This window comes from Hibiscus syriacus, unplaced genomic scaffold (genome assembly GCF_006381635.1).
Source record: "Hibiscus syriacus cultivar Baekdansim isolate YM2019G1 unplaced genomic scaffold, ASM638163v2 tig00111718_pilon, whole genome shotgun sequence".
In the NCBI taxonomy this organism is placed as follows: Eukaryota; Viridiplantae; Streptophyta; class Magnoliopsida; order Malvales; family Malvaceae; genus Hibiscus; species Hibiscus syriacus.
Window position 1 is genome coordinate 142,634 of NW_024063161.1, and position 72,089 is coordinate 214,722.

The following is a 72,089-nucleotide window of genomic DNA, read 5'->3' on the forward strand; positions in this document are numbered from 1 at the left end:
CTGTACTAGGTATCCTTAAGTACAGTCCCGTATGGCACATAAGGTCGTACCCACCATATACACTAGGTATCCTTTAGTGTACCCCGCATGCAGCCTGCTGCTGGACTCTATGGCATGCTAACTATACCCTGTCCATCAATGACTTACTTGGGCGTACAATCTATTTTATTTGATCAATCCATGGCAAAGTATATTATCATAATTTAACATTGGACAGTTCATAGCCGAAATAACATTCATGATAAAAAATCATATATGTTCATGATAACATCATATGCAAAAATCAGTGATCAATGCATTTTATTTTCAACCTTTGACATTTTCAAAATATGTCAAATATATGATAAATGACATACATATCATGTTAACATAAACAAGGTCGACTTATCGCAAGTCTTCCTGATGATGTATAAAACATCCATGTATAATTTCATGCATGTATTGCACTCACCTTGACACTTTATATCTTTCAAAATATATGTGTCTCACTATTATCCACAATAAGCCCTTTTATACTTGACTTGGTTCGATCACAAATCAACCACGATATGTATAATTCACAAATTTATAACAATATATATGTTAGTTTTGTACTAACATAAACATATCCCAAAATAACTCCATAATATATTTGGAACTCATTTTCTACCAAATACTCAATACTTAACAATTCCTTTTAACATTGGAACCAACTTTTCCAATTTACACAAAATGGTCCTTCACCATTTTATCACTTAGATTCTTAATACCAATAATTCCATCATTAAAATTATTACCATTCAAACGCTTTGACAAAAGCATAATTACATTTAAGTACACCAACTATACAATTGTTGTACTTAAATCACTAATCTTTTCAAACTTCCAAAATAGTCATATTTCACATTCTAACACTCATTTCAATTCCAAAACAACATTTTCCAGTATAGTATATCAATTATACAACACTTACACAACAACCCATCAATTTTCCATATTCAGACAATTCACACTACCTTTAAAGAATCAGTATTCTGTATTGATATACACACTATAATTTTATTTTGTTTATTCCGCTGAAAACTATACTCGAATACGAATCTATCCATATAAATAAATCCTTCTAATTTATTTTGTACAATTTATGGTAAATTTTCAAAGTTGACCAACAGAATCTGTTTTGCAGAATCTGCTGTCCGATTTTTCTGACCTTTCCTTGGTTAAAAATTCATATCTATTTGTATACACCTTGAAATTGATCCCCGTTTTGTTTTAAAAAGAACTAGATCAATATATGAACATAATATATAAAAACAACCTCCAAATTATTTTTATATAATTTCTGGTGAATTTTTAAACCCACTGCTAAATTCAAAAACTAAACTGTTTTCTTTAACTTCATCCTTAGGTTCTTCATCAATTCTTACAACCAATTCTTTAAAATCACTTAACTCTTCATAACCCATAAAACACAAGAAATAAGCATCCCCTTCATCAACTCAATATGAACTTGAACACTAACAATATTATCATGCAATATTGGTACCAAATGATATCGTTTTTCGCATATAACAATTTTCTATTTTCAACATACTCAAATTCCTAAAAAAATTGCTTGAAAATTGAATTGAAGTTTTCTCTTACCTTTGAAGAAGCCCACGTTTGGTTGGAGAAGAAGATGAACAAATTTGGATGAAATGTGGGAAACATCTCATCTTAATTTACATTTCATTCCACTTTAAATGAATATAATATTCATTTAGTTGGGATAAGACCAAATTACCCTTAATGAATCTTCTTATTCACCATAAAACTAAGCCATCTGATCCTTATCATATTACAAAGTCAAATATGAATTAATTTGACTTTCATTTCTGAAATTCCCTTTGAATTTTCAAAAATTGCATTTTAGTCACTAAATTCCACTGTTTCGATTAAATCTGAAAAATTGCACAATTCCAAACCAAATTTATTTGATCTAAAATATTAAAATAATATTTCCAACCATTTTATAACATCTTCAAATTTTTTTAAAATTCCAATTTGATCGGAATTACCGATTCCTTATCGGCTTTATCATTTTCTAACTTTTCTTTACTAAAATTCCAAATCCAAAAAAATATGATTTCTATAAAACCCCACTCTCAAGAGTAGACCATCTATTTATGGAATAAAATTCTTTTTAGGAAATTATCACTTAATTCCCTAAACGTTTTCCCAATTTTCTACTTTGACCATCAAACTTTCCAAATTTTCATTTTGATAATTGTCTAAATTTTTGGGGTATTACAGCACAAGGTCCCATGTATTATTTTTATGAAGGGCTTCAATTTCTTCTTGCATCATCATCATCCCCAGTGAAGCATTTGAGCAGTTTATTGCCTCCTGGTATGTTGATGGCTCACCGTCCTCTGTTAAAAGGCAGTATGCAATATTACCTCCTATAACATAATCTGAGTGCCAATTGAGACGTCTTCTCACACGATATGATTGACGAGTTTTTGGAGCTTCAGAACTCTCTGGTTCTTGTTCATCATGTGCTGGTTCTGCTTCAGAAGAATCTCCTTGTTCAAACTCCTTTTCCACATGTATCTGTGTAGTCTCTGACTTTTCAGCGCTACCATCTTCTTATTTTCTTTGTAGCTTATCAAAGATAGCATCCCTGCTAATGATCACTTTGCAAGCAGTGTGATCCCATAAGCGATACCACTTTACATCATCAGTATACCCCAAGAATTTGCATTTTCTGGATTTTGGATCTAGCTTTGAAATTTCTTGGGAGTTGTACATCACGTACACAATACTTCTAAATACATGGAGGTTTGAATAATCAGCTGGTTTACCAATCCACATCTCCATTGATGTCTTCAACTTTATTGCAGTTGATGGAGCTCGATTCACCAAATAACATGCGGTATTAACTGCTTCTGCCTAGAATGATTTTTCTAGGCTTGCATCCCTCAATATTGCTCTTGTTCTTTCTAACAAGGTTCTGTTCATCCGCTCTGCCACTCCATTTTGTTGAGGAGTGTTCGCCACTGTGAACTATCTTTTGATGCCTTCTTTCCTGCAAAAGTCATCAAATTTTTTGCTTGTGTATTATCCTCTATTATCTGGTCTGAAACTCTTGAACTTATTTCCAGAATCAAATTCCACCCGCGCTTTGAAGTTTTTGAAAGTTGAAAACACATCTGACTTATTCTTAATAGGGTACACCCAATATCTCCTAGAGTAGTCATCAATAAATGAAATAGTATTTTGCTCCACATAGAGATGTAACTGGTGCTTGTCATACATCAGAGTGAACCAATTCTAGAACACTTTTGGCTCTAGAATTTGATATGTTGAATTTCAACCGGTGCTGCTTACTTGTTATGCAATGCTCACACAAAGTAAGTGATACATTTGTTAAGCCTGGAAGTAGCTTTTGCTCCACAAGGACTTTCATTCCTTGTTCTGACATGTGTCCAAGTTTATGATGTCATAGCATTGCAGAATCTGAACTACATGAGGCAACAGAGGCTTATGGTTCTACAAAAGTCTCTCCCTTCAGCATGTACAAGTTTGCAGCTATATTTTCGCCTTTCAGCACTATAAGCACTCCACGGAACACCTTCATGATTCATTTCCATGTTTCAATCTTGCTTGCATCATTATCCAACAATCCGTAGGATAATAAAATTTTCTTCAGGCCTTTCACGTGTCATACATCTCGAACAACTTTAATTGTTCCATCATACATCTTCAATTTGATGGTCCCCACGCCAACGATCTATAAGGCATGATCATTGCAATTATACACATATCCTCCTGAGATAGGTTCATAATGATAGAACCATTCTCTTCTTGAGGTTATGTGATATGTTGCTCCCGAATCAATGAGCCATATATCTACAAATATTTTTCTGCCTTCCACGGTGGTTGGCGCTTCACAACATAGAACATCTCAATCATCTGAAATGTTTGCGGTGTTGCCTTGTGGATTGGAGTTTTTATTTAGACTCCAACAATCCTTCTTCAAGTGACCATTCTTTCCATAGTTGTAGCACTTTAAATTCCTTTTTCTTCTCGACTTCGATCTACCATATTTGTGACTGCTACTTTGGCCACGTTCTGTTGATCTCCCCCTCATCGTTGTCAACGGTTCTGCTTGTTGCAGATTTACTTGTCTGTCTTCCTTGTTCTTGCGTTGATTTTCTTCTTGTAGAACATCTTCTGCATCATCATCGAAGACTAGACTGGTGACATTACTGTTTGTCAAGTTGATGATGAGTTGATCATACGAATCAAGTAGACTTTGAAGTAGAAGTTCAGCCCGTTCTTGTTCTCCTATTGTACATCTTAAGGATGCAAGCTGAGAAAATAAATTGTTCAGTGTGTTTAAGTGCTTCGTCACTGAAGTAGATTCTGGCATACGGAGAATGTACAATTTCCTCTTAAGGAAAATTTTATTGTGCAACGATGTGGCCTCGTACAATTTGGTGAGATGATCTCATATCTCCTTAGATGTCTTCTTCTCCTCGATGCTTGACAATACTTCATCTGCTAATGCTAGATGAAAGTTTGCCATATCATTCTCGTCCATTTCGATCAATTTGTTGTCATCTGTGAAATCTACTGGCATTTCACTGATAGCTTCTAGACAACCGTCTTTCCTCATGATAGCCTTCATCTTCAATTTCCACAATGAGAAATTTCTCCCATTGAATTTTTCAATATCAAATTTCTTTGTCATAGCTTCTATTACAGATAGCTCCCACTATTTCACTATCGTGAATAGTTCTCTAGAACCTTCAAAGAATGGGTAATACCTTCTTACTTTCTTATGTTGGAGGATTCACCTTTTGGTGGCAACCAAAAAGACAATAAGCATATATTATACACTCAAATCTGGCTCGGATACCAATTGTTGCGGAAGACGGCTATCGGATAGAGCAAAATCGTAACTGATAATTTGAGAAAATAAAAATAAAGATAAAGAAAACACAAAATTTACGTGGAAAACCCCTAAATAATATAGGGTAAAAACCACGGGCAACGGTAGAAGAATTTCACTATGAGAAAATAGGAATTACAACTTCTCTCGATCCACCAAGGAGAAAACAATGATAATTCTCTCTTGATAAAAAGGAGAAAATAACTCTCAAGAAAACTCTCTAAATTCTCTAGTATTGGGAGAAAGCTAGAATGATTTGGGATAGTTTTGAAGCTAAATGAGCTAGGGTATTTATAGTTGAAGCTTAATGATTAATCTTATAAATACCCTAAAGTATAATGACTAAATTATGATTTTACCATTTCCAAAAAAATTCAACAAATGTGGGTGTGTAGACACCCGTTTTGTTCGGGATATAATAATAATTATTATATTATTAATACTATTTATTTTATTTTACAGCTCCCACGTGATGGTGTCATCTACGAGCAAACCAAGTCTCAGCCATCAAGTCACCACCGAAAGTTGTCATCATCAACAGTGGCTGAATAGTGCAAAACAAAAGAAAAATCAGTGAAATCAAACCAAAGTCAAGAAGATCCAACATAACCTTACCTAAACATAAATTTTTTGGGTTTCATTTACTCCATCAACACCTAATCCCGTGAAATATGGAAATTTGTCTCCTGAAGAGAGAAAAAAAGACTTCAATATGCATCATAAAGGGGAAATTTTAGAAGAGGAGAAGAGATTTTGAACAACTATAAAGAGGGGCTCTCGATCAACAACAGGGGAGAGGAAAAAGAAAAAAATAGGGGGTTTTAGTTTTACGGGAAAAACATTGTAAAGCAAAAAAAGGGGGATTTTATCTTTTCTCTGGAGGAGGAGGGTATTTTGTAACAATTCTCTACATTTTCTTTTATCATTCAAAATCCATACACAATAACAAGAACATTTCAAGGTTATTTTTTTTAGTTTCGTTTTTAGTTTATTTTTCTTTATTCTTTTTCGAACAGAAATAAAAACGTAAAAACTAGGGGAGTTTTAGATTTTTACCTTTGTTTGGTGGTCGGTCGCCATTCGTCGGGGTGACCACTGTTTCGTGGTGGCCGGCGTTGAAGGCCCTAAGTCTTGGGGAGGCGTCGTTCTTGAGAAGAAAAGGGGAGATATGCCTTCTCAGTCATGAAGAAGAAAATGAAAGAAAGGGGGAGGAATTTTTTCTATTCACGAGTTACTGGAAGCGACATAAAAGGGTACTTTCATATTAATTCTTTAGGAAAATCATGTGTCAGGTCCTTGGTTTCTGGGATCTTTTACTTTCTTCATTTATTTTAAGGGCTAATCGTCAAATAATCCCTATAATTTAGGTATATATTTATATTAAGTTCCTGATTTATCTGTTTTTTTTATTGTTTCGAAATTAGCTTCTATATTTTTCATTTTATTTTATTTTGATCTTTATGCTTTACTTTATTATATTTTAGTCATTTTAATTCTATATTTTAATTTTCTGAATTATTTTATTTTGGGCTTTAAATTTTGATATCTTTTATTTTAATCCTTTACTTTATATTTTAATTTTATTTATTTAATTTCAGCCCTTTAATTTCATTACTTTAATTTTCTATTTTTATTTTTGCTTTGTTTATTTTGTTTTAAGTGTCTATTTTTTATTTTTAGTCACATTATTATATATTATGTTATTATTTAACTTTGGTTATAATGTTTATAATTATTATATATTAGTCACGGATTTTTAGTGTTATAATATTTTTCGATAATATTCAATTTGGTCATGAAATTTGATAAATATCCTATTTAGTCATGATATTATTGTAATATTATTTATTTTAGGTTTATTCATTTATTAAGTCCTTACTAAATATTATTTATTTTTAATTTAGCCATATAATGTAATCTTATTTTATTTAGAGCACTTAATTTTCAATTTTTATAGTTTAGTCATATTATTACATATTATATATTTTTTGTTAATATTTAACTTTGAATAGGACATTTGTAAATGTTTTATTTTAGTTATTGATTTTAAGTATTATATATTTTTCGTTGATATTTAAAATCCACTCATGTTGTGTATATTTAATTTTTTAAAACCTTGAATTGAGCACCTAGGTTAGTGTTTTTTTTAGTTTTGGTGGCACCCATTTGCATATGCATGATAGCAAAAATCCAAGCAATGGTTATCTTTTGAAACTTCACCCACGTGATGTTCCTTACCATGAAAGGGGGTCTACCATATATATGTATATATATACTTAATATATTTGAACTTACACATTTTTCGGTGTTATACATATATATATATAATTAATATAAATTTACTTGATTTTGTTATAAGCATATAAAGTAATTTCAATTGTATTAATGTTATTATGTGGATTGATTTATTTATTTTAAAAAAATCTTATATATTCATAGTATATATTTTACTATTCAAATTTTTAGCAAACACTATTTTATTAGTTTTAATGTTATTTATTTAAATATATTTCAAGAACACTTTTAAATAATTAACTCGAAGCAAATTAATTAAATTTCAATAAACAGATCATAGTTTAACTTGATATTCAATTCATGATTTTCATCATTACGACGATATGTAAGCGACACAGTACCAATTTTGGGCGTTGTGGGGTGCTAATCATTCCCCACATGTAACCGACTCCCGGACCCTTAAAAATTGAATTTCTGGTAAACGCATATCAAATTTTGTCTTAAAAAATGATTTTTCTTAAAATTGATTTTAAAAGACGTTTTTAGGTATTCGACCTACCTAACCCAAAGGTTGATGGCGACTCTATCCAAATTATTCCAAATCACCCATTTTCCAAAATTAAAATCGTAACTGTTTTTTAAAACATATAAACGATTGTTCCGCCGAAAAACGGTTATGTTGAAAACATCTTGATATTTCGATATAACAAATTAAGTTAAATGAATTTTAAGATTTTCCAAAAAGATTTTCTAAGTATATTCGATATAATTATTCGAATATCAAAATATTACTTCAAATCTTTCAAATGTCATTTTTAATCCTTACTCGAGTGTAAAATTAAGTTTTAATCTTAAAATAATTTCAAAACAATTTTACAAAATATTTCGAACCATTTCAAAGCCAAAAATTCCAGATTGCCCAGAGAGAACCGATTCCCCCCCAAGGGGGGTACCGATTCCCCCAGAATGGTTTGGCTCCGAGAAATTCCAGTATGCTCGGAGGGAACCGATTCCCCCTTATCAAAGGTCGAAATATTTGAATTTTACACTTAGGGAACCGATTCCCCATGAGGGGGTACCGATTCCCCCCACGCTCCAAGCAGAAATATTAATTGTTTTCACACTTAAATGGCTCCAATAACTTCATTAATGATCCCCAACGTTCAGAAGTGATTCAAGGTGTATTTAAACAAGCTTAGAAGCCATTGATCAATAACAAGAAACATCAAGCAACTAGAATCAAGAGAGAATCAAAGAGAAAGCATCAAACCTCAAGTTTGAGCATTTCAAGCCTATTTTTCATTCAATATTCATTTTGCTTTCAAGAACACTTATTGTGCTCAATTGTATTTATTCTTGAGTGTTCTTTCTTTGTTCTAGAATTGTGCAAACATATTTACCTTGTGAGGTTTTTCTTGTAAGTTTGCAAATTTGTAATCTTCTCTTTGAGAAAAGAGTGTTCTCAAGAATTGGGATATATTCTTGAGGGAATTGTAAGGTTATCTCTTTGGCCTCAAAAGAAAGAACAAATTAGTAAATTTGTTGGAAAATCCTTAGTGTGGATAGCTAAGGTAGTGGGCGTAGACTTTGGTTGATAAAGTCGAACCACTATAAATCGCTGTGCAATTACTTTCAATTATCTGCAAAAGCTTCCACCAAAATTTTTATTGCCAATTCACCCCCCTCTTTGCCGATTCCATCAATCGATTAACTCAACAGGTTACGACAGCTTGGTGACTCTGCTGGGACTTTTTTTAGAGAGTCAGGCTGTAAGTCGCTTACTCATTGTTGTTGTGGTGAAAATTATGAGTTCAAGTTTTTAGTTAACTTATGATTTTTTTATTGAAGTTTTTAATTGCTTCATTATTTTTATTATTGCTATACTAACATTTGAATTTTTTGCTTTCAGATCTGTCCAAGTTTTTATCGAGTGGTTTCGTTTTCCTTTTGAGTCAAAAGGCTAAATATTCCTCATCACACACATAATGTTCATTTGCATACCATAAACTCACTTATGAGCTTTGTCCCTTTTAAGTTGAGATGAAAGCTTAACCTACGTGAGATAATTTGTTTCTCCGTACGGGTTTTAGCAAGTAATCTTTGGGGTTCATATACCTTATGTCTACGTGAGATAAATTGTTTCTCTGCATGGACATAAGGGAATGTATCCTCTCGAATTGAACTCATTCCGCTCGAAGCATGTAATGAGTGAGGATCGAGGGTTTGGCAGCCCAAGGGGACACCAACATCAAGGAAAATTTGAGTACTTTTTTCCTTATAAAGCTGAAACCATGCATGTAGTGAACCGTAGAACGGTCACCCTAGGTATAGCTATACCGAACCGTTAGTAGGTACCCAAATTAAATATACACAAAGGAGGAGCACTTCTGGACCTTTTTATTTTATGTTGAAAAACAGCATGCGAACTAGATACCATGCAGTTAGGATCATTTTATTGAAAATAATTATTTTTGGTAGAAAGCATGCTTGGGTAGGATCGTTATCTATTTAAAGCATGCCCTGATAGATATCATGATTGGGTAGGTGTTATATTTATCTGTAGATAGCATTTTTTTAATTACCTTGCTGAAACTAATTCATTTTTCACTTTTGTTTGTGACACTAACTTATTTTGTTTCTCTTGTTTGCGTCATTTTTTTAATCCTTATTACATTGCATTTCAAAATATCATCACTTTTACATCTGCATTTACATCTTCACATTTGCATAATCATCATAAATAAAAGAAAGGTGTTGATTAACCGAGTAATCATCAGATTAGAAGAGCGATCATTGAAATGGAAAAGAGTTTTCATAACAAAGAAGAACTCAATCCAGCAGTACGAGCTTGGTCGGAGGAAACGCAAAAAGTAAAAGGAGATAGTTTGCCTGAAGGTTATGTATCGTAGTTATCCACGGATGTCAATATTAATTTCAAGCATAATGATTTACGAAAATTGATAGAGATCTGAGAAAGATGGAGAAGACCAACCAAATAGAGGTTCTACAATAAATATGGTTACATATTTCAGCTCCTTTATGTAAAAATAGATGAACCGTTACTCAAGGCTTTGGTCCGATTCTGGAACCCTGCGTACAACTGTTTCACTTTCAACAGACAAGATTTGACACCAATAATCGAGGAGTATACAATTCTATTTAATTTCGAAAACCTCTAAAAATTCAATCCTTCAAGAGTAAATTGGTAAAGATTATTGGTACAGGTGAAAATTGGATAGTAGAGAACATCTAATAAATGGGAGAAAGTGAGTGTTTTCTGTGGCATTGCCTCAAGAAGGTGATACTCAAGCGTATGGATGAAGATAAGAGATTAGTCACCTTTTCTCTGGCTATACATGGTCTAGTTCTCAAAGACTTTGCCACACGTGGAGGTTGCTGTTGCAGATTTCTTGGATAGATTGAAGAGATATATAAATCTTGCATTGGCTGTCTTGACAGAGACATTCCAATCCTTAAATGATTGATATAGATTGGAGGGAAGGTAATTCAAAGGTTGCGTTCAACTACTCATCATCTCTATTTGGAGTCATTTCTAGAAAGAAAAGAAAGTTATTGGGATCATGACTGAGATAATGAAGCTAAATAAAAAGGCCAAACCGTATTCATAGATTGATCTTTCTTGTAAAGATGAAAGTACTTTTGGAAGAATTAAACTCTTTCTAAAAATTATTACTTTTGGAAATCGATACCTTTTGCATTTGCATTTGCATTTACATCTTTGCATTTTTACTTTTGTTTTTATCATTTTTGCGTTTACATCTTTGCATAATTATATTTAAAGTTTCAATTTTACATCATGCATTTGCATTTTGTTTCAAACTATTTTACATGTATTAAATCATGAAAATATGAGAATAATTTATGGAGGATTCCATGACAGAATTTCAAAATCAAATTGGAGCTAACTTGGTCTTCCTAGAGAATGATAAGAACCATGAATAAGATTTTAGCAAGGGTTGGTAAAATCGAGAAACTCCAAGAACAACTCATAAGGACCCAACACGAAATGATTGATGAAGCAAGGAAGTTCCAAGTTGAATCCAGGGAACAGATGTCCACGTTGATGAGCATGATGGTTACTGTAATATATGGGGAGAAATCATCAAAGGACCCTATTATGCAAGAAAAGATGAAGACTTTAAATGATAATCTGAATGATTGTAGTGCAGCCAATGCGATGAAAGAAAATGATCAAGAACCTGTTAAGGGATATGGTAATTCAAGTCAACTCTAAAAATCAAGTATGATTCCAGAAAATGCTACAGAGATCATACTGGGAAAAACAAAAGTTAAGGGTGAAACTTCTAATACAAAAGTAGAGCTGAAATCAAAGAAGAGAGGCATAGAGGAGGATCAAATGCCAGTAAAGATAGCCAAAAAATAGAAAGAAGAAGAAGAGGATACATCTGATTCCGATTTCGATCTCATATTCGGACTTGTTACCCTTTATTTTTGAAAACGGGCTCCTAATGTCTATTCCTCCAAGGCCTAATACTTATTTATGTCCAGATTGGCAAGGTGTCAAAAATTCATACGGCTATCATTCTGGGGAGTTTATCCACTCCACAGAAAATTATGTGACACTGAGATTAAAAGTTCAAAACCTCATAACGGAAGGATTGTTATGCTTTGAAAATGGAACACCTAAGCTCCCCGGAAGCTCAAAACTTGTCAATGAAGGGATATCTGCAAATCAATGTCTCTACCAAGACGTTGGTCAAATGTTGAACCTTCAAAATGAACATCTCAATGATCAGTCACAAGGTCTTCAATATGGTCATAATAATGGCAATGAGAAAGTTTTTTTTGAATATCACGTCGGAGCCCGAGGACACTTTATCAAGAATTGCAACAACTTCAAGCGACAAGTCCCATATCTTTTAACTCATGGAGTTATAAAGGATGATGTTAATAATCAGTCTGTTTTGGTTAGACAATTGGGATTCAACTCCCGGAATGGTGTTGATGAGGTACGAATTGAAGTGCAAACGGAAGAGGGCGTAAAAAGAGGAATGAGCAAAATCAAGGAAAGCAAGATATGTGAGGCAGAGATAAATGATCCAACTTTTGAGACCTCTCTGACACTGAAAAATGAGATAAGTGTGGGAAATGAAAAGCAAAAAGCTAAAGGAGAGGTAATTCGAGACTGGCCGCAAAAGATGTCTTGGGAAAATACGACCCTCAAGGTTTTTCAAGTGCCCATTTCCAACTTGCTATCCCCTTTAATCAAGAATCAATACCTCACTCCAAGGCCTTTAAGAGTGAAGACTAGTCCATCTGCTTATGGCTATGATCCGAATAGTGCTTGCGATTTTCATCTAGGGGCATTGGGCCATCATACTGACAAGTGTATATCATTGATGGAAGAGATAGAAAGGCTCGTTGATAATGGAGTCCTGACAAGAGAAATGATCAAGAAATAGGGGGCAAATGAGGACAATGACCTTGGGCCGATTATACACCCAACATTATAGTAGCAATGGGGCATGATAGATAAATAAGTGGAAGTTGTTATCTACCACTGTAGTACTTTCTATTTTCAACATCTTGTTTGAACTTGTTTTTTGTTCCTTTCTCTGTCTTTTGTGTAATATTTTTTTTTTTGCTTTTAAGGTTATGAGCATTGAATCAATTTTGCAATCTTACAGTTCTTTGAATATCAACAGGATTAAAAAACCCTTTATGATTAGAGTTACACATCTTTAACAAATTATCAAGATTGAAAACTGGTAAAACAAGGACATTGACCTGACATCAGATGAAATATACCCAAATATTGTACCCTTCTACAAATATGAGATAGCCTTCTCCAGTGCAAGGAATTAGATAAAAGGCTTGGTATTTACATATATGAGAGTACAACATGGGGCATCTTTTGTGTGACTTTACAAAATTGTCTTGATTACTTTCTATTGATGATGTTCGATGATGAAATCTTCACAATTAGGTAAAGTCAGTTGCTTAGGAATTGAACTCTAACGATGAGATTTTCTGATTTCCACCAAACCACCAAGACTATAACAGGTTTTTCTTAAGAGTTATATATCCATGTTATATTATTATATATACAATAAAGATTGAGTTGTCCCTCTAAAGCAATTGGTTAATAGCCTCATCTTTATGGATAAGTTTCAACTAGCCTGATAAAGGTGATTATATAATATTATATGCAATAAAGCTGAGTTATTCCGCTAAGGCAATTAGTTATAGAGGAAACTCGAAAGCCCTGGCTTTATGAATAGATTATATTCAAACCATGACCTTGATCGGGTACTTGGAAATTCGGTGTATGCTCCACTGCGATTGTCAAGTCGAAGACTTTGTGATGAGATGAACTCTTCAGCTAGCCCGATAAAGGCAAATTACAATAAAGCTAATCTCATCTATCTATACCATGACAAATTTTATAAATAAAGAGTTTCAGTAAAGATGGACTAAGGGAGTTAAGGAACACCTGTTATAGTCAATTACACACGAGCACACATAAATTTCATTTTTAGATCGATATTTTCGCATTGTTTTGGTTAAAGGGAAGATTTTAGAGAAGTGAAATAGAGGTATTCTAGATGGTCTAGTAATTGGCTATGCTAGTTACGTCATTTTGTCCGTATCCGGTTGAAATACCAAGTCAAGAAAGTGAGGTACGTGGAAATGTTCACAAAGAGTGAGAGATGAGTGACATCTTCAATATATGTAACCATAGAAAATAGGAAAGCCAACCTGAAACTCACCTATAAATCTTGATACTTGTCAAAGAACTATAACTTTAAAACATTAAAGAGTTGTTGATTCTTTTGATATTCTTTAAACTCATGCTTATGATTTGATTCTATTGTGAACCTATAAGAAATAATACTTTACAAAATTCTTTTATTCTTTGATAAAGAAAGGAGGAAAACATTTTCAAACATGATAGTCTCAAATGAGAAAAGTTCTTGAAGCAAGTTGAGGACTGTTATGCCTCTATTTGAGAAAAAGAATGAGCGATGCCAAAATGAGGAAGCACTTCACATTCTTAAAAGAAAGTGGTTCGAAAGATCAGGAGGGCTGGAGGAGAGAACTTGTAACACTCTCTTGTGACATTATCTGTAACCTGATAAGAAGAGGATGATTGTCTCGTTTGAAAAAAGGTCACATATCTCAGTGCAAAACAAAAAGGCAAGAATGTAACCAGTCAAGCAGAAGATGACCACCTTATTCAGAAGAGGCACATGTCTCAGACATTCTATCAGAAAGATTGATCACTTGAAGACATTCCCTCAGGTTACTTGACAATACTGATGTTTAGTAACACCGTAACGAGAGTATTCAAGATAAACAAATTTGGGCACGAATAGAGCCACAATGATCCACAAATAGGAGCATTATCAAAGTTGTACCTCGTGTGAATCATGAGATTCAAATTCAATGGACATCGAGAATGAACCTTTTGACTTGAAGGATAGGGCATTTTGAAGGACCATTTTAGACAGAAATGATTCATATGGGGCATATTGAAGGCTCACACTAGCATGAAAAGGTTGGGATATTTTGAAGGTCCATTTCAACCAGAAATAGAATGTTGGGGCATTTTGAAGGCCCATTTCAGACAAAAAATGATTCATGTGGGGGAATTTTGAAAGTTCATTTTGAAGGCTCATATCAGCAAGAAACAATTTTAAATACATTTTGAACGTTCATATCAGCAAATGTTGGGGCATGCTGAAGGCCCATATCATCATGTGTCAAGATCATTGATTTGAGCAAATATTTCTAATGAGATAAAAATATATGAAGAATGAAAATGATAAATCAGTGACAGTGGAGCTAACTATACATAATTGCTTTGTTCATCAGGAAGTTGTATTATTCTGGTGATTTGATGCTGGCAGTTAAAGTATCCCACTTGCAGTCTCACTGAGCTTTGTTCTTAAGTGATGTCCTACAAAAGCTCCAAACACTATGCAAAGAGCATTACTGATTAAGAAATCTGAGCAGAAGCTACAGGAAATGATGAATGTGTGTTAAATGCTTTACGAACCAGTGATTATGGTGCTGAACGAATGTTGCGATCATATGGTGTTTCTATTTATGAAGTTTGTCTTGTTCAACCACAAGTTTAGAATTGAGATATGATAAAGATTTCTTTCCACAAAAGAGGTGATAAAATCTTAACAGCAAGAGACTAGTGGTATCAACTAAGGTTGAAAGATGGGTTGTTGTTAAAAACGAGCCTCATTTGATGTGTGACTAGATCTGGTGACATGAAATTTGGATAGGTCCTCCTGATGTTGAGTTTCAAGAGTCAAATCAGAATTGACGCAACTCTCCCTTTGATCTTTACGGAGTTTGGCATAGTCATATGCACAGTCTCTGAAAATAGGGCAACACAGTCATATTTCTGATCGTAGCAAGAAGTTGAGAAAGAAAATGTTTTCTCCGAAATGAAGACAGAAAATGAAGACGACAAGAAGAGAGAAGAAGATTAGATGGATCTTCAAAAATGCAAGCTGTAAATTATGAGTTGCTACATAAATATTTGAGTAGACTTTGGGAAGAAGTGATCAAGTAGAAGAAGACCGAGATGGCCACTTTGAAGTTAAATGAAGATTGCATCAACATTTTTTGCATTCATAAGAACATCATTTGCATATAAAAAAGTCATGCATTACACCTACATGAATTTGCATCTTTTCATCAAATATTCATTCATAATAGTTGTATTCAACTACATTTTTGTAGATCTTTCTGGAAAAAACTAGAGTAAAAGACAACAAGACATCCTCAGCAAGAGGGAGCAATCATCTTCAGATTTAACATTTTCAAACAAATTTTATCTCGCTTAATACAATCTCATTTAATACAGAATATTTTATCTCGCTCAAGATTGTTTTTCCTTGAAACAGAAGATTTTATCTCACTCAAGATTGTTTTTCCTTGAAACAGAAGATTTTATCTCACTCAAGATTGTTTTTCCTTGAAACAAAAGATTTTATCTCACTCAAGATTATTTTTCCTTGAAACAAGAAATTGAATCTCACTTGAGATGGTTTTTCTTAAAACTTACTTCGTCTTGCTTGAGACAATTTTCCTTCGAAACAAAATTTATCTCACTCGAGAGAGTTTCTCTTAAAACAAGTTTCTTATTAATTTTCATCAAGTGTTAAATATCTGACATGAATTCAAAGAGTCAACAAAGATTTCACGACTTCATCAAAGAATCAATCCATATTTTTCATCATTGAAAGAAATGGATCTCAAAAAAGATTCGAGAACCTTTGGGTCAATACCTTTGGGTACTTCAAACACAATTATTACTGACACATGGTAATCTTTTGCATGTCTAAAAATTTTCAAAGAGAAGATAAACAGATCAACATTTCCAGAAGAGTTCATAATGAGAAGAACTCATCCGAAAGAGGGAGAAGAAGTTCATAATAAGAAGAGCTTGTTCGACCTATCACTTGATTCACGGCATTTTGAATCAGTGACGCCTCGCTTGAGGTATTGACATTTCTAATGGAGAGTTCATAATAAGAAGAACTCATCCGACAGAGGGAGAAGAAGTTCATAATAAGAAGAGCTTGTTCGACCTATCACTTGATTCACGACATTTCAAATCAGTGACGCCTCGCTTGAGGAATCAACTTTTTCAGTGAAGAGTTCATAATGAGAAGAACTCATCCAAAGAGAGAGAAGAAGTTCATAATGAGAAGAACTTGTTCGATCTCACATCAGACATTTCCAATGGATAGTTCATAATGAGAAGAACTCATCCGGCAGAGGGAGAAGAAGTTCATAATGAGAAGAGTTTTTTCGACCTATCACTCGATTCACGGCATTTCGAATCAATGACACCTTGGTTGAGGGATTGACATTTCCAATGAATAGTTCATAATGAGAAGAACTCATCCAACGAGAAAGAAGAAGTTCATAATGAGAAGAACTTGTTCAACCTTGCATCAGTATTTCCAATGAAGAGTTCATAATGAGAAGAACTCATCCAACAAGGAAGAAGAATTTCATAATGAGAAGAACTTGTTCAATCCAATGCTTTACAACGAAGGATATCCAAATCACACGCTAAAAAAACCGGAGAAAAATTGACTGTCTTTTTTATCTTTGCCCTATTCTTGTTAACACAAGAATGAGCAAAGAAGGGCAGCTGTAGACACCCGTTTTGTCCGGGATATAATAATAATTATATTATTAATATTATTAATACTATTTATTTTATTTTACAGCTCCCACGTGCTGGTGTCATCCACGAGCAAACCAAGTCTCAGCCATCAAGTCACCACCGAAAGTTGTCATCATCAACAGCGGCTGAATAGTGCAAAACAAAAGAAAAATCAGTGAAATCAAACCAAAGTCAAGAAGATCCAACAGAACCTTACCTAAACATTGAATTTTCGGGTTTCATTTACTCCATCAACACCTAATCCCGTGAAATATGGAAATTTGTCTCCTAAAGAGAGAAAAAAAAGACTTCAACATGCATCATAAAGGGGAAATTTTAAAAGAGGAGAAGAGATTTCGAACAACTATAAAGAGGGGCTCTCGATCAACAACAGGGGGAGGAAAAAAATAGGGGGTTTTTGTTTTACGGGAAAAACATTGTAAAGCAAAAAAAGGGGGATTTTATCTTTTCTCTGGAGGAGGAGGGTATTTTGTAACAATTCTCTACATTTTCTTTTGTCATTTGAAATCCATACAAAATAACAAGAACATTTCAAGGTTATTTTTTTTAGTTTCGTTTTTAGTTTATTTTTCCTTATTCTTTTTTGAACAAAAATAAAAACGTAAAAACTAGGGGAGTTTTAGATTTTTTCCTTTTTTTGGTGGTCGGTCGCCGTTCGTCGGGGTGACCACCGTTTCGTGGTGGCCGGCGTTGAAGGCCCTTGGTCTTGGGGAGGCGTCGTTCTTGAGAAGAAAAGGGGAGAGATGCATTCTTAGACATGAAGAAGAAAATGAAAGAAAGGGGGAGAAATTTTTTTTATTCACGAGTTACTGGAAGTGATATAAAAGGGTGCTTTCATATTAATTCTTTAGGAAAATCATGTGTTAGGTCCTTGGTTTCTGGGATCTTTTACTTTCTTCATTTATTTTAAGGGCTAATCGTCAAATAATCCCTATAATTTAGGTACATATTTATATTAAGTTCCTGATTTATCTATTTTTTATTGTTTCGAAATTAGCTTCTATATTTTTCATTTTATTTTATTTTGATCTTTATGCTTTACTTTATTATATTTTAGTCATTTTAATTCTATATTTTAATTTTCTAAATTATTTTATTTTGGGCTTTATATTTTGATATCTTTTATTTTAATCCTTTACTTTATATTTTAATTTTATTTATTTAATTTCAGCCCTTTAATTTCATTACTTTAATTTTCTATTTTTATTTTTGCTTTGTTTATTTTGTTTTAAGTGTCTATTTTTTTATTTTTAGTCACATTATTATATATTATGTTATTATTTGACTTTGGTTATAATGTTTATAATTATTATATATTAGTCACTGATTTTTAGTGTTATAATATTTTCGGTAATATTCAATTTGGTCACGAAATTTGATAAATATCCTATTTAGTCATGATATTATTATAATATTATTTGTTTTAGGTTTATTCATATATTAAGTCCTTACTAAATATTATTTATTTTTAATTTAGCCATATAATGTAATCTTATTTTATTTAGAGCACTTAATTTTCAATTTTTATAGTTTAGTCATATTATTACATATTATATATTTTTGTTAATATTTAACTTTGAATAGGACATTTGTAAATGTTTTATTTTAGTTATTGATTTTAAGTATTGTATATTTTTCGTTGATATTTAAAATCCTCTCATGTTGTGTATATTTAATTTTTTAAAACCTTAAAATGAGCACCTAGGTTAGTGTTTTTTTTTAGTTTTGGTAGCACCCATTTTCATATGCATGATAGCAAAAATCCAGGCAAGGGTTATCTTTTGAAACTTCACCCACATGATGTTCCTTGCCATAAAAGGGGGTTCACCATATATATATATATATATATATATATATATATATTTGAATTTACACATTTTTCGGTGTTATACATATATATATATATTTAATATATTTTTGATTCTACTGTTATATATATATAATTAATTAATATAAATTTACTTGATTTTGTTATAAGCATATAAAGTAATTTCAATTGTATTAATGTTATTATGTGGATTGATTTATTTATTTTTAAAAAATCTTATATATTCATACGTATATATTTTACTATTCAAATTTTTAGCAAACACTATTTTATTAGTTTTAATGTTATTTATTTAAATATATTTCAAGAACACTTTTAAATAATTAACTCGAAGCAAATTAATTAAATTTCAATAAACATATCATAGTTTAACTTGATATTCAATTCAAGATTTTCATCATTACGACGATATGTAAGCGACACAGTACTAATTTTGGGCGTTGTGGGGTGATAATTCTTCCCCACACGTAACCGAGTCTCGGACCCTTAAAAATTGAATTTCTGGTAAACGCAGATCAAGTTTTGTCTTAAAAAATGATTTTTCTTAAAATTGTTTTTAAAAGACGTTTTTAAGTATTCGACCTACCTAACCCAAAGGTTGATGGCGACTCTATCCAAATTATTCCAAATCAATTCCAAATCACCCATTTTCCAAAATTAAAATCGTAATTGTTTTTAAAACATATAAACGATTGTTCCGCCGAAAAACGATTACGACAGGGTGTAATATTTTATTCCAACTTTCGGTGCATAGACAACATATTTAGATATATATTTTTAGTTAATAATTGTGATCAATGTTGGGTGGCCTGTCTGTTTCTGACATCTGCCACTACTTGCAGAGTTTTAAAGCTTTGAATCAAAGGGCTGTTGCAGTGGTGGTGGACCCAATTCAGAGTGTTGGAAGGTGGTGATTGATGCATTCCGTTTGATCGACCCACAAACCATGATGCTTGGCCAAGAGCCACGTCAGACAACATCCAATTTGGGGCATCTTAATAACCCATCTATCCGAGTGAGTGCCAAAGGAACTTTGTATGAGTTTTTCCTAATAGATTCTTTGCCGTGGGGACTGATCTCAATATTTTTCATTGCCAGGCATTGATTCATGGACTAAATAGGCACTATTATTCTATAGCCATTAACTACAGAAAGAATGAACTTGAAGAAAAGATGCTGTTGAATCTTCATAAGAAGAAGTGGACAGATGGACTGACACTTCGGCGTTTTGATACCTATTCGAAAACCAATGAGCAGACTGTTCAGGTCAGTGAGGGCTTTAATGTGCACTTCAGGGTGCTGAACCCTTGCTTGTTTATTTGTAAGATAGTGTATGAATATATGCTGCCCCTCATTGATTTGAAGGGAAGAGAAACCTAAGAGTGATAAGCTTCTCTTACAATGAGTTCTTCATATTAAAAAAGGGCATTTAGAATAGTTTCTCAAAAAGTTAAACTGTGAACTCCAAATAACTAATTTCTTGTTATACTGAAAATGGTCTTCCATAAGTTATGATGGTGGTTTATTTTGACTTGTGCAGGAAATGCTGAATTTAGCTGTAAAAACAAGAAGGCAGTGCACCAGGAAGATGAATTACCCCTTGAGAAGCTGGCAATTGCAAATGTTGGGCGACAAGATGCCAAGAAGCACTTAGAGGAACATGTCTCAAACTTGATGTCCTCAAACATAGTTCAGACTTTAGGAACTATGCTTGACACGGTCGTGTTACATAGTTTCTGTATCATCTTTTCAAGTTCAGGAATTGAATCTATATTGATATCATATATTGTCTGTCAAATGCATTGTTTATGTATTTTTGACAAAATTTATAACGACTACCTGCCCGCCTGATTAATTTTTTTTCTCTTTGGCTCCCGCTTTGTGTACGTGGGAGTGAAGGGATTTTTCAGCTTGTTGAACTTGCATTTTGGCAGTTGTTTGATGTTCTGTGTCTGTGGAAGATGAACAAAAGGGAGGAGGTTTGACCCATTTGCCTCAATCCCCAAGCACTGATATCCATGTGGTTCTTGGTCAATGTCTGTGTTCCCAACGACGTCAAAGGTTGTGATTCTGTTTGGTAGGGACATGAATGCTTACTTGCCTGATGGACTCTGTTCTAACATAAACAATATACAGTGATTTCACTGGTAAGGACCTAAACTTGTTGTGGTGTTTATACGGACAATGAGAAATTGTTTATTGCACTGCTCGGGCCAGACATCCTGACGTTAGAGACTTGACGACGTGACGTTGGACTTGCCAATAACTAATGTCGTGACATTCTCTATTGTTTATGCAAAACGAATAAACATTATTCTGAGTATCTTTTGGCACGTAGGGAGTAATTTGCCAATTACTAACGTCATAGCATTATTTATAAAATATTGCAACATTCTCTACTGTTTGTGCAAAACAACTAGACGTTATTTTGACTATCTTTGGCGTGTGCCTGAAATTGGGGTACTTAAAACGTCCACTAAGCTTGTTTAGCAAGACATATACATAGTGAGTCATGTTGGATAAGGGTAGGATTGTTGTGGTCTGAATTTTGTTGACAGATAAGTGATAGCTGGAGCTAGACTGTTATCAAAATTTGGGTGGACTTGTCAAGGAATGTCAATATTCTTATTCTATTGTTTTCTTCTTGTCTACTCCACAACTTTATATTAATTTTAAACTCAAGTTCATATTATTGGAGCGGAGTCCAGTGTACCCAGCCTGATATGCATGTTAAAAGAACTTTTTAATTTAAATGATCTCTTTGACACGGCCAATTATAATTTACGTAATTATATTATTTTCCGTTTCAGAATTAATTTAAGATTCATGGTTTTATATTTTAAAATGATTAAATTCTAAAGTTCTGCATTTCAAATCATATGAAATTTTAGAGTTTTTTTAAAAAAATAGATAATTTTAAAGTTTTAAATATTCAAATCGATTACAACTCATTTAAAACAATAACAAAATTATGTTTTCGAAAATGGATTTAAGTTTTTCAAATGAAATTGAAATGTTGAAGTTGTAAGATGGATTTACCGCGGTAACAAAATGATGATTTAGGTATTTGTTTTAAAAAATTAGTAAAAAAATCATAAGCAAATTTAATACTAATAGATATATGCTAAAACATTTATAAAAATAATATTATTTACGTAAATTACGAAATGATTAGAGATAAGATAATAAATGGAGAAATGGGTAAACGTGTGGGCCACGAATGGTAGGCCGGAGTCGAGAAAAGACCCTTTCCTTGTATCAATTGATTCTTATTCACCTTTGATCGGACGGTTCAAAAATACCCCGCAGCTCGTGGTCAGGAGCATAAAAATGACAAAACACATGCGCCTTAAAACGGCTCCGTTTCCTCCACGTCAGATAATTAAAAAAATAGAGGCAAAATCAAGATTGTTAATTATTTTTCTTCCTGTTCTGATTTCTCTCTCCCTCTCTCAAGTGTTCGTTTTTTTTCCAATCGAGAAAGAATGGAAATTTTGCAGGATGCCGGGAGCTGCGTTTCTCGATCGCAATGACTAGTTCAATTCGCCGCGTCGTTGTCTCCTCATTATCTTCGCGCGTAATCTCCCCCTTCCTCTGCTTATCAACGGATTTCTCTTCATACTCATTCCTTTCTCTTTCTTCACGCTGTAATTTTCTCTTTCTCTTTTCCTTTTAATATATATTTTCTGCATTTTCTTTATGAATTGAGATTCGTTCCGTTTTTTAATTTGTTTTTAACTGATTTGTAGAATATTTTATAACGTGGTCTTGTCTACATTGACTCGGATTCCTTTTTTTTCCATTTTATTTTTTTTCGGTTTTGATGTAAAATTGATCGTTCAAATTTCATGTTAGTTTTAGCTTCTAATGTTTTTTCGAAGTTCTCTGTTGTTACCCCGGCCGTTGCCGTCGGTATATCTCAAAGTTTATCATTGATCGATTCAATTCTTTGTTTTGATTCCTTCGCGATGAGATTTGGTTGTTGAAGCTTTATTTGTGTGTTTTTCAGATTTGGTTAATGGAATTCATGGACAATTAGAGACATTGCTTTAGTAGGAGTTTTAGCTACTGGAGTGGTTATTGGATTTGGAAATTTTATTACAATGTCCTCGAAAGGCGAACATCAAACGGTGCCTCTATCGGTTCTACTGAAACGGGAATCAGAAAGCGAAAAGATCGAAGATCCTGGGATTTTACATGGACAAGCGAGCCAGAGCAAGAAAGGTGAAGACTTTACATTGCTTAAAACAGAATGCCAACGAGCAATGCGAGATGGTGTTGCCACATTCCCAGTGTTCGGGGTATGAATTTTCTGTCTATCATACTAACTATATATTTGCTAACCAGATTCTAAATGCTCGAGCAAAATCACCTAACTTCGCAATAAAAACCTCAGTAGAATTATCCTCCCCCCCCCCCCCAAAAAAAAAACCTCAGTAGAATATAAATGTTTAAAAGCTTTCGTCTCTTAGTTGTATTGGTGTTATTATCTGTACATTTGGTTTGGTTTTGTGCAAATATAATCGTCCTTCAACCTTTTGCTTTAGGAAATCCTTTTTATAGGTTGGCTTGCTAAACATTTTTTTTCTTTTATAGCTCTTTGATGGACACAATGGGTCTGCTGCTGCTATTTACACAAAGGAGAATCTCCTTAATAATGTCCTAAGTGCTATTCCTGCGGATCTTAATAGGGATGAATGGGTTGCTGCGCTGCCAAGGGCTCTGGTTGCAGGCTTTGTCAAAACAGATAAAGATTTTCAAGAGAGAGGTATGAGTTCTTTTTTGTTTGTATACATATCCTATTATATGTTTAATAGGATAACCTTTGGATCAAAACGTAGTATTTTTCTAGATAAAGAGTTAATTTTATTAGATTTGTACACTTATTTCGGAAGTGGTTGATGCTGCCATTATGTAAATTGCATCTCATTGTTTCTGATTTCACCACTAACATTTTAATATTCTCCCTGTGAATTTTTTTGTCCCTGCATTTTGCTGAGGTCCATCTATGTAAGTGGGGTGACTGTTTGGTTGTGTATTTTACATTGGAACTTTTTGCTTTCTCTGGTATGATAAAAGACATCAAACATATTTGTAGATATTTATTTATATATCAGCTTGTCCTATATTTGTATGATTATACTTAGGCATATATATACTTTTATGTGCATAAGCACATAGTTTCTTCACCCATTAAGTGGGAATTGAGATGAAGAGAGACATTGTCAAGTAGGCATTTTTTGTTCTTTTATTTCTTAAAATTTTGGGTAATAACTTATTGTTGGGTTGTATTCAGCATATTTAGTAATTTATATGCATGTTATTTTTCTCTTTCCAGCAAAAACTTCAGGAACTACTGTAACCTTTGTGATAATAGAAAGATGGGTTGTAACTGTTGCATCAGTTGGTGATTCCCGTTGTATATTTGAATCGGCTGAAGGTGATATATATTACTTGTCAGCTGATCATAGGCTTGAATGCAATCAAGAGGAGTAAGTTATTAACATAGTGTTTACCGTATTTTAAGAGTTTTTCTAAATATCAATATCTTACCTTCTGTTTTCATCTTTTTAGGAGGGAGCGGATCACAGCAAGTGGTGGTGAGGTTGGGCGGTTAAATACTGGTGGCGGTGCACAGGTATCTCCCCTCCCCTTACAATCATGAATATTATTTTTGAGTTCATTAACAAAAACGCTCTTGATTCTTAGCCATTTTTTTCCATTTGTAAAACTTAATGCCCTCAAAATATATTCAGGTGAATGGATGCGCTAACACAATACTTGGAAAGCACAATATAGAAGCTAGTTTCAGAGTTAACATTACTCTATACTGAAAATGTACCATGAATAACTTATAAGATAATTGATGTAAATGAGAGGAGTCCTCTGTAAAACTAACAGTGGCTGCAATAATTGTAATTGGCAACATCTTCTTCTGTATCTGTCTTGTTTCAATGCAGATTTAAATATATGGCATTGATATGCCTGATAAATTGGTTCATCGTAGAGAATTTCAGTATCTGCAATCAAGGACAGAACTGTATTCGATTAATTTATGTATCAAAGTGGATCACTGGTAGCGTTGTTTTGTAGATTGGTCCTTTGAGATGTTGGCCTGGAGGCTTGTGTCTTTCACGTTCAATTGGCGACATGGATGTTGGGGAGTACATTGTTCCTGTTCCATATGTAAAGCAAGTAAAGGTTCGCCTTTCATATTCTGATTGTATGCTGGTTTTTCTGTTTTTTAATTTTTACCCTAACCAGTTTCCTTTGGAAAGGTGCTAGCTGTTTGACCAATCTAGTTCCACACCCCTCCCTATGAATTTAGAAAACCTTTTGTTTAATTGTTATTCGTAATAAATTTGACCTACTGGCTTATTTTCTGCAGTTGTCTACAGCTGGTGGTAGGCTAATTATCTCTAGTGATGGTGTTTGGGATGTGTTATCAGCCGAAGTAGCTCTTGACTGTTGTCGTGGAATGCCACCAGATGCTGCAGCTGCACAGATTGTGAAAGTACTCCTGAATTACTTTTGTTCTAACAATTGACTTGTCCAAGGGGATAGGCTTCCCATGCACCTTGGTAAACCTGACCTTATTCGGACTGGGCATTGGACAAGGGTTTTTTTTATTAATAAATATTTTTATTTAATTTTTTAAATATATTTAAAAAATCAAAAATTAAAAATCTTACTTGAGGTCTGACGGGTTGGGTGGACCTCGTGCAAGGATTTTATTTGTCCATCCGAGTCCAGCCCATGGGCACATCTAGTCTATACTATGCTCTTCAAATGTTGCTACTGTGAGCACTATGCCCTTCTGGTTTTGCAATATGTTTAGTATCAGTCTTCTTTCTGAACGACTTCTGACTCGGTCCCTACTGAACAGGAAGCCGTGCAGGCAAAGGGTCTTCGAGATGATACAACCTGCATTGTTGTTGATATCTTACCACTGGAGAAGCCACCTCCTCCTTTGCCACCTCCAAAGAAGGCAGTAAAAGGTAAGTTGAAGTCCATGTTTCGCAAGAAGCCATCTGAATCGTCTTCTCATTCTGATAAAGAATACATGGAGCCAAATGTGGTGGAGGAACTATTTGAGGAGGGATCTGCTATGCTTTCAGAAAGGTTTGTGCATATGATAATTCTTTATTTGTTCAGATATGAAATTTGTTCTTTGTGTGTCAGATCAAGCTTCAGGCCTGTGGATTTCTTTCCTTTCAACTCATTCTGTGGGGTATATAAGTTGCTATGAATGAGGAGCATATTAAGTACTTTATAGTTTTATCTTATTAGGAACATTTCTGTTGGATGCAGGTTTAATACAAAATATCCCGTGTGCAATATGTTTAAGCTGTTCACGTGTGCAGTCTGTCAATTAGAGATGAAACCTGGAGAGGGTATTTCAATTCATGCTGGCACATCTAATTCAGTAAAGTTGCGTCCCTGGGATGGTCCTTTCCTCTGCACTAGTTGCCAGGAGAAGAAAGAAGCCATGGAAGGGAAAAGACCTTCAGGAAGTAATGACAAAACTCTTACATTCCTCTCTTTGTTCATTGCAAACTTATGCTAAAAGCTCTTTGAACTTTTATTTTTATTTTTTTTCTTTCATGTTTTTCCTGTTTTCAGATAGATATGATAGTGACAGTGATTAGTTAGACCTCCCAAATTACTGTGGCGTTTTATGGGTACTAACAGTTGTTTCGGAGGTGGGCGTAGATGGGAAGATATCACAATCATATACTATTTTAATTTCATTCAATTTCTTATTGGGGTTCATGGAGCATTCTGGTCCATTTGCAATTGAGGATTCATTTTGATCTATACTCCAATTAAGAAGATCAGAGTTCAAACATGTGTTTAGATATCTGTTTTCTGGGTTCTGAGTAAGAAGAATGATGTTTACATCGAGTTAAAATGAAAAAAAAGAAAGAGAAGATATGCTGAAGATTTCATAGACTCGGCAGTGCATAGTTGGCATGCTTCAGAGGTACTTCTTTTTTCATCTGTGTTCATCCCATTGTATACCAGTCCCTCCAAGGCATAAAACTAACACTAAATGATAGTGGACTTGAAAGTGTAATATGATTATAATATATAGGGAATTGTTGAGTACTCGATACACTTTTGTCAGAAGTTAGGCAAAACTTTGCATGATTAGCTTGCTGGATGAAATTTGTTCATGTTGATAATTGTTCCTTCAAAAAAATAATATTATTTCTTAATCCAATTCAATGCATTATGTCTTAATGTCAGTATTATTTTCCACTGTTTTGGTAACTTTTATTAATTTCAGTATTATTCACACAAGTGCACGTATGCTTGTAATAAGGATTAACTAGTAGCTAGAAGTTGTGGTGTCTTGAGGATAGATATGTTGAACACCGCAATGAAATTGCGTGTTCGTGTGTTACAGATGGGGCCAGCATTGCTGTAGGAAGGAGTAGAAAAACGATTGGCTGGTGGAGGGTATTTGGCTCTCGTAAGCAAACATGTGAAACTCGCTTTCAAGTTCTCGAAGAGGGCAAGTGCTCAATGCCTTTATTATTCACGTTATTAGAAGCCAAAAGAAAAACATATAACCGAGGGTTGTTTCAAACATTGGGTTTAGGATTTTTTTTAAATATATAGAAGGTAGGTCCTCTGTTAACTAAGGGGTATCGAGTGGGAAGAGGCAAAAGCAGAAAAAAAAAACACACCCAAGGAATAATGGTAATGGATCTTAATTATATGGGTTTTGAAGGTTAAATTTTTGTTTTATGCCTCGTTTTGTCCTCCCCCTTCCATTCTTATCTTTAGAGAGATGGAATGAGATTATTTTGAGTGGAGAAGATGAGTCCGTCGGGCCTCCAAAATAATGCCTCCGTGATTGAGATGTTGACCTATTAGTAAATGAACAAAAATTCCCCCATGGGCTGCTGGTTTTGGAAGGGACCATCTTCGTACACTTGCGTGTGGGTCTACAACCATCTCACCTAACTGTGTAAGTCTCTGCTTAATCGAATGCTTCAACTTGTTGTCACGAGATCATGTGCAGACCTATTTGCAGATGGCCCATCTTCCTCTTAAATTGACTGATGAATAGAAGAAACCTTTGCCCCAAACAAGGTTGCACTGCTTGCAATTTGCTTGTCACAGCCTCAACCCTCAGTCCTTGTTAGTTCATGATCAAGCATTAATGGCGGGGTCGTCATCTCTGCCTCAACAATTAAAACCATTTGCATTTATACTGATCTATTCTTACAACAGAGAAATTCAATTCTCAACTGCAGAACATGTATCCTGTGATGGACCATGATGCCGTTGTTAAATGTTTTTTTTTTGGTTAGCCCAAAGTGATATTGATAACAAAAAACTCAATATCAGCTTATAAATATCGAAAGCAGCATTTAAAATCGGGTCCATTCAAAGAGATTTTGTATAAATGCATATGAAACTGATTAAGAAAAAGTGTATGTTGAACCATGGAACTAGCAGATTCGGACTTGAAACAGTGTTGAAGTCCACGGGGCATGAAATGAGGCCTCAGCTAATACCTCTCAATGACATCATTTCCATGTCAGGATGACAGGTGAGCATTGCTGAAATCTCGTTTTACACAAAGGCGATAACTTAAATGAACGTACTATTTTCTCCCCATGTTTAACTGGCGTGCAGAAAGAGAGGATAGGTTATTTCCGGTAAAAGAAATGAAAGGATAACAGTGTTTTGTTGGTACTATATTCCAATCCCAACTTTCTAAGATTCCTCTAGAAATGAACGCACATATTTCTGTATGCACAGTGTAGTGTATCTAAACATGATTCAACTCTCCTTTTCTTTTAGGCCCTCGCCCGTCTTATTGGCAGAACAGCTCAGAATAAAAGTTTTTGCCTTGCCATTCCACCAACCTGTTGTAGGCAAATTTGGATGTTTGCGATCTAGATTTCCTTGCATCAGTTGTTGGATTTGACAATGACCTACCAACCTTTTTTGATGCTTAATCTGCTAAATATTTCAATCTCACCTCACCTCCAAATGGCCACCGCCACCACCACCCTTTCTATCTATTGAAGAATAATGCAAAAAGGTAATCAAATATGTCCCATTTACTCTCTCTCTCTCTCTCCATATTGCCTCCTAATCTCCTTATCCCCCACCCTCTCTCTCCCTCACACACACAAGCAAACCACCTCAACTGAGAATAATTTTATTTCATTTCAGATACTGAATCAGATATCGTGGAATTAGTCTAATTAAAATCATGAATGGTTATCAGGAGCAGAAAACCAGGGAGAAAGTTGTGGACAAAAAGCAAGAAGGGTCAGCAGAAAAGCAATCCCCAGCTTCAGCTTCTTCAGCTTCTTCCTCTCCTTCTCATGATTTCTCCTTCACAGTCGTCTCTCTCCAGTCTTCCTCCAACACTGTCTCTGGTAAAACCAAAACCCCACCTTCAATGGCTATCGATTTGACTCCAGCAGATGACATTTTCTTTCACGGTCATTTGCTCCCTCTCCACCTCCTTTCTCACCTCCCGGTGTCTCCACGTTGTTCTACGAATTCATTGGATGGATGCAACGTTCCCGTAAGAGAGTTATTGGATGATCCGAAACCCGATAAACCCAGCTGCACCACTTGTAGAAGAAAAAACGATAGCAATATCAGAAGCAACAACAAGAACCATCGCAATGGCAAAGTTGGTAACTTCCATCAAACCCACAACGTTGAAGCAAAAGGAAGGACAAAGTCTAAGTCTTTCTCCTTATCCGGTTTAACAAGGTGGCACCACCACAAAGGGCGTGGCGTTAGAGAAACAGAAGAAAAAGAGAAGCACAGGACGAAGATGAGATTCGACTTGAGACATGTTTTGAAGAGGTACGTGAGGATGGTTCGGCCATTGTTGTTCTTCAGAGGAAGGAGAGAGAACCGCCATCTTCGTGGGCAACCTCGCTCGAGTTGGATAAACAAAGAGAAAGAGTTGAGAGCAAGAAGAGGAGATTTTTATTCAGCGCCGGCTTCAATGAGAACATCACCTACAAACAGTGGTCTTCTTGTTGCAACAACGGGTTACTCTTCTTCAACAAGTGACAGCACAATGGAGGAGCTGCAGGCTGCAATTCAAGCTGCGATTGCTCATTGCAAGAATTCCATTGAAGGGGAAGATAAATTCAAATGTTAGGCCCTATAAATAGGGTTAGAAATCAAATTATTCTATTCTCTTGTTTTTTTTTATTTCATATTAGTAAAATTCTTTAGATTTTTTTTTGAATTTTTCTCGTAAATCTTGGTGTTCTTTATTTTTTTCGATCGTGTTTATTTATTTGTTGATAATCATCATTCTGATATTATAACAAATTGGTATCAGAACTTCGGGTTCAAGATTACAGCAAAATGAAGTATGATATTTCGCTGTTGGATAAAAACACCATATTCTCCCTATGACAAGTGAAGATTCGAGATGTTCTTGCACAGTTATATCTCAACGATGCAATAGAAAGATTTAATGAGAAGTCAAAAACACAATAGATGAGTGAGGAAAAGCGTAAAGATCGTAATGTGCATGACATTGCTCGTGGTGAAACATTTGTGAGCAAAGTTGACACTTATGGTAATCATATCAATGTGAAGACTAAATCCAAGCCTAGAAAAAACTTGGACTTGATCAGTGTCCGTTACTGAAGATTACCCCTCTGAGGGGTGTTGTGGAAGAAGTAGAGAAATTGTTCGTTGAAATGACATTATTTTTTTGTTGAGTTTAGATGTCACATTGAATTTGTGTGTTGTCTCGAAACTTTTGCACTTTCAGTGTTCATGTTAAAGTGGTGATTTGTTAGAGTTTGACTTGAATTCAAAGTGACACAAATTAATTAATATATAAATATTGGGAAAGTATGAAACCCAGCTTGGTTAAAAGTAGAAAACTTTATTAAAGTAGATTTCTATTTTATTTAATTTTCCTTTGTAATCAAGTATCTATCCCTATAAATATATACTAAGGGTCAAAGTTAGAAATCAAGTTTTTCTTAGAAATCAAGTTTTTCTTTCACTAAAATCCTCTTGTATTTTTATCTTTTATAGTAGTGAAATTATTCTCCTCTACTCGTAGTTTTTTCTTTTTGGGTGGTTTTTCTTTTTTGGGTTTTTCATGTAAATCCAGTGTTCTTTGTTTTTCTTTTCAATCGTTTTATTTATTTGCCGATAATCATCGTTCCGATATTATATCACATACTTTTGAATTCCCTCTCTTCATATTTATTCAACTTCTATAAGCTATTTTAGCTTTTTGTTCTTTTCTTTTTTACTGCATATATATAATTAATATTTCCGTGTATAAAACGGTACATACATAAAGGAGTATGAGATTAGTTTCAAGATAAAAATGATGATTGCTTTGATAAATTTCAACATCTTAAAATGAAAAATTGTTTCTTTTATTGCCTTTTACTGTGCAGAGTATGTCATATGTAGTTTGATGAAATTGAGCACAATGTGAAGGTCAAAGATTTTGAGGATTCTTCACACGATTTGTTTGTTGCATTAAATAAATAGTTAAAGTTGTTAAATTCCAGATTCAAGAATGTCAAATATGAGATGGCATCTATGATGTATTTGCATATTCTTAATATTGTTTAGTGCAGCATTTTATATTTCATAATCCCTCCTGGACTTTGATGAATTCAAACAGTGTGATTATTGGCATCCTCTGCTTGTTCCTACTGAAATGCTAATCATGGTTAGCCTCGGCATTTTCAGTAAAAAGAGCAACCCATCATCATCAAGCCTATCTTTTTTTCATCTGTTCATTTTGCTTGAAATTTTTTCTTTCTTTAGCATTTACCCATGAATCAAACACTAAAAGAGCCCCACAGGAAAAAGGAAAAGTTAGCAATTATAGGGAGGGAGTAGAGCTAAAGTAGAAGAGCACAGTGGGTTTCAAATTTTCAGTCCCTACAAGCGAAAAGGCAATCAAAAGGGAACAAAATACCATTTCTGGTGGCAGATGCCCTAAAAATATCAAGTGGTATCAATGTGGGACACTTACGATGACTTGACTGCTTGAGAAATTTCTCCAAAAAGCATCAAGCACACAACTAATTGCATATGCAATCAAGTTCAACAGTGTACTTGGGATCTTAATATCAAAGACATGATTTGAGTGCCACAGATTTAAGATTAAGAGCCCAAGACCGTGTAATGAGGATGATGATAGGTTGTAATGATGACAGCAATTGTCTTGGTTTCTCCCCTCCTTTTTCCTCCCCTCTTATTCCAGGGCCATCCTTAAGTTTATACACATGAATGATGCTTGCATTGCTGAAACAAGTTAAAACTAATATTTTATTGACTGAGATTTTAATATGGGATGATTATATCTGAAAGCATGGAGTTGACCACCTGGGAATTCCTTTTTCTCAAACAGCGTGAAAAACAAAGAAGCCCCACAAAAAGGCGATGCCTGCGGGGCTCAAGAAAAACCATGATTGGAAATTTAAACAATGTGCAGCAAGCACAGCTCTGTTCCATGGAATGTTAGTTTATTTCTAGGACATGGTTTGTTTCACTTCAAACTTTCCAGAAGAAAGTTACTGTAACAAACAACGAACATAAAACTTTTGAGAAAATAGAAGCAGTGATACAAAAATTCATTGAGCAAAGAAAGGTGAAACATATAAGAGCAAAGAATCACCTCATTGAGTGGTTCGCTTTTCCCATCAATTATAAGGGAAAAGAAAGAGACATTGAGAGAGTGTTGTGGTCATATGATGTGTCTGTTTCATTGGACCAACAGGAAAATTTAGTAGTTTGCAATAAGGAATCGTTTTAAGTTTAACTTTACATAATTTATTTATTTCTTCAATCTCCCAATTTTAAGTTATTTTTTTATCACATTTGAACCACATATATTCCTCTAGCACTATAGAAAACTTTGCATTTTATTAAAGTTGATATTTTGACCGTAGTATTTTACAAATTTTATCTTCTCATCGATTCTTAGACTCATTTACACCGTCATCTATATTTTGTCCTAAAAAAAGTTATAAATATATTTTATAATTTTAAAAAATATTTGGTTTATTAAATAATATAATAATATCGAAAGAATATGAAAAGATATGTATGTATATCCTAAATAGTTAGAAAAATTCGTTAAAATAGAGTTAATATGTATTATAATATTATATAATTAAAATTAAATTTAAATAGAAGCTCAAATTAAAAACTAAAATTTAAATAGTAAAATAAAATTCACTAATTTATTGGCCATTTAAAATTCCCTACACTCTCTTTAGTTATTTTTCTTTCAATCTCATTTTTTTATTTAATGGCCATTTAATATCTTTTATTTTTTTGACTTCAATTTATCAGTTATATTTGAGCAAGGAATTTTAAAATACTTATTAAGATAAGATGTAGAGAGAATGATCAAGGATTCAAATTCAACTCAATAAAAAATAAAATCATAAGAAAATAAAAAAAGAAAGTGAGTGTGAATTATTAAATTATGAAAAAGGAATAATTTATTAATTTTAGATAAACATGTATTTGGATGAATGTAGATCTAATCTTTTAACTAATACATATCCATTACTAACATAAGATAAATAAATAATAATTTTGGTCTTAAATTATCTATAATAAATAATAAAAATTAATGTTGGATTTAATTATAAATAATTAATAAAATATTTAAAATAATAAGTTATGACAATTTTTTTTGTTGAATTTGTATCTAGTTTTTTTATCCAAATGACTTTAACTTTAATATGTCTGATACGAAATATAATACATAAATTGTCGTTACATGTAATTTTGTGATACCTAGATTGATATCGTTAGTGTAGTAATTAAACTATTATTTGTGTCCTTTATAACACAAATTGATAATATTAATAAGTGTCGTGTCAATCGAATGAAATTTTATAATTATTATAATAATACATAAAATGATAATTCAAGTGTCATATTAGATAATTTATCAAAAATTATATATGATATTATATATTTAAAATATATAAATGTTTTATTAAATAGTTTACTAAAATAAAAATTTAATGAGACGTTATTGCTAGAATGAGGTATATATACCATACAACTTGAAATTAAACGAAAATATGTAGACAAAACTAACCAGGGTTGGGTTGGTTCAAATGATAAATGATTTGATATTATTTAAGTAAGATTTTAAATTTGAAGTTTTGTATACTTAAAAAATTTCTGCTGGGAGATTCACCTATCAAAACTAGGTGTGCGATGTGGGTTAGTTCGGATTAGTCAAAATGAAACATTGGAACGGTAATAAAAAAATAGGCTTAATATAAAAAAATTACCAAACTATACTGTTTTTCTCGAATATGTGCATAAACTATTTTTCGACTCATCCAGGTGAGTAACATTGTAAACGTTACAACTTTAGGCGTCTGACGTTACAAACGTTACCACTTTAGGTATGTTGGTTCTAAAGATAGTTAAAAGAGCTCGTTAAGTGCCACGTGCCACAATCTATAATTTTAAAATCCTATTTAAAAAAAACTTAAAAATATTTTATTTTTGAAAAAACCCCCAATTTTTTTAAAATACCAAAAACCCTAAACTCTTAAAATATTTTATTCTAATCCCATTTGCTCCAACCGCCAATCATCTTCGACCACTAATTCACCGGCAACGGGCCACCTAGACGCCGTCAATCACCCACTAACCGATTACAACTCTTAATATTATTTCAAAACCTAAAATTCTCAAATCCCAAATCCTAAAATCTCAAATATTCAATCATTTAATTCATTTGATCGATCGTGATAATCGACCGTTTAACCTATTTTGGAAACCGATCATTTGATCGGCCATTTATTCGACGGTCTGGCTTTTGGCCATGGAAATTAACGGAGGAAATGAGGGAAAAGGGGGCACGAGGGGAGAAGAGTCGGGGATTTTTTTTTGTTGAGAAAAATAAAAATTTAAATATTTTAAGTTTGTGTCACGTGTCATTTAACATACATTCTTAACGATTGTTAAAATCAAGACACTTAAAGTGATAACGTTTATAATATCAAACACATAAAATAATAACATTTACAACATCAAATGTCTAAAATAATAATATTTATAATAATAAATACATTGAATAAATTAAAAAATAAATTTAAACACTTGTCAAGAAAATCAATATTTTGATATTAAGCCACGAAAAATATGTCGACAAAGAGAGCAAGTACACTGGTATCTAGCCCGTAAGAAGAGGTGAGAATAGATTGGCTGGCACGTGTCTTCCTTCCGCCTTTTATTCCTTATTTTTCCCAGTTTCATTCAGGCCCTTTTTTATTAATTAACGATTTGTCCCTCTTTAATGTTAAAAAAATCCTTAATTATTACTTTTACTTTTCGAGTCTCCGCAAGTCTTTTTGTTTCTGGGAAATCCCGTAAGTTCCTTTCCATTCTTTCTCCTTTTTATTAAATGAAGTTTATTAATTAGCTGTCCATTAATCTCTATCAAATCGATGCTTTAATTATGGATTAAGCAGCAGATCTTTTTTCCCTTTTGCTGTGGGAATGAAGCTTTGAGAATTTTGAATTGCTGGTGTTTGAGCTGGTTGGAGTTTTTATCACAACGTTGACTCTTGATTTATTTTCCTTCTTTTTGCTGGCAGAAACAATCGAGACTTCGAATCTGTTTTGACGTCTTAATTAACATCTTAGCTTCTTTATCCTGCTGCGAGCTTTCCTTCACTCTTTTCTTTTTAAGTTATTCTGCAGAACTTTTAGCAATCAAATTTGAGATTTTATAGATAAAAATCAGTCTCCTTATCTCAAATTATTATCATGCTTATCACTCTTTGGATAAGGAGCAATCTTTTTATTTGAAAATAGTAGTAAATATCTTCAATCATGATTAAATCAAGTGATTTACCTGCTCATGACAAAAGGAATTGGATTGAAGATGGATATGTTCTAATCTGTGAATTGGATTGGATTTTGATGCATCTTAAGTGTCGGTATCGACTTGTGAAATTTTCGGGATTAAGTTTGAATTTCATTCAAGGTAAAGGAGCGTATTTGATTTAGCAATATGAAACTTTTGTTACGTGTTCTTAGCAGATGAATGATCTAGGAAAAGTTTATTTGCTTATTACATTGCTAGTCTGTACCATTGACGGACCTTCTAATTGTGGGGCTGAAGTAGGTGTACATGATTTATAGGGTTCTGTTTTACGGGTCAATTGAGATTTGATTTGAAAATTGTGGTGTCTTTTTCCGTCTAGTTGGAATGGAGCATTTGCATGAAATTAAATTTGGTGAGATGTTCAATATCTGCTCCGTTAATGTTCTTTGAAACTGTTGGTTCATTCTTTGGTGTCATTAGTTGTTGTTGAGGTATTTGCTGATTGAATCTCAAATTAAAAAATCTGTGCCTGATAAGAGACTGTATATCGATACTGCACGTGCTTGCTTAAACATAGAGGTAAAACAAGTTTGTGATACTGTACGTGCTTGCTTAAACATAGAGGTAAAACAAGTTTGTGATGACAATCTGTTCTTGCTCCAAGTTCCAATTGATTTTTAATGCTTGTCAACTCTTGCTCCAGATTTTTTTTTCAAAATTTGTTAAATTGAGGATATACAATAGATGAATGCAGTTGCAGACATTGATTGGTTTTGCTGAAAGTTACTTTATATGTTAAACATATAATTGTTGATTTTCATGTCAGCTGTTTTGTCTGGAATTAGATGGATTAAGCAATGATTTCTTGTCAATTTATATTTCCCGTCTCTTGAATGGTTTCTTTTTCCTTGATTTCAGACACCTTGTCATTTTCAAATATGGAGAATGTAAAAGCAGAAGAGATGCCTCATTCAGAATCTGCTTCATCGCCTATAGATATGGACCATAATTCTGGTGAAGGTCAAACAATTTCAATTAGTAATGGGACAAAACAACATGAAAGTCATTTTCCGGTAATGGAGAGTTCTAAACCAGCCTCTTTACAAAATGTTTCTGATGACCAAATTAGAGGACAAGAAGACAGTAGAACAGATAGCGCAGCTTCAACTTCATCAGTTAAAATTGATCAAACTGAGACCGATCATCAGGGTAGACTGGTGGAAGATTCTAGGACTGGGGGAATGCATGACAATTCTGATGAGCAACCATCTCAAAATATTAGTTCCACTGGCACTGCACTTATCAAGGACAAAGCTGTTCCTCCTGCTTCCAATCCGAAGGTTGGAGATTCTGAAAATGACCATGTCGCACCAGCCGGAGCTACTGTTGGATCTATACATGGTGTTTCTGATGGAAGGCAATCTCAGGAAGCCAATTCTATTGTCAATTCTTCTGTTAAGAATGAAAATGGCGTCATTTCATTCTCTCCTAAGGTCAATGACTCTATGGCAGGAGATGCTAAAATTGAGGAGCATTTAGCCAAAATGAATGATCTTACTCTGCCTCATACGAAGATTATCAGTTCTGCTGCTGAATCCCCAAAATCTATTCGCCCTACACACAAAAAGCAAGTTGATTTAAATAGAGGACTTATTGATACAGCTTCACCTTTTGAATCTGTTAAAGAGGCTGTTTCCAAGTTTGGAGGAATTGTTGATTGGAAAGCTCATAAAACACAAACTTTGGAGGTATATTCATTATTAGTAGCGTTAATATAATCTATGCTGCTGCAATATAGTTTTGTCATGTCTAGTGAATGATGCTCGTCTTGAATTTGTTCTGTCTTTATAACTAATAATGATCATCATAAATTATTCTTTTCTCTCTGCCGTTCTTTTTCACTAAAACTTCAAATTTATTTTTGTGCTATAGAGACGCAAACTTGTGGAACAAGAGTTTGTGAAAGTCCAGGAGGAGATGCCTGAATATAAGAAACGATCAGAGGATGCTGAAGAGGCAAAAATGAAAGTATTAGAGGAGCTTCACAGCACAAGGAGACTAATAGAAGAGCTCAAGCTAAACCTAGAGAGAGCACAAACTGAAGAGAATCAGGCAAAACAAGACTCTGAACTTGCTAAGCTAAGGGTGGAGGAGATGGAACAAGGGATCGCTGATGAGGCTAGTGTTGCAGCAAGGGCACAGCTTGAGGTTGCTAAAGCCAGGCATGCAGCTGCAGTTTTGGAACTTAAATCTGTTAAAGAAGAGTTGGAAGCATCAAAAAAGGAATATGCTTCTTTGATGAATGAGAGAGATCTTGCTGTTAAGAAAGCTGAAGAGGCTGTTTCTGCTTCGAAAGAGGTTGAGAAGACAGCAGAGGAATTGACTATTGAGCTTATTGCCACTAAGGAGTCCTTAGAGTCTGCGCATGCTTCCCATTTGGAGGCAGAAGAGAAAAGGATTGGAGCAGCCATGGCCCGAGACCAAGATATGCACCATTGGGAGAAGGAACTGAAACAGGTTGAAGAGGAGCTCCAGAAACTCAATCAGCAAATTCATTCAGCAAAGGATATGAAATCAGAGCTAGACACTGCTTCAGCACTGCTACTTGATTTGAAAGCTGAATTAGCTGCTTATATGGATTCTAAATTTAAGGAGGAAACTGATAGACACCACAATAATGAGACACAGGAATCAGAGACAAGAACTCACACTGATGTGCACGCTTTCATTGCTTCATTAAAGAAGGAACTTGAAGACATAAAGGTCGAGATAGAAAAAGCAACAGCGGAAGTGGATTGTTTGAAGGTGGCTGCTATTTCATTGAAGTCAGAGCTTGACAAGGAAAAGTCTGCTCTTGCCAACATTAAGCAGAGAGAAGGTATGGCTTCGATTGTTGTTTCTTCTCTGGAATCTGAGCTGGACAAGACTCGATCAGAAATAGTCGTAGCCCAGATGAAGGAAAAAGAGGCCAGAGAAGAAATGGTAGAGCTGCCCAAACAACTGCAGCAGGCAGCACAAGTGGCTGATGAAGCCAAGTCATTTGCCGAAATGGCTCGTGAAGAGCTGCGTAAAGCAAAGGAAGAAGCGGCTCAATTAAAGGCCGGAGCAAGTACCATGGAGAGTCGATTACTTGCAGCTCAAAAGGAGATAGAGGCTGCCAAGGCTTCAGAGAAGTTGGCATTAGCTGCAATCAAAGCGTTGCAAGAGAGTGAATCAGCTAAAAGCACCGATGAGGTTGATTCACCAGCTGGTGTAACGCTTTCCTTAGAGGAGTATTATGATCTCAGTAAACGTGCAAACGAGGCAGAGGAGCAGGCCAACATGAGGGTGGCAGCTGCCATTTCTCAAATTGAGGTAGCTAAGCAATCTGAGTCAAGAAGCTTGGAAAACCTGAAAGAAGTAACTCGAGAGATGGCTGAAAGAAAGGAAGCACTAAAAATTGCTACGGAGAAGGCTGAGAAGGCCAAGGAAGGGAAGTTAGGCATGGAGCAAGAATTGAGAAGGTGGAGGGCTGAACATGAGCAGCGGCGAAAGGCTACTGAAGAAAACCCTCCAAGGGCAAGTACCGAGGAAAAGAAAGAAACGAAGAACTTTGAACCTGTACCTGCTGCTCCTGCCAACACTATAGCAAGCCCGAAGGTATATGATCATCGGAATAACACAGAAACTCAATCTTCCCCGGAACCACAAGTTGTAAAGAAAAAGTCATTATTCCCTAAGATTTTAATGTTCTTGTCCAGGAAGAAGAAGTTAAGTTCATCCAAGTCCCACGTAAGCCGTCAATGAAGTGGTGTTAATTATATCTGTTGAGATTTTACCTCCCTTTTTCCTGGGTTGTCACAGTATCCATAATTATTCTATAAGATTTGACAGGTTTTTACTCGTTGAGAGTAAATTCTATTGATTTATTTTGATGTATGGTAAAGTTGAGAACATACTCTTGGGGTTGTATGGGTAAGGGATCTTGATTCTGGAAGTAATAAAGATGGTTCTGTATAGGCTATGAGACGCTTGTAAATGGTTTCTTATGATTATTTTTCTTAACGGGATTAAGTATTTTGTTTGTTATGCTTATCACAGGAAATTGCTAACACTGTCTTTTCAAAACAAAAAATTGAATTAGATCAACGAAGAAATTAGACAATCAAGTAATCCAGATTTAAATTGTTCGGAGTTAAAATCTCATATACACACAATTAATGTGTGTAAAGCGTCAACTATAGATCTATGTTAAATATTCATTAACTTCTCTCTTTTAAGATAATTTTGAAGAATTATTTAAATATTTATTATTAAAAAAATATTTCTAATATATATTTAGACATATTGATAAATAATTTAAATATTTTTAATATTTAATATTATCTCTAGAATTATCTATAGAAAATCTCTTTTATAAGATTAATAATTAAGATGTTTATATATATCAATAATTAATTGCTATTAAAATCTATAAATAAGGGTGGAAATTTTCATTGTAGTAAGAGTGTAAAAAAAGTGTAGGACAGTAAGAGTGATGTAAATGGAAAAGGAAGTCTAGAAGTAAGAAAAAAAATAGTGAGATAAATGTATAATATTGCAATTATAGTTTGTATTGATAAAATTGTTCACTTATTTTATAATTATAAAATTTTCACTTAAGATTTTATATTTGTTTTAATTTTAATATATATTGGTTCTGATGTGCAATAAAAATTATAAAATAAAAGGTTAATCTACTTAAAAAAATGTTGTAACATTGTTAATAGATACTAAATCCTGTAACGAAGTCTTGCCAACTTGCATTCACATTTGTGAGTTAGAAGGCACTGGCTGCTTAATGTATTTAGAACTAAAACACAATGATAAAAAAATACAAATACTAGGACAACGGACAATCAACTTACCAACAGCAATATCATTGCAATAAGTCTTGCAGAAAACACTTTCAAAGAAACCTCATTTAACAAGGAAAATAAAGTTAAGAGCGTGTAAATTGCAGTGGAGACTTCCCCAGCAACAATTGGAAAGTAACCAAATAAAACAGTGGGTTATCCGAGCATGCCATCATCGCTTGCTAGATATGCTGAAGGAGCTAACTTTCAGAGGAGTGGCAATAACCAATGGAGCTTCGGGAGAATCAGTGACTGCAAACTTGTCGTGCATGAAACGACTATCGACGATGGAGTCATCCTTAAGGACTATCTTGTAACAGTAGCAGCTCTTCAGACCCTCCTGATTATGGTAGCATTCATGAGACCCATTCTTCACTTGTTGGAAGTTCCATATTACACTGAATTTGCCTACTGTTGCAACCAGATGGCGCTCTTGCTTTCCATTCTCAGTGACCTATGCAATGTAGAAGACATGGTTAAAGAATTTGTTCATGGAACTAAGAAAATCACAAAAATAGCAGTTCTTAAATCCTGAAAATGAGCAATTGATAACATTGTTCAATTATCTATTAAGCAACAATGGAATCTTTTCACTTAGTTTCATCATCATCATCATCATCACTTTTAGATCCTAAACCAAGAAATTTCATGAAAGGCTAGTTTTCATGATTCTACAACAAACAATTCAATAAATTAATGCTAAGGAACTACATTTTCTTGGCAACGGAATAAAAAATCAAGGGATGTAAAATAACACCACTATACAAGCAATAACTCAGATTATATTCTGCCAACTAAGGTCTTAATTCCAAATTAAATGGTTAGTAGTCATATCTACAAGGTGCACTCTAATATGATGTTCATCAGCTAAAAGCACAAGCAAGTGAGAGGAAATGTATGCTTACCCACGAAAATTGAGCATTACGGAACTTGTTATTAACCCCAGCTAAATGTGAATCAAGAGGAGTCAGCTTTAACAGCCTTGGGGCTGCAATCCTATTCCCCATACGCCCACTAAAACCAGTCTTTGTCTTACCATCCTTGTCAGTGAAAAGGGTGCAGATAAGAATCAAATAGGTATCAGTTGTGCCCAATATCCACTTCCCATCAAAGGTAACATCGACATGAGTGATAGGTGAGCCAAGGCCTGGAAAAGCTGTCTTTGCCTGTCTCATAGAATTGATTGAATACAAACGAATCTTCCCATCAAGAGATCCAACAACAATAGAGCCATCACCAGTGGTGGCAAAGCACTGGAAGTTAGTCCCTCTTGAAAACTGATGCCCTTGTGCCCAATTCAAAACAGGGGTGCTGCTAGTAGCCAGATTCTGAACTATCCCATTTCGATCTCGCATATCCCACCTGCAAAGCCTGTTATCATCCAATCCTAAAAATGTGGCTCCTGAAGGGTCCAATTGCGCCCCTTTACTATCATTTGTAATATCCCTCATTGTAATATCAGTCCCATCTTTCCCAAACTTCCACTCAGTAACTATCTTCCCAGTCTCAATATCCAGTTGATGAAGCCCCGTTGTGTGAGGCTTCCCCTCAGTCATTGGACTCATCAGCAGCATATTCGTCTCAGCTTTCATAAGAAGAGCCTTCTTAGGTGTTGAATGGACCAACTTTGAAGCACTCTGCTGATTCCCACGGGCAAAGTTCACATAAACACCTTTACCGTGAACCCCGTAAGCAAAATTCTTAACAACTTGAATACCTGAATCACCAACCAAAAAACTATTATCTAATGCCCCCAAGGCCAAGCTTTGAATCCCTCCATTAGCCGCCTCCTCAAACTCCTCCCTGAGATCCTGATTTGGTCTCAGTGTGTGCAGATTGAGGACTGTTTAACGAAGCATCTTCAGCGTCTTCCCAAATGGAATCGTCGGCAGCTTCAGGCTTGGCCCACCCAATAAAATCTTTCCCGTAAACCTTGACCTTGTTAGCATCACTCGACTCAATCCCATATGTATTCTCAAACAAACACTCATTAAACTTGCTAACAAAGTTCCTATACCTTCATCACTAAAAAACTTCATAGCCCAGACACCCTTGGCCACGAAATCAACCCTACGTTGATCTCCAAAACTTTTCAACTGCATTTCCACCCCGACTTTCACTTTAATTTTGTTAATAACCTTCAAAACCCACCAAGCTTCCCCATTTTCTTCCTCCTTTTCACTCTCTTCACCATCTTCCCCTCCATTCTGATCGTTGATTTCGATGTCTTGAAAAAAGAGTAAGTGGCAAGCTTCTCGGAAGTGACCCATTTGGCTTTAGGGGTGTTACCGCCTATGTGAAGGTACAGCTTAACGGCGTTTTTATGAGATGGGTTTTGGGAATGGGCTGATCCGTATTTGAGTTTGAGGGCTTTGAGCTTAGCCTCCACTTCGTCGACAGAGGACGGCGTTTTGGGTCTCCGACCCGAGGAAGATCTTTCCGGAGTTTCGTCTTTGGAATCTTGGTAATTTTCTTCTTCGTTTTCTTCTTCATATTCCTCCTCATCTGAGTCTGAAATCAGATCCTCGCGACTGTGAGCACCTCCCATTGCTATTGAAAGAGAACTCAACTGTGAATTTAGAGAAAAAATTGGTGGGGTGTGTGTGTGACGACTGTGTGTTGGGGGGGGGGGGGTTTCAAAGGGGAAAAATGAAACCAGAAATGGTATAAGCAAAGAGCGCTGATTTCCAAATTTTGAAAATTTAGGAATCGCGGTTTTTTACTCTTTAGGTCTGTCGGCTTTTCCACGTTAGGGGAATTTTGGAAAGGAAAGGGTAAATTTTATATTTAATCATTATTTTAATTATTTAACGAGTAAACTATATAATTTATGATTGATTATTTTTGTTTATGTTTGTCTATTTTTTATTGATTTAAAAAATATAGTCATTTTTATTTTTATTTAATTAATATATGGTCACTTTCGTTTTTTTTTAATTAAGATGTGATTATCACGGGTTAATTTTCATTAACATATTAGATGAAGTGATATTTTGCTCATATATTTGATCCATGTTATTTAAATATTATCTTAATTTTGTCATTATTTTAATAAATTAAAATAAATGTAGTATTTCAATCAAATGATGTCACATGTCACTAATGCAACTTATTTGTACCACCCGAGGAGCTGTTGCAAGCTTATCTCGATTTTGATGGTGATGACTCAAGGAGTTTTGATAGCATTCGTGATCGTAGGTTTTAAGTTTGCAAGTATTGTAACACCCCAACCCGTACCCGACCCGGATATGAGTCAGAGATATTACATTGACTTTTAAAACACAACTCTTAACAAATAATAGAAAAAATATTGGAACTTATATTAAGAAAGTAAGATAATATACATATGGTAATATAAGTTTACTAAAATATTCAGAGCATACACAACTTAACCCTTTAATTACATGCCAACTTCCATTTACATAACAAAATGACCTACTGATTAAGTTGCTTCTGATCTGATGGTTGCAGGAGTAATATTGTCCAGCTGCTTAACCTTGCTCGTCTACTTTCTCGGATCCTACGTGTGAAACACTCACACGCTAAGTCATCGACTTAGTGAGGCAATATAATAATAACAATGAAATATAATGGAAATGTCAACATGAGATGAAGTATGTAGATAATATATATATTTATTCAATGCAATAACCATAATAATGTTTCATACCTGTATACTTATCAAATTAACATTCATGAGTTCAACTTATTAAGTTTACTAGCCCATGATACCATACTGAGAACCTAAGGTATGTGAGTACTATGAGGTTGTGCATTATGCTGTCACCACAGCTCGTATAAATATACCGAATTGCCGCGTAGAATTGCACCGTAGTGCCATATAATAATGTCCATAAGGACCACATATAATTCCTTAAGAATCATATACATATACTAGGGATCAAGTATGTGTCTCACAAGACTTTACACATGTTCCAAAGAATATATATATCCCGAAAGATCGCGTAGAATTTTGTCCCGAAGGACCGCGTAGACCTCTACCCTTGGCATGCCAACTATACCTATAGTTCTCATCTACATAACATGGGATTTTATATTTCACGTAGTTATATCGCATAGACATGTAAATTCTTACCTTTTCACATAGCTCATATAACTTTTCATGCATATTCATGTCACATAATGCATTTTATATGAATTCATGTCATGTCTCATAATACAGAATATGATCATGTATCAAAATATAAAATCTAGATATATCACAAGTCTAGAATTGAGTATATTTCTATAATCATGCTATGCATATGCACTCACGCACTCACCTAGATCTCCTTGTTTTTCCCTCGATCGTTATTACTTCCCAAACATTTCGAAACTGATTTAGGCTCGGTATCTACACAAATATACAATTTAAGGCAATCTATCAAAATCTAACCTTAAAATTTGATACTAAAAGCTTAAACGACTTTAAGAAATCAACATTTCTATTTTCATTTAGGGGGTATCGATACCCTCATGAAATTCTAGAATTCTCTCGTTTGAGAGGGTATCGGTACCCCTTTGAATGGGTACCGATTCCCCTAGCCCAGAAATCATTTTTGAACTCAAAAATCCCTTTATTTTCAGCTCCATACCTCATACTTCACTTCCATTAATATTCCTAACTTTCATACATATAATTAAACTCGTTTCTACTCCATAATCACTTCCTTAAACTCAGAATTCTATCATTTACATGATATTCAAGAATCATACTCAAATACCAACATGTTATAACTTTAATTCTATCACCTTATACTTCTTAATTAGCTTAACAACAAGTCAAAACCAACTTCTAATTCTTATTATGACCTTTAATCCAATATTTCATTCAATGGCTTCTAACCTTTAATCTCCCTTAACTTACAATTCTTTGAGTTTCTTCACCTCTTTTCCCTTCCATAATTTTTCTTAAGGCTTCCATAATTAAAACCATGCTTGAATTTGAAGGATTAATCAAGAGAAATTAAACTCACCTTAGCTTGGGCTCTACACGTTGAAGAAGAAAAAGAAGAAGAAAGAAGAATCAAGAGTTATCTGGAAGCTCTTGTTTCTTTCACTTGGGTATTATAATACCCATTATCTATTATTTAATTATTACCTTTGCTCAATGACCCTTTTACCTTTTAATTCTCATTCACTTAATAATTCATCCTACACCAACATCTTTTAATTAATTCCTTCACTTTTCAATTAATTTAATTTGATCACTGACATTTTAAAATCTTACACTTTAATCACTAACCCGGTATTGAGGATGTTACAAGTATATTCCATCTTGTACACTTAACACTTATTACGAGTTAGTTTTTAATTTTTATACCACTTTTATTTTTCTGCAGCATTGTTCCATTTCTATGAATACACCTGATGTTATTTCTTTTCGGCTGATAGGACAATATTTTTTGATGTCGTTAAATGATTTAACTTCTCTATGGGGTTTATGACTGATGTCGCAGACCATGATTATCTGACATCTTTACGTGAGATTTCGCAGGACTTCGATACTGATATGGCTTATAAAACACTTACAGGATTGGCAGGCGTTCAATTTGATGCACGCATTACAAAGGCGTGACACATTCACGACCCCGCTCTCCATTACATACATCGGTTCCTTGCTTATAATTATTTCGGTCTTAATGATACTACATCTTGTTTAAGTAAGGTTGAATTATTTTTCCTATGGTGTATGCAAGCCATACAAGGTAAATTTAGGATATTGGTTCGCTCAAGCCTTCGCGCGAGTTGTACGAACCAATCGACCCTTGATCATTGGACCTTATATTACACATTTAGCATCCTGTATATTTCCATCGACCTTTGACACTGTGAATTTTACTCATGCTTTTGACATGGATCCACTTGATGCTAGGTGTTTGGACTCAATGGGACTTCTCGCAGGCACTCCCGCTGCCCCCCCACATTGTATCTCCCGACACGTGTACATGAGGTGGATTGAACCACCTCCGACAGCCAGCTCCCAGCCGGATATGCAAGCTGAGATGCAAGGCGTGTCTGGTCGCCTTGACACTATTGAAACCAACCTTACCGAGGTTCTTTCTTATCTTCGCCGGGCTTGTCTCGACGTGGCTGTGGCCGCTGTCGCCACTATATTGGGGAGTATTCCTTTTCACTCTCTTTGTTTTTAAATTTGATATACGTTTTGGGACAAAACGGATTAAGTGAGGGGGAAGGATAAGCATGTCCAATTTTTTTCCTTGACTTATTTGATTGTTTGAAATTGAGTTATTCTGATATTGATGTGTTGGGATCGTTGGTTGTTATTCTTGAACTTCATTTTATACTCTTACTTTTTTGGATTGTGGCCATGTTTTGATATAATTTGATTTGCATGATGATGATTGTTATAGCTGGTGATTTTTTTTAAGTATTGATATTTCATGCTTTTGTTAATAGAGATGAACTTGACTCGGTGCATATAAACTTTTCTTGTAAGATTTGAGTCTAACGAGCATACATTTTCTTTCTTGCTCATTGTTTGATTTGAGTGTGTCGGACTAATTAGGATGTTCTAGAACTTGTAATCACAATGCATATCAAGACTACATATTGAACATAATGTTTTAATGTGATGGGGGCACCTAGGATAAACCCATTTTCCCCAAAAAGGCTACCCGTTTATATATCCACTAGTGAACCGCATTTGAGCATATTTCTCTTCCTTTGTTTTACATCTCATAATTAAACCTGAAGCCTTTCTTTTTATTTTTCCTCTCTTTTCACACCCTTACCGAGACTTGAGATCTTGTATCACTCTTGTTCTACAAAAAAAATAAAAAAACTATTCATTGTTTAGAACAACATAAAAAAAGAAAAGAAAAAATGTTCACTGTTTCGAACAGAAAAAAACAGAGAGAAAAAAAGAAGGAAAATTATCTTTTCAATTGCCTTTCATTTATTCTTTTTCCTTCTTTTATTGTGATTCATGTTAGTTCATGGATTGTTCCTATTTGTATTAATCTATTGTATTGGTACTTAACCCGATCACCATGGCCTTTTCCCCTACCCTACCCTAACCTAAGCCCCGTTACACATTGTTTAAAGACCACTTGATTATTGCATTATGTTCACTTTTTGTAGTGAAGACTTGATTGGATTCCAAGCCTATGGTAACATTTTGGTTAGTTCCGGTTTGAGCAATTTCATTTACCCCAAACACTTTGAGCGGATATGTAAATCTTTGTGAGGTATTGAGTCGTGTTTCATTGAAGTTCGTAATTAATTGAGATATCTTACTTACTTTAAATTTTCTTAGTTATGTCTTCGCTTGATTGTAACTTGAATTCGGAAAATGTCATGGACTTAGTTGATTTTAAGTTTGAGGAATAACATGGGATTGAAGATGGCAACTTATGATTTTGATGTATTAATTGATGAATGCTTGAGGACAAGCATTGAATAAGTGAGAGGGAATTTGATAAGTTCTTTATTTAGCTATTTTTTAGCTTTTAAATTGCTCTGTAATCATTGTTTTTGGCTTATTTGTTCGTTTTGATTCATTTTCTGTGCATGATGCTAGATTCTGGAAATTGCACTAAAATGACAGAATTCTGCAGTTTTTTTATTTTCGGAATCAAAGCTGGATTAGTGGGCATGAAACATCTTACGAGGAGATGACGTCAGCACCTTCTAGAAGGTTCAATCAATGCTTCTAGATGAATGAATGGATCAACCACACATTTCTGCAATTCGATTTTGAATTAAACTCATGTTTTATGATATTACTTTAAATATTATATTTTATCTTATCTTTGTTTTAGGTATTTTAGTTTAAATAGTTTTAAGTATTTTAATTATGATTTATTTTCTTTATTTTAGGATTATCTTTACCTTGTTTTTAGGATTTTAAAGGCTATAAATACCCTCTCAGGGTAAGCCTAGAACATATCTCTCAACAACTGAGAATTTATTCTTCTTATTCTCTCTAGCTTTATAAAATTCTCTCTTTTATTTCCTTTCAAGTTTTCGAAAATTTTTATTTTATTTTTAAGTTTTGTTTTCAAATATGCTAAGTATGAATCTGGTCATGATTAGCTAATTTTATTTTAAGTCGAAGGCTAAAGCGAAGACTTAATTCAAATGTGAGAATTGTAAGGCACTTAAATCACTTAGATATCTCTCTATTTTCTGTGCTTATTTTCAAATAAAAAAGATTTTCAAAACTAAAAGTCGGCGTTGGTCTAGATTTTGTTATGGTTAACGTGGGAGGAAGGATTGACTTATTGAAGCACATTCGACTTCATGTGAACACAATTAGCAAAATTATTTGCTAAGAGGAAACTAATATCAGAATCAGTTATTATTGAAACAACATAATCAAGTTGGCAGCTTTTTGAACTTCAACGTTTTAGAGATCTACAATATTGTTGTTGCTTAGATCAACTCACAAATCGAAATTTAAGAGTGCACTTGGATATTCGGTATACAAAGCATAGTCACAAAGATTTGTCCTTGCAGACAAGTAGCCGACATGAATCTTGAAGTAAAAATCTATTTCGATGATTCGAGAAATTTGAGGCAAAGCTAAAGCCTGAGGCTATTTTTACCATAAATTTTCTTTATATCAATTTATTTTATTTATTTATATGTTTATTTAATCTTTATCTCATTTTATTTTTTTAAACAATTTAAAAACTCCCCCATTTTATCTTTATCATTTTGTTATAATTATTATTTTATCCTTATCTTCCATTTTAAAATATTTATATTTAATTATTTATTTTATTATTTTATTCTTATCTTTTTATCTTTATCTAAAATTATATCTTCTTCTAAATCAAAAAGTCCACTAAATCAGAAACACAAGAGTCCCTGTGGATCGACCCTGCTTCTCTATACTACTCTCACTTTTTACATATTAAAAAACCGAAATTATTTTGATAGCAAAACGACAGTTATCAAATACTAAGGAAAGCTTAAATTCCAATTGATTGCTACTACATGGTTGCTCCACGCTGCTGGTACACTCCCTGATGAATGGCTTAGACGACCATGGTAATGGTATAAGAAAAAAAAAAAGGCGGCTAAGGTTTTTTTTCATAAAGTGTTGAGAAAAATATTGTATTTACAACTCATTAAAGTTAAACTTTCCATCAATAGGAAAATCCCTTTTTTATGATAATTCCTTTTTAAAATTCAAATTTCAGCCTTATCTTGCAGCACCTGTAAATAACTGTAAACTTATAAAATTTCTCAAGTTGCATGGTGATTTAGAAATACTAAAACATCGTCTCGGTAATCTAGTCCAGCATCGGTGCTCAACAACGACTATAACATTAACAATGTCACAACATTCGTTTTGCGGTAGAAACATTAAAATCATCCTAAGTACTAACAATTCACTGCTAATATGCAAATGATGTAAAATATGCTAAAAAAATCTAATTATGATCCTAAAAATGCTAGAGTGCAAACTTAACCTAAATAAAAAATCTAAATAATAACTTTTTTGGAGAGTTATCACCCCGTACATGGATGAATTTACTGATAATAGGCATAGGGTGGCATTTTCCATGGTTTATGTAGAAATAGATGTTACCTTTAAGGTTCCTAAGGTCGTTAATATGAAACTGTGTAGTGGTTCTATGGCTGTTATTGAAGTGGTAACGCCGTGGATACCTCCTCGGTGTTTCCACTGTCATGTTTTTAGCCATAATGATAGGGGTGTCCTAATTTGAAAAGAAAAAATAGGTATGGATTCCAAAAATTGGGAAGTTTTTACCCGATAAGGGGTCGAGAGGTGTGCAAAAACTAGACACTATAGTGGGAAGCGGTTCTCCTGAGGTAAGGTAATGTAGCGTTGGAGCTACAGAAAATTAGTGGTACTGATTTAGCTATTGGTGTGGTAGGAAAGGATCAAATTGTGGAGGATTTGGCTTTAGTTGTATAATATATTATTTTTGATGATGCTAGTGGTCAGGTGTTGGGTGACAGTAAGGTCTCAGTGCCTACTGAGGCTCGAAATGATTTTGGGGTAAATCTGGTGGTTAATGAGAAGGGGAAATATGTTGTTGGTTAATATGTGGTCTCGCCTGAGGTTTAGTAGGATTGTGAGGCTGCCAAGGGTGTTATGACATTTACATAGAGAATGAAGAAAACTAAGAAGAATGCTTATAGGGGTAAAAAAACAAGGGTCGCCTTCTACTTAGGATAATGATATAATTTTTGTTTTGGAATACAAGGGGTTTTAATAACCCCAAAAAGTAGTTATGTAACACCCCCAACCGTATCCGACCCGGATACAAATCCGAGGTGTCACATTGACTTTTAAAACCTTTACATTTATAAATATAAAAGAAATCATAAAACATTTAAACTTTCATTAACATAAAGTTAACAATTTACATAAGTAAGTTCAAAACATTACAAAATCGATCAGAACATACGTACTTTACGACTTTGTTTACATGCCAACATATCTATTACATAAAATGACAAGTACTTCTGATCTGATCTTCTTGCTTCTCAGTACCTACGTGTAAAATGCTTACACGCTAAGTCATAAACTTAGTGCTGCATAAAAAAATATAACATTACATTTCCTATAAATATGAGCATTACGATCTAACTATTCAAATACCATTATACTTATCATATCATAAATAAATAATATCATATATGATTCAGTGTAAACAATAATAACATGATAACATATAATCATGTAAATACTTTTTATATCTTTTATAAGCCCATGTACATTACTGAGAACTTAAGGTATGTGAGTATATTGAGGTTGTGCACATATGTTGTCACACAGCTCGTATAAGGGTCCACTGAGTGGCATGTGAAATCTGTCCCAAAAGACATCATGTTGTCCCGAAGGACCTATGTATATCCCAAATGACCTATGTAACCCTCGACTCTTAGCATGCCAACTATACCTATAGCTCTCAGATCACATAACATGGGAATTATAATTATATTTCATACATTCATATAACCATAATTTCACCAGATATTCATGTACTCATATCATTTCTCTTAGAATCCCCATATTTTTTCTCCTTGTCATATATCATATAACATATGTTATTTGAGTATGTTCACATGAATCATAAAGCATGTATCAATTCACATAAACATATATAACTCATGCATGTGTTTATAATGATCATAATATATGCATGTTCATAATTATTGGACCATAAAAACTAACATAGGAAATAGACTTATCACAAGTCTATTTCCATTGAACAACACTATAGTATGTGTAAAATCCCAAACTACGGGTTAGTGACTAAATTGTAAAACTTCATAATTTGGTGATTAAAATAAAATAGTTGAATAGTTTAATGACTTATTTAAAAATAAGTTATGAAGGTTGTTAGTAATTATTAAAGGAATTAAAGGGCAAAATGGTCATTTGACTTAGAAATGATAAGATAAGAATATATGGGGATAAGGCTGAGAGATTTCTCCAGAAATCTCTTCCTTCTTCTTCTTCTCCACCGTGAACCCAAGGGAGCAAAGGTGAGCTTCTTTGTTAGCTGATTATTTGTTGATTTTAAGAGTGGTTTTTGATCCTTAGGTGATACTTAAGCTTAAGGAAAGCTTAAGTTGTCTTATAATCAAAAGATGAGAAGTTATGAGAGATTAAATATAAGAAGTTTCTAAATGAATTTTTGAAAAAGAGTTGATAAAAGAACTTTTAGATGGAATTTGACTTGTCATCAACTAAATTAAAAGATATGAAGTGATAGAATTGGATTTAGAACATCTTGAAAATTTGGTATGATAATTGATTTTTATATGGAGAATAGGATTTTAATGTTTAAGACGTGATAAATGAGTATAAATTAGTTTAAGTATGTGTACTTGAGTTAATAGTATAAAAGGGGAGGAAACATGAAGTATTGAAGTTGAAAGGAGTGAATTTTCATGCTTAAATTATGATTTCTGGGCAAGGTGTATCGGTACACATTCAATATGTACCGATACACTATTAAATGAAGAAACATCGAATGCAATAAGTGTATCGATACACAGACAGTATACTGATACCCTATAGTGTGTATCGATACACTTCAAAGGGAAAATGGAAATATATATTTCCTTTAGTTAAGAAATGAAAACTAGAGCATGCTATTGGGAATATTGATATGTATAATGTATGGTTATGTAGACAGAGAACATGAACAAGTTTCGGAACGATCACCGAATTAAGATTCGACTCAAAGAAAGAAATATTAGAGGTGGAATTGGGAATTAAGTGAGGCCAAGGTGAGTACATACTATAGATATAGTGCAATGGAATAAGACTTGTGATAAGTCTATTTCCTATGTTGGTTTTCAAAGTTCCATGATTATGAATATACATACATGATGATATTATAAATACATGCATAAATTATATATGTTTATATGATGTATGAGATTGATGATCATATGCACATGTGATATGTGACTGAAGAGAAAAAAATATGTGATCATAAGAGAAATGAAATGAATACATGAATATATGAAGTATAATGATAGTGCCCATATTATGTGATATGAGAGCTAGGGGTATAGTTGGCATGCCAAGAGTCGAGTGTTACCTATGTTCTTCGGGACATATGGACTGATTACCATTCTTTGGGATATATGGACTGATTACCTACGTTCTTCGGGACATATGGACTGATTACCTAGGTTCTTATGGACCTATGGATTGGTTATTCGGGACATTGATTGAGCTATAGTAACAACATATGTGTGCACAACCTCAAAGTACTCATATACTTTAAGTTCTCATTAATGTACATGGGCTTATAACAGGTATCAAAAGTGTTGTTATTATTATTCTTTACACTGAAGTACACGTGACATGATTGAATTGATAGATTGCATGCTTATATTTATAAGAAATGCATCATTATTATATTTTATGCCTCACTAAGTCTATGACTTAGCGTGTAAGCGATTTACACGTAGGTACTGAGAAACAAAAGGATCAAAGCTAAATTCAACAAACAACATATCTCCACTCGAAGATCAAATCAGAAATAAATTACACAATATGTTTTGTTATGTGATAAATAGGTTGGTATGTAAATAAAGTCGGTAAATTGCTCTGATCGAGTTTTGTAATGTTTTAAACGTATTTATGTAAATGGTAACTTTATAGTGATGAAAGTTTAAATTTTTATGAGTTTTATATATGTTGGGTTGAAATTACTGTAGCAGTGCATCGATACTCATTTTAAATTCGATGTTTTTGTGTATCAGTACACTGTTCATGTTACTGTAGTAGTGCATCGTATGTTCACGGTATTGTTTTTACTGTTCACGGTACTATTTATCGATACTATTCATACAATATAATATTATTCATAAAAACATTTTTTGCCTTAATTTGTTATAACGAACATAATTCAATAGTATATTATTGTATTTTCTTAATATTGTCCAAATGTTCTAATATTTTGTAAGAATATTGTTTTAAAAGTCAATGACATATCAGACTTATATCCGGGTTGGGTACAGGTTGAGGTGTTACATTTAATGGTATAAAAGCTATGGTTTAGCCGATTCTAGGAATAAACCAAAGTCTAGAGTGTCTTTAAATTGAATACATGCCAACATATAGTGAGAACTTCTGATCTGGTATAGTAATGAGTATGTTATTTTCTAATAAACGATATGTTTATTCTTTTTAGTTGTCCGGGCATAATAGTTCTCGAACTGAAGCGGGAGACAATAGGCCCACTGAGAGTAGTAATTCACCTGCCCTGGTCAGGCAATGTGAAGAACATGCACCTACTGGAGTGCCTGTACAAGTTCCAGATGTTTTCTTCAGGATGTTGGATGCTATTCTGACGCGTTTTCAGCCTCATGTTTCCTCTACACAGAGGATGAATATAGAAAAGGAGTTAAAGAGATTAGGAGCTCCTGAATTCAAAGATGAAGCTGAGGAAGGTCATGTTGCTGCGGACCTTTGGCTAAATGACGTAAAGATTATGTTAGATGGACTCTACTATTCTGATGTGGAGAAATTAGATGGAGTGGTCTCCTTACTTCGTGGGCAATAGAGAATCTGGTGGACGAATGTCACTTTGAGAATGACAAGTGACCTAGTCCTTATTATTAGAAGAATTTAAACACAAGTATATAGGAGACCAGTTTATCAGGCAAATGAAGCAAAATTCTTGAATCTGAAACAGATGAATCACACAGTATATGAGTACGAGTTTAATAAGTTAAGTCATTTTTTGGCTGTTTGATTCCAATAGACAATTATGTGTGTGAGTGGTTTGTAGAGGGCTTGCGCCCGAGGTTGAAAGAAATATTGATAGTGCTGAACTTTCATCGTTTCAAGAAGTAGTAAATCGAGCTAAAGCTTTAGAAAAAGCTCGAAATGAACGATTTGGGGAACAAAGAGCTCAACTGTCTAAAAGAACTGGGGCTTTATCGAGTTCTGCTCCACCCAAGATAGGTAGAGATTTTGGTTTTCAGTCTCAAGCAAGGTCTAGATCGGTAGTATCCTCCATTAGAGAATCAAATTAGATGAGAACTAGACACTCAATCAGTAGGGTTGGTGAGGGCAGAGCATAACAAAGACACTATCAGACTTGTGGAAAATATCATGTGGGATATGTAGAGTAGAATCCGGAGCTTGTTTCGATGTGATGAAGCGGACATTTCGTGAGAGATTGTCCATTTGGGATAGGAGAACCTGCACAGTCGGAGCGATCTGCTTCGATATCTCAGAGAGGAAGAGGTAGAGGAAGAAGTCATCCTGAATCCTCTACACAACAGGACATACGCTCCACTGCTTGAGTGTATAATATTAATACTAATGAAGATTTTGATGATCCAGAGATAATAGCATGTACCTTTTTACTGTGTAATAAATATGTTATGATATTGATTGATATGGCTTGCATATTCATATATTAATAGTAAATTGGTAAGAGAATTGAGAATTCAATTAGAAGTTATTTGTAGTGATGTGGTAGTGATAAACCTATTAGAGCACAGTGTTTGGATAAATAAGATGTGTTGAGGGTGTTCTATTAGAATTCAAAAATTGAATTCCCTACTAAGTTGATGAATTACTATTAAAGGGATTTGAAGTAAGATTGGAAATGAACCAGTTATATAATTAGCATACAAATGTCAATTGTAAATTTAAAAAGAATAAAGCTAATCAGTTCAGACGATTGAAATTATAGTATTAGAGGTTCTCTATCATTCTGAAATAGATTAGTTTCTTTGTTGCACTAACAAGATAAAGTAGAGGGGATGAATGTTATTAGGCGATATTATTTAGGAAGAGTTTAAGAATATGTACATCAATGATCAATTTATAAGACAAAGATAAATGGAATGTTTGAATTTGAACCAAGGAAAGTGTATCATGAATGAGGAAGAATGAAGATTTGATAAGTAAAGAAAATGGAGGATGAGTTATTTTGATGGGGAAGAATATATATGAATGGTTTGATGAAGGTTTACGTTTTTCATTGAAAGAAATAAGTTAAATAACAAAGTAATGTGATAGTGAGTGTATTAAAGTTAAAGGATTTGTATGTTTGACAGAAATTAAGGATTGAGATAAAAGTTTAAAAGGATAAAAAAATATAAGTATAAGTGAAATGAAAGGAAAGCGAAAGCATAAGGGAAAAATGTAATGAAAGAATTAAGGTAATGAAGTGAAGTTTATGATAGCACGAAATATTTATTGAAGTAGTAGACATGTAGACAATATCTTATCTCCTTGTGCAATGAAAATTCAAGGACGAATTTTCTTAAGGGGAGAGATTTGTAACATCCCAAACTACGGGTTAGCGACTAAATTGTAAAACTTCAGAATTTGGTGATTAAAATAAAATAGTTGAATAATTCAATGACTTATTTGAAAATAAGTTATGAAGGGTTGTTAGTAATTATTAAAGGAATTAAAGGGCAAAATGGTCATTTGACTTAGAAATGGATAAAATAAGGATATATATGGGGATAAGGTTGAGAGATTTCTCCAGAAATCTCTTCCTTCTTCTTCTTCTCCATCGTGAACCCAAGGGAGCAAAGGTGAGTTTCTTTGTTAGCTGATTATTTGTTGATTTTAAGAGTGGGTTTTGATCCTTAGGTGATACTTAAGCTTAAGGAAAGCTTAAGTTGTCTTATAATAAAAAGATAAAGAAGTTATGAGAGATTAAAGATAAGAAGTTTCTAAATGAATTTTTTAAAAAGTGTTGATAAAAGAACTTTGAGATGGAATTTGACTTGTCATTAACTAAATTAAGAGACATGAAGTATAGAATTGGATTTAGAACATCTTGAAAATTTGGTATGATTATTGATTTCTATATGGAGAATAGGATTTTGAGGTTTAAGATGTGATAAATGAGTATAATTTTGTTTAAGTATATATACTTGAGTTAATAGTATAAAAGGGGAGGAAACATGAAGTATTGAAGTTGAAATGAGTGAATTTTCGTTCTTAAAATATGATTTCTAGGCAAGGTGTATCGGTACACATTCAATATGTACCGATACACTATTAAATGAAGAAAAATAAAAATGCAATAAGTGTATCGATACACAGGCAGTGTATCGATATACCAGTGAAGGGATGTACCGATACCCTATAGTGTGTATCGATACACTTCAAAGGGAAAATAGAAATATATATTTTCTTTAGTTAAGAAATGAAAACTAGAGTATGCTATTGGGAATACTGATATGTATAATGTATGGTTATGTAGACAGCGAACATGAACAAGTTTCGGAACTATCACCGAATTAAGATTTGACTCAAAGAAAGAAATATTAGAGGTGGAATTGGGAATTAAGTGAGGCCAAGGTGAGTGCATACTATAGATATAATGCAATGGAATAAGACTTGTGATAAGTCTATTTTCTATATTGGGTTTCAAAGTTCCATGTTTATGAACATACATACATGATGATATTATAAATACATGCATAAATTATATATGCTTATATGATGTATGAGATTGATGATCATGTGCACATGAATACATGAATATATGAAGTATAATGATAGTGCCCATGTTATGTGATATGAGAGCTAGGGGTATAGTTGGCATGCCAAGAGTCGAGGGTTACCTATGTTCTTCGGGACATATGGACTGATTATCTATGTTCTTCGGGACATATGGACTGATTACCTATGTTCTTCGGGACATATAGATTGATTACCTAGGTTCTTATTGACCTATGGATTGGTCATTCGGGACATTGATTGAGTTGTGGTGACAACATATGTGTGCACAACCTCAAAGTACTCATATACCTTAAGTTCTCAGTAATGTACATGGGCTCATAACAGGTATCAAAAGTGTTGTTATTATTATTCTTTACACTGAAGTACATGTGACATGATTGAATTGATAGATTGCATATTCATATTTATAAGAAATACATCATTATTATATTTTATGCCTCACTAAGTTATGACTTAGCGTGTAAGCGATTTATACGTAGGTACTGAGAAATAGGAGGATCAAAGCTAAGTTCAATAGAACAACATATCTCCACTCGAAGATCATATCAGAAGTAAATTACACAGTATGTTTTGTTATGTGATAAATATGTTGGTATGTAAATAAAGTCGGTAAATTAAGTATGTATGCTCTGATCGAGTTTTGTAATGTTTTAAACGTATTTATGAAAATGGTAACTTTATAGTGATGAAAGTTTAAATTTTTATGAGTTTTATATATATTGGGATGAAATTACTATAGCAGTGCATCGATATACTGTAGCAGTGCATCGATACACATTTTAAATTCGATGTTTTTGTGCATCGGTACACTATTCACGGTACTGTAGCAGTGCATCGGTACATTGTTCATGGTATTGTTTGTTACTGTTCACGGTACTATTTACACTGTATCGATATTATTCATACAATATAATATTATTCATAAAAATATTTTTGCCTTAAATTTGTTATAACGAACATAATTCAGCAGTATATTATTGTATTTTCTTAATATATGTCCAAATGTTCTAATATTTTGTAAGAATATTGTTTTAAAAGTCAATGTGACATATCAGACTCGTATCCGGGTTGGGTACAGGTTGGGGTGTTACATTTAATGGTATAAAAGCTACGGTTTAGCCGATTCTAGGAATAAACCAAAGTCTATAGTTTTTTAAATTGAATACATGCCAACATATAGTGAGAACTTCTGATCTGGTATAGTAATGATATGTTGTTTTGCTAATAGACCGATATGTTTATACTTTTTAGTTTCCGGACATAATAGTTCTCGAAGTGAAGTGAGAGACGATAGGCCCACTGAGAGTAGTAATTCACCTGCCCTGGCCAGACAATGTGAAGAACATGCACCTACTGGAGTGCCTGTACAAGTTCAAGACATTTTCTTCAGGATGTTGGACGCTATTATGACGCGTTTTCAGCCTCATGTTTCTTCTACACAAAGGATGAATGTAGCAAAGGAGTTAAAGAGATTAGGAGCTCCTGAATTCAAATGTGAAGCTGAGGAAGGTCTTTGCTACGGACCTTTGGCTCAATGATGTAAAGATTATGTTAGATGGACTCCACTATTCTGATGTGGAGAAATTAGATGGAGTGGTCTCCTTGCTTCGTGGGCAAGCGAGAATCTGGTGGACGAATGTCACTTTGAGAATGACAAGTGACCTAATCCTTATTATTAGAAGAATTTAAGCACAAGTATATATGAGACCAGTTTATCAGGCTAATGAAGTAAGAATTCTTGAATCTAAAATAGATGAATCGCACAGTGTATGAGTAAGAGTGCGAGTTTAATGAGTATCGATACTATCATACAGTATAGTACTATTCATAAAAACATTTTTTTGCCTTAAATTTGTTATAACAACATAATTCAACGGTATATTATTGTATTTTGTTAATATAAGTCCAAATGTTCTAATATTTTGTAAGAATATTGTTTTAAAAGTCAATGTGATATCTCGGACTCGTATCGGGTCGGGTACGGGTTGGGGGTGTTACAGTATGCACTCACTTGGCCTCACTTGATCCCAATTACTTCTATGACTTGATTTCTCTTTCTTGATCGATTCTAACTTCTCGTTCGTTCAGAATTTTCTTGTGTTCAATATCTACACAATCATACATTCCAAGTATTATAATTCGATCCTTAATTTATCAGGCTAAAAGAAAGGTTGAATTCTATTTTCCACTTGAAGTAGTATCGGTACCTAAGGTATGGTACCGATACTTCCCTAGCTATGGTATCAATACCAACCCTGGGTATCGATACCCATTTTGTAATATGTAATCCTTGTTTCAAAAATGGTACCGATACTGACCTTATGGTATCGTACCCTTGGTATCAATACTACCTTCCCAAGTATCAATACCCCATGAATGTCTTTGTCAAATTCAGGCTTATGGTATCGATACTATTCAACCAATATCGATACCCCTATACAAAATCACTCTTTTACTCTTGAAGTATTGGTATTTGATGAAGCAGTACAGATACTCATAGCCCAGATTTCACTTTTTAAACAAAAAAATTACCCTTATCAGCACAAATCCTTCATTTCTTATTCCCTTTCGTACTCTTAACTCAAGTACACATACTCAAACAATTTCTATTCATCTAACACATCTTTATCTTCAAAATCCCATCCTATATATAGAAATCAAGAATCCTACCAATTTTTCAACATATTCTAATATCAATTCTAACACTTCATACTTCTTAATTAAGTTGACGACAAGTCAATTCTAGTCTCAAACTTTATTTACTAACTCTCTTCCAAGATTTCACTTATTACCCTCTTATCTTTAATCTTTCCTAACTCCCTCATCTTTTGATTTTAGAACAACTTAAGCTTTCCTTAAGCTTAAGTATTGCCCAATGAACATAAACCAAACTTAAATTCAATAAATAACTTAGCTAATAAGAAACTCACCTTTGTTATGGTAGCTCACGGCTGAAGAAGAAGAAGAAGAAGAAGAGCTCTCTGGATATTTTCCTTTCTCGTTTCTTTCAATCTCCACGTGTATATATATCATCACCATATTAGATTTTAATTTATCTTTAGGTCAAATGACCATTTTGACCTTCTATCCATCATTCTTTACATTTCAATCCTACATAAATTTTTCATATAAGTCCCTAAACTATTCAATTTATCTACTTTAGCTAATAAATTCTGGAGTTTTTAATTTAGTCACTAACCTGATATTGAGGATATTACAAGTTAGGTGTTTTGGATGGAATTAGGAGTCTTAATGTTGATTTGGTTTGTTTATTTGAAACTAGAGTTAGATAGGTGAATAAGCATTCCCTTTAGACCAAGTATTTTCTTGGTTGGATTGTTTCCATAACTATGCTTTTTCGGTTTTGGGCAGGAATTGGTTTCTTTGTAAAGCTACTATTGATGTTGAGGAAGTGATTATCATTGATTGGTGTATTACAAGAGTTGTTCGTGTTGGTGATATCAAATTCTTTGTGTCGAGTGTCTATGGTTGCAATTTAAGAGTTGATCAGACTAGGCTTTGGCAACATTTGATTGATCTTAAATTGGTCGTTGGATGACTTTAACGTAGTGGTTGCGCCTGAGAGATGGAGCACTCTTGATCATGACATGAAAGAGTTTGTTGATTGCACGAGTTCTATTAGTTTGTTTGACCATGCATATCGGGGGCCTGTTTTCACCTAGTTTAATCGATAGGAGGATGCATTTTTGGCCCAAAAATTGGAAAGGGTGATGGTTTCTACTTCTTGGATATCTATTTTTTTTCATGCTTAGGTTGAGTTTATTGCACTGAGCATGTCAGATCATTGCCCGAGATTGGTTAGAATTGGCAGGCGCTAAAGTTTTTTACAAAGTCTTTTTATTTCTTTAATTTTTGGACTAAGGATCCTGAGTTCCTTACGTGGTTGGTGCAAGTTTGAATGAGCCTTTGTGGGCTAATGACCCTCTAAAGCTACTTTTTCTTAAGCTCAAACAGGTAAAGCCTGTTTTGTCTGTTGAATATGTATAAGTATCTCAGTTAGATGTCTTTGCCGTTTCTCTGGATGAAAGGTTGTAGGCTCGTGAAAGGGAAACTATGGTTGAGTTCCAGAGATTGTCTAGAGCGGAGGAGAGTTTCCTTAGGCAGAAAGCAAGAGTGCAGTGGGTTCAAGAAGGGGATAAAAAATTTGTTTTTCCATTCTATGTTACTGTTAAGCAAAATAGGTAGATGATATGTCCCCTTTTGAATGATCAAGGGCAACGACTGGATACTCAGGAGCATATTTTTGTGGAGGCTGTGGGTTTTTTCTTCAAAAATTCATTGGAGGTTCGGGATGGTTCAATTTCTAAGGTGGATGTAGGTCTACTTCGAGAGATTTTGGGGTTACGTTTTTTTGACACTATTAAGGATTATTTACAGAGGAAGATTACTAGGATAAAGTGAAGGCTGCTATGTTTGCTTAGGAATCTGACAGGGCATCGGGGCCTGATGGTTATGCTTCTATTTTTTCAAAGAGGTATGAGACATTGTTGGGGAGGATCTAATTCACGGAGTGTTGAGTATTCAAAGTTATTTAATTATCAATTTTTAAAAATTAAATATCAAAGTGACACTCATTTTTAATTATTTAATCAAATAAAAATTTTAAGTTAAATTTAATTGAAACATAGATGATCCGATGTGCTTTAATATACCTGACATCCAATTTAAAAAGATCAAGCTAAATTGTACTTTTACATATAAAAACGATTAATTGGCCATAAATTTGCACACATAATATGATCCTAGAATGGAATAACTGACAAAAGCATCATTTCCCGACTTTTGAACAATACATTACCAACCAATGATAAAAAATGAAGGCGCGCGATGGTCTTTGGGCCTTCAGGCGTTGGATTTTGATATTTTATGATCATTTCTCATTCGTGGCCCCATTTTACTTATTTATATCCTGATTGGATGTTTTAGTTGAGCACTAAGACCAAGCAAAATCATGTGATTTATCAAGTAGGAAGGTAGAAAAGACGATTCCAATTTAATTGCAAGACCGGCAACTGTTTAGACGTTAATTCAGTTTGGTTTTGCTACTGGGATTGGATTTGGGACAAAACGATGTTCCACTTATGACATAATAAAAGGTAAAACCAAAATGTGACCCCATTATACCAAATAATGGTTGGAATCCAAAGGATAGAACTTGAAAAGCGGATATGGTGGTGGCGTTTCCGTTTCTCAATCGAAGATTCTTCAGTTTTTTCCATAGGCAAGTCACTTCTCTTATGCCTTAACTCCCAACTGCCCTCAGGTAAGCTGTTGTTCGTTAAGTCCTTTCAACTTCTTACAAGTTCCACGTAATATGAAAAGCAGTCTCCTTTCCAAACACTTAAAGTCAGTTCCTTAGCTTCGGCTAACTGTTCTTACAAGTTCCAATATGTGAGGCCGGACGGACAAGCATTTGATTAACCGTACACTGATAAATATTTTACTTTGTGTCAGTGGATCGATATGTTTTAGGATGCTTTTGCTTAGCAGAAAGGAAAATAAAAATCAATAATAACTGTGGGTTACATTGAGAAAGTGACCTACCATATCATACCTTCTACTTTTGTTTCTCATTCAGTTTTGGTGTTACTGAATTACTAGATAAGCATGGATGCATGGTGGGTTATAGAACTTGTCTTTTTGGTTCAACAGACTTATAGTGAACGAGGGATGCTTGAAAGATAATCTCAAGCTCATTCTCTATATTCATACATTTTTTGTGGTGGCGGAGATTGCCCTGGGAAGTGATGCAAAAGCAGAATATTCTCGACAGTAATGCTTCTTTCTTTTTCAGAAAAAAAATCTTTATGGACAACTCAATTATGGAATTGCCTGTGCCCTTCCGGGCTTACATAACCATTCAAGTAATGCAATTTTTTGTCATTGAAGGGCCAAAATACAATCTATGGAAATTAGCCTCATATACACATTACAACGCAGATGCATCAAAGGAGTGGCTGATGGAAGTCAAGGGAAATTATCTGACAAAGAGGACGACCTCTGCCCCGTCGACTGTGTTAGAGAATTTTAAACCGATGAAGAGTTCTTAAAAATTCTTGAAAAGGCCAAAGAAACTAGTTCTTTAGTTGTAGTTGATTTTTATCGAACTTCCTGCAGAAGCTGCAAGTACATAGAGCAAGGGTTCTCGAAATTATGCAAGGGTGTGGTCGGTGAAGATGCTGACGTGATCTTGAAACATAGTGGGAGTATCTTTTACACGACCCGAACTTTGAACAAAGTATGTTGATGCATCAGTTCTATGTTCTAATTCAGTGTTGCTGTTTTAAGAATAAAGAGCAGGAACAGTGAGACATGAGCTCTTACTTATTGTATATTTTCTTCTGCAGGAACCTAATGTACAAAGATGATTGTCATGTGTCATTCGCTGCATATTAAGATGAATCTGAATTATTGCAGGCAGTGCCTCTTTTCTACTTCTATAAGAATGGAGTTCTCTTGGAAGCATTTCTGACCAGTGACAAGGAGAAAATTGTTGAGGCCATTAAGAAATATACGTCAACAAATCAAGGTGCCAATATTTTCAAACTTTGCTTTTGCAGTAAAATAATCAATAAGTTACTTGGAATAGATCGGACCGGGTTATCTGGCATAGAACATGCTACTACAGTAACCATGATTTACAGGATGTTCTTAGTGAAACTGTTATTGCTTACCCCATTGTTCGCGTAATATGATCAACAGCGTTGTCTGCTTGTTCATTTTCAGCTCTGTTGAGTTGCATGCTTTGAATATATCTGCTGAAGAGTAAGAAGCCTTTTAGATATGGCATTTGTACAAATAAGTGAATCTCTCAATTCAAACTCTAGATATGGCATATCTAGAATTGGATTACCAGGAATGTGACACGATTCTAATGACGGAAACGCACAACCAAATCATATATTCCTCGGCAACTCACCAGGCCAGTGCATGATAAGGTTCAATGTCTTGTCTTAAAGATTTTCCCACGGCAACAATTGAATAGAATGTTTAAACAGGATTTAATATATATATATATATCTTTGTGTAGATAACTTCTGGTCACCTTCTTATGTGAGATTAGAAGGACGCAAAAGAAGAGAAAGCAGGCAAGCTTGCACTTATGAACTTGATTGACTAAAAGCAGGGTTATGGTAATGCGTTCCCCACAACAGTGAAAGATGCTTAAAAAATATCAGGGCCAACCAAAGTTGGTGCTGCCTGATAATGATTAAAATGGAAATTGAATAAAGGCTATGGAGCTCTGGTATCCACATGTACTGAGTAGAGTCCATAAAGGAAGACATCACAAGCTGTGATATGCAACCTTGGCTGTCCTTCACAGGCTGCTTACCTGCCGGAGACATCATCTATTCCAAGTTAGCTAATGTTTGTTTGACACGTGTCTCCCTTGCAACCCCTGGCAGAGAGTGCATCATAAGTGTGGTCATTATTTATGGAAAACGGCAAGCTATGAATACTAAAGCATGATTTTTACTCCTTTCTGAAAATGATTTGCAGATAAATCTGAAACTGGGAATACTACTTGTTTGCTAATGAAAGCCTTTCGATTATCATAAATATCAATTTAGGAGCTACAAATTACAAAATGAAAAAGGCTTGAATGACAATGAGAATGAAGTAGTATCTGAGATGGATAGGAAATAACTTGCAAGGGGATTTGCTATATAAATTGTAAAAGCAACTGGAAATTGTCCAGTTAAAAGTTTTACTGTAAGGGAGTTTTGCATTATTGCTGTAATTATAATCCACCCATCTTTCATGCCTGCCTTTTCTATGTTGTAGATTCTTTCCAAAATCTGGTGGGGAGTCCTTGCATAGGAACTGGAAATGGGCCATAGTGGATTCCATTTTCGGATTGTACCACTTCCCATCTGCAAAACCCAACAAAAATGTTACTGTCTGCAGTTAATATTCGCAACAAGTCCTCTTCCAACACCAAAGATATATAATTCGATTTCTTGTGGTCTCTTTCCACCATCTCTATGAATTTAGTCACCTTATTTCACATATCCACTACATTTACAGGAATATCACGGAAGGGTCGTCTAGAAACATCATATAGTAGAACATTCCTTTAACAATTGATTAAGATTGGAAAATCTCAGTGAAGGGGACAGGCAAATAGAACATTCCCTTAAAAATCGATTTAAAAAAACATACCTGAAGTTGGAAACCAAGTGGTGGGTGACTATAAGCATCTCCAACTTTGCAAGCTCGTTTCCAGGACAGGCATGCACTCCACTTCCAAATGGCATGAAAGTGTTGGGTTTTGGGGCAACCTACAAGAAACCGTGAGAGCAATTCATGTCATGTGTACTGCAACCAAAGAAACGCATTGCATATATCGAAGACACTTAATTGCCTGTTCATACCTCAAACCTCCAAGGATCGAATTTCTGGGGATCAGTGAAGAATTCGGGATTGTGATGAATGTTTCTGAACAGAGGCATCACTTTCCAACCCTTCGGAATAAGGTAACCTGTTGGCAATTTTAGAGTTAGCAATTGCCTTATATGCCATTTTGTGTACAGTTTTATTGAATGTCTGATATGTGTTTTGTACATGATGGATTGATTTATTCTAAACCTTTGTATTCCACGTCAGCGACTGCTTCTCTAAAAGTGAAGGATATGATGCTTGCCATTCTTAGAGTCTCTAATATAACCTGACCAAGTCAAATGCTTTCCACTGTCAGCCAAGATGGAAGGGTATCCAAATCCAACTTAGGGATTCAGCAAAAGGATAAATATCACTGTTTATGATTGACGGTTCCCAGTCACCTTGTAAGTAGTTGGCATTTTCCTTGTGTGTGACCAACTCAGCTGCTGATTGCTTTCTTCAGTCAATCTTTTGATTGCCTTGTGTTCAGCCTACAAAGACAGGATCACCCATTAGTTTTATCAAGATTATGCTGTTGTACTGATCTGACCTGGACATGAAAATTTCAATGACAAAGGACAATCAATAAATGAGAATATAGTGTTCATACAGAAAGATATATAGACCGTTCTAGACACAACCCAAAGAAGAAGAAAAATAAAAATGGTTAGTTTGGCTCGTTTCAGGCCCTACCTTAACTGCCTCCAGAAGTTTCGGGTTGTCATGGAGGTACTTGACAATCCATGTCATAGCACTAGCCGTGGTATCCTGAGCAGCAAAAAGAATTCCGATGATGTTATCGGCGATTTGATCATCGGTTAAGACTTCACCTTGTTCATCCTTGGAATTCAACAGACAAGCCACCAGATCCTTCTCCAGCAACTTCTTCTCCTTCCGTTCATTTATGATGTCACTCAATATCTTGCTTAACTTCTTCCTTGCCTGGCGGAAGTTGGTTTGAATTTCAGTGAATACGAAAGAGCACAGTTAATTTTAGGTGTCAACTAACAGTAACAGAGATTAGGATTAATGTTTATTACCTGTAATGCCTTTCTGTATGGAGTTCCAGGGATGTTTATCGGGAATGAATTGTAGCCATTGTCGACTATGAAGTAGTTCTTCTTAAGCTCCTCTCTATATCGAGCCTCCAAACGGCCAAAAATCATTAATATGCCAACTTCGAAAGAAATCTGCAATTATTTGGAGACAAAGATAAAGTCAGGAGATCCAAAGATAATAGGAACAAAACTTTCCTACACTGTATTTTACTAGGGAAAAAGAACTGTTTGTCCCAGTACATGTTAAAGTGCAAAAAGAAATATAAAAATATTGACCCCAATCATTTGTTTGACGACGACGTTGAACTAAACAAACCTTTTTCATTTCATGAAAGGTGTTAACGACATGCCCCTCACGCCAAGAATCCATGGTAGCGGTTGTTAGGGCATCGATATCAGGCACCAAGTTCCGAATAGCCTCGATGGACAATGAGGCTTGAACCAGCTTCCTGAGACGAGTGTGGTAGTCTCCTTGGTGAAAAAACAGCGCCGCTGGACCAACGAGACGCTCCTTGCTGCTGGGGTACGTCGGCTTAAACAAGTGAGCTTTTGTTACTAACACGAAGCGAGCAGCCTCGGGGCTAGCCAGCATGACGGAAGGGCAGCCTAATATATGCGTTTTGAAAATCTCTCCAAACCTGAACCACCACCACGTAAAAAAAAGTACAAGAAACCAAGAAAAGAAAAAGAAATCAAAACGAAGAGAGCCTCAAAACCTCTTCTGTCTGGAAGAAAAGAACTCATTGGGGTCTTGAGAATAGAGTTGGAGAGTTTCTCCTATATAAGGCCATCCCATTGATCCCGGAGGAAGCTCGGTCTCGGCTTTTCCTTGGGATATTTTCTTTTGCCTTCTTACGAATCTATACCAGACTAGAGTTAAAAGAAAGATGATTGCATATGAAAGAGTGACAGCCATTTTTTGTGTTGGGGACACTGATCTCCTTAGGAACTGCTATCTTCAATGCTGGTTTAGGTTTTTGGCGATTTGAATCGCTGGTGGCAGGAGAGGGAGCGCATTGACTTATATAGAGAAATTAAAGAAGATAGAGGCAAGGACGTATGTATGTATTGTTGTAAAATAAGGCTATCGGATAGAGCAAAATCGCAACTGATAATTTGAGAAAATAAAAATGAAGATAAAAGAGACACAAAATTTACGTGTAAAACTCTTAAATAATATAGGGTAAAAACCACGGGCAACGGTAGAAGAATTTCACTATGAGAAAATAGGAATTACAACTTCTCTCTATCTACCAAGGAGAAAACAATGACAATTCTCTCTTGATAAAAAGGAGAAAACAACTCTCAAGAAATTCTCTAGTATTGTGAGAAAGCTAGAATGATTTGGGATGGTTTTGAAGCTAAATGAGCTAAGGTATTTATAGTTGAAGCTTAAGGACTAATCTTATAAATACCCTAAAGTACAATGACCAAATTGTGATTTTACCATTGTCCAAAAAATCAACAATTTCAAGCTGTATAATTTCGGTGCATTAATGCACCGAAAGCCACCACCATGTATTTTGGAAGTTTTTGGCCAAGTTGGCAACCATTGACTTTTCAACAATCTCCCACTTGAAGATTTGATTGGAACAATCATATCTTCACACCATTCTTTCTATCTTGTACTTTCATGTTGCTTACGTCTCTGACAGGCCACAAGAGGATCAACACCAAGTAAATTTATCAGCGTTGATCGCCTTCGTCATGAAATATGTTATGTTGTCTTTGGTATGGATCTTCTGCATATCTACTGTTCCTTCTTTCACCTTTTCACGAATGAAATGGTATTGAACTCGTATGTGCTTTATCCTTGAATGAAATGTTGGATTCCTTGCTAAATGCAAGGCGCTTTGACTGTCACAAAACAGAGAGACATACTCTTGATTGTGCTCAAGCTCCTCCAATAGCATCTTCAACCAAATTGTTTCTTTACTGGCTTGTGTAGCTGCTACATATTCTGCTTCTGTTGTGGACGTAGCCACAATTGGCTATAATTTTAAAACCCAACTTACAGCTCCACCAGCAACTTTGAACACATATCTTGTAGTAGATTTGCTTTTATCCAAATCCCTGCATAGTCAGAATCTACATACCCATTGATTAGTAAGTTTGATCCTCTGTAACATAGTGCAACATTTGAGGTCCCTTTGATGTATCTAAGGATCCTTTTTACTGTATTTCAATACTCTTTGTCTGGATTTTCCATGTACCGACTAACTACTCCCACTGCTTGTGCAATGTTTGGTCTTGTGCATATCATAGAGAACATTAAACTTCCCACTGTTGATGCATACGGTACTCGAGATATATGCATCATCTCTTCTTTAATGCTAGGACTCATACTGGAGGATAATTTGAAGTTAATAGGAAGAGGTGTAGAAATTGGCTTACAATCTTGCATACTGAATCGTGACAAGATCTTCTTCAAGTAATTCTTTTGTGAAAGTCAAATCATCCTATTATTTCTGTCTCGGTGAATTTGCATCCCTAGAATCTTGTTTGCTGATCCCAAGTCCTTCATTTCAAATTCTCTAGCCAGTTGTGCCTTCAATTCTTCAATATGATCTTTGTTGGGTCCTGCAACCAACATGTCATCCACATACAACAACAATATAACAAAATAGTTATCACCAAACTTCTTGAAATAAACACAAGGGTCTGCATTAAGTCTGTTGTATCAAAGGCACATAATGAAAGAATCAAATCTCTTATACCAACACCTTGGCACCTGCTTTAGACCGTACAGAGATTTGTTCAACCTGCAAACCAAGTTCTTCTTTTCGTCTTCTTCAAAACCTTCAGGTTGGAGCATGTAAATCTCTTCTTCAAGATTTCCATTAAGAAAAGCTGTTTTAATATCTAACTGCTCTAGATGTAAGTTCAATGTAGAACACATTGACAAGACTACTCGAACTGTTGTTAGTCGAACCACAGGAGAAAATATTTCATTGAAATCAATACCTTCTTTTTGAGCATATCCTTTGACCACCAGTCATGCACGATACCTCTCCACTTGATCGTCACCATTTCGCTTGATTTTGAAGACCCATTTGTTACCAATTGGCTTCCTTCCTTGTGTCAGTGGCACAATGTCCCATGTATTATTTTTATGAAGGGCTTTAATTTCTTCTTGCATAGCCATCATCTATAGTGAATCATCTAAGTTGTTTATTGCCTCCTGGTATGTTGATGGCTCACCGTCCTCTGTTAAAAGACAGTATGCAATATTTCCTTCTATAACATAATATGAGTGCCAATTGGGACGTCTTCTCACACGATCTGATTGATGAGTTATTGGAGCTTCAGAACTCTCTGGTTCTTGTTCATCATGTGCTGGTTCTGCTTTAGAAGAATCTCCTTGTTCAACCTCTTTTTCCACATGTATCTGTGTAGTCTCTAACTTTTCAGCATTATCATCTTCTTCTTTTCTTTGTAGTTTATCTTCTACAAAGATAACATCCCTGCTGATGATCACTTTATGAACAGTGGGATCCCATAAGCGATACCCCTTTACACCATTAACATACCCCAAGAATTTGCATTTCCTGGATTTTGGATCCAACTTTGAAATTTCTTGGGAGTTGTACATCACGTACACAATACTTCCAAATACATGGAGGTTTGAATAATCAGCTGGTTTACCAGTCCACATCTCCATTGGTGACTTCAGCTCTATTGCAGTTGATGAAGCTCGATTTACCAAATAACAGGCGGTATTGACTGCTTCTGCCCAGAATGATTTTTCTAGGCCTGAATCTCTCAACATTGCTCTTGTTCTTTCTAACAAGATTCTGTCCATCCGCTCTGCCACTCCATTTTGTTGAGGAGTGTTCGCCACTGTAAACTATCTTTTGATGCCTTCTTTACTGCAAAAGTCATCAAATTCTTCACTTGTGTATTCTCCTCTATTATCTGTTCTCAAACACTTGATTTTATTTCCAGAATCAAGTTCCACCCGCGCTTTGAAGTTTTTGAAAGTTGAAAACACGTCTGACTTTTTCTTAATAGGGTACACCCAACATCTCCTAGAGTAGTCATCAATAAATGAGACAAAATATTTTGCTCCGCATAGGGATGTAACTGGTGCTTGCCATACGTCAGAGTGAACCAATTCTAGAATACTTTTGCCTCTAGAATTTGATGTGTTGAATTTCAACAGGTGATGCTTACTTGTTATGCAATGCTCACACAAAGTAAGTGATACATTTATTAATTATGGAAGTAGCTTTTGCTCCATAAGGACTTTCATTCCTTGTTCTGACATGTGTCCAAGTTTCTGATGCTATAGCATTGCAGAATCTGAACTACATGAGGCAACAGAGGCTTCTGCTTCTAGCAAAGTCTCTCCCTTCATCATGTACAAGTTTGCTGCTATCTTTTCGCCTTTCATCACCACAAGCGCTCCACGGAACACCTTCATGATTTCTTTCCGTGTTTCAATCTTGCTTCATTATTATCCAACAATCTATAGGATAATAAATTTTTCTTCAGGTCTTTCACGTACCGCACATCCCGAACAATTTTAATTGTTCCATCATACATCTTCAATTTGATGGTTCCAACGCCAACAATCTCTAAGTCATTATCATTGCAACTATACACAGATCCTCCTGAGACAGGTTCATAATGATAGAATCATTCTCTTCTTGAGGTCATATGATATGTTGCTCCCAAATTAATGAGCCATATATTTGCAAATCTTTTATTTCCTTCCACGGTGGTTGACGCTTCACAGCATAGAGCATCTC

The 72,089-nt window shown here is 34.5% G+C and overlaps 4 protein-coding genes and 2 pseudogenes across 7 annotated transcripts; 4 read left to right on the top strand and 2 right to left on the bottom strand.

The window, feature by feature from the left end:
* Positions 1-19,976: 19,976 nt before the first annotated feature.
* On the top strand, positions 19,977-21,247 carry LOC120168276 (annotated as a pseudogene).
* A 1,344-nt stretch (positions 21,248-22,591) lies between these two features.
* LOC120168252 (probable protein phosphatase 2C 12) lies at positions 22,592-27,400 on the top strand. Of its 2 annotated transcripts, XM_039177039.1 has the most exons (10): positions 22,592-22,826; positions 23,189-23,480; positions 23,776-23,947; positions 24,518-24,671; positions 24,754-24,817; positions 25,273-25,380; positions 25,568-25,693; positions 26,066-26,301; positions 26,491-26,693; positions 26,803-27,400. In XM_039177039.1, exons 2-10 carry the CDS (start codon positions 23,283-23,285, stop codon positions 26,826-26,828), a joined length of 1,287 nt encoding a protein of 428 aa, XP_039032970.1. In that variant the 5' UTR covers positions 22,592-22,826; positions 23,189-23,282; the 3' UTR covers positions 26,829-27,400. The 2 variants fall into 2 exon arrangements, with proteins under 2 accessions (XP_039032970.1, XP_039032969.1); XM_039177038.1 differs by lacking the exon at positions 26,803-27,400 and having other exon boundaries at positions 26,491-26,772.
* A 1,918-nt stretch (positions 27,401-29,318) lies between these two features.
* LOC120168285 (BRI1 kinase inhibitor 1-like) lies at positions 29,319-30,331 on the top strand. The gene has a single exon (XM_039177063.1). The coding sequence runs from the start codon at positions 29,417-29,419 to the stop codon at positions 30,329-30,331; it is 915 nt and encodes a 304-aa protein (XP_039032994.1). The 5' UTR covers positions 29,319-29,416.
* Positions 30,332-35,488: 5,157 nt separating this feature from the next.
* LOC120168290 (protein WEAK CHLOROPLAST MOVEMENT UNDER BLUE LIGHT 1-like) lies at positions 35,489-39,914 on the top strand. Of its 3 annotated transcripts, none has more exons than XM_039177068.1 (3): positions 35,489-35,570; positions 36,950-37,779; positions 37,964-39,914. In XM_039177068.1, the coding sequence occupies exons 1-3, from the start codon at positions 35,498-35,500 to the stop codon at positions 39,815-39,817; spliced, it is 2,757 nt and encodes a 918-aa protein (XP_039032999.1). In that variant the 5' UTR covers positions 35,489-35,497; the 3' UTR covers positions 39,818-39,914. The 3 variants fall into 3 exon arrangements, with proteins under 3 accessions (XP_039032999.1, XP_039033000.1, XP_039032997.1); XM_039177069.1 differs by having other exon boundaries at positions 35,507-35,568; positions 36,947-37,779; XM_039177066.1 differs by lacking the exon at positions 35,489-35,570 and adding an exon at positions 35,987-36,190.
* A 1,072-nt stretch (positions 39,915-40,986) lies between these two features.
* LOC120168292 lies at positions 40,987-43,509 on the bottom strand (annotated as a pseudogene).
* A 21,916-nt stretch (positions 43,510-65,425) lies between these two features.
* On the bottom strand, positions 65,426-68,323 carry LOC120168265 (abscisic acid 8'-hydroxylase CYP707A1-like). Its single transcript, XM_039177049.1, has 9 exons — positions 68,055-68,323; positions 67,655-67,976; positions 67,321-67,470; positions 66,974-67,222; positions 66,682-66,771; positions 66,488-66,566; positions 66,274-66,380; positions 66,062-66,180; positions 65,426-65,772 (listed from the first exon to the last, which is right to left on the bottom strand). Exons 1-9 carry the CDS (start codon positions 68,252-68,254, stop codon positions 65,673-65,675), a joined length of 1,416 nt encoding a protein of 471 aa, XP_039032980.1. The 5' UTR covers positions 68,255-68,323; the 3' UTR covers positions 65,426-65,672.
* Positions 68,324-72,089: the final 3,766 nt, after the last annotated feature.

Coding starts and splice junctions, on each gene's coding strand:
- LOC120168252 (XM_039177038.1), top strand. CDS start 23,283: ATGTCCTCGAAAGGCGAACATCAAACGGTGCCTCTATCGGTTCTACTG. Junction 24,818..25,272: donor ATACTGGTGGCGGTGCACAG/GTATCTCCCCTC, acceptor GTTGTTTTGTAG/ATTGGTCCTTTGAGATGTTG. Junction 25,381..25,567: donor CATATGTAAAGCAAGTAAAG/GTTCGCCTTTCA, acceptor TATTTTCTGCAG/TTGTCTACAGCTGGTGGTAG.
- LOC120168285 (XM_039177063.1), top strand. CDS start 29,417: ATGAATGGTTATCAGGAGCAGAAAACCAGGGAGAAAGTTGTGGACAAA.
- LOC120168290 (XM_039177066.1), top strand. CDS start 36,037: ATGATTAAATCAAGTGATTTACCTGCTCATGACAAAAGGAATTGGATT. Junction 36,191..36,949: donor AAGTTTGAATTTCATTCAAG/GTAAAGGAGCGT, acceptor CCTTGATTTCAG/ACACCTTGTCATTTTCAAAT. Junction 37,780..37,963: donor ATAAAACACAAACTTTGGAG/GTATATTCATTA, acceptor TTTGTGCTATAG/AGACGCAAACTTGTGGAACA.
- LOC120168265 (XM_039177049.1), bottom strand. CDS start 68,254: ATGGCTGTCACTCTTTCATATGCAATCATCTTTCTTTTAACTCTAGTC. Junction 66,772..66,973: donor AACTTCTGGAGGCAGTTAAG/GTAGGGCCTGAA, acceptor CTGTCTTTGTAG/GCTGAACACAAGGCAATCAA. Junction 65,773..66,061: donor CACTTGGTTTCCAACTTCAG/GTATGTTTTTTT, acceptor TGGGTTTTGCAG/ATGGGAAGTGGTACAATCCG.